Source organism: Mustela erminea, chromosome 3 (genome assembly GCF_009829155.1).
Source record: "Mustela erminea isolate mMusErm1 chromosome 3, mMusErm1.Pri, whole genome shotgun sequence".
Lineage (NCBI taxonomy): Eukaryota > Metazoa > Chordata > Mammalia > Carnivora > Mustelidae > Mustela > Mustela erminea.
In genome coordinates, this window is record NC_045616.1 from 10,994,742 (window position 1) to 11,066,830 (window position 72,089).

The following is a 72,089-nucleotide window of genomic DNA, read 5'->3' on the forward strand; positions in this document are numbered from 1 at the left end:
GGCGTCCCACATTTTTATTGTATATTAAGGCTCCAGAATATTTACATCCTGCATATCTGAACCTTCATATTATTTGAGTAAAGTTTCCCTATTTACCCATCAGCTAGACCATGGTAAACAGGATTAAATGTTTTACTATTCTATAGTAAACTTTATTCTATAAAGTTCTATTGAGAGTTTTATTTCTTTCACAAATAAATGAGATTGTGCAATACTTCTCTTTCTGTTTCTGGCTTATATTCATCCATGTTGTCACAGTGATGAAGTTTTTGTTTTGTTTTGTTTTGTTTTATCCAAGCTTAAATCATATTCCAGTGTATATAGATTTATGACTTTTGTGTCTATTCATCCACTGATGGATATTTAGGTTCTTCCCATGTCTTGGTTGTTGTGAATAAGGCCACAATATGCATGAGAGTGCAAATACTCCTTTGAAATAGTGATTTCATTTTCTTTGGATATATACACAGAAACAAGAGTGTTAGAACATAAGGTAGTTCTATTTTTAATTTTTTGAGAACATCCATACTGTTTCCTATAATGAGTGTGCCAATTTACATCCCTTCAACAATAGGAGAGACTTTAAAAGATCATGTAAATTTAAACATTTTAAATACTATAGTAATTAAACCTTTAGCATTTAGTAGAGAAGTAACAGATTAAAAATTTGACATATAGAATGATAGTTGGTTATAAGTCACGTCTCTCCAAATTTAAATTAAGTGGAATTTTTTCTACACATGTTACTGAATAATAATGATGTCGAATAGTGTTGGAAAACATAATTGTTGCTTCCTGTTGAAAGATTTAACTCATCTCTTAAGTTTGTCTTCGGAACTACGGAATTTGAAGAAATCTGAGAAAAATATAAAAAAAAAAAAGATATGAAAAGCATAAAAAAACACAAAAGTCCCACAGTGACCAAATACCTACCAAGGACATCATACATTGTGAGGAACACACAGACACATTTCACACAAAATGGTGAGTCAATAATACAACTATAAGTGAACATAAGCATTTTGTTCTTTCACTGCAATAAACTAATCAATGAAAAATTTCCTTATTTTTTTTCTACTCCAGTATTTTACAATATTTTTCAATCACTGTAATCACTGCCTTACACCAGGTCCTCAAGCTCTCTTTGCTGGAGTTATTTTTTTTTCAGAATCTATTTATTTATTTGACATACAGAGATCACAAGTAGGCAGAGAGGCAGGAAGAGAGAGAGGGGAAACAGGCTCCCTGCTGAGCAGAGAGCCCAATTCAGGGCTCAATCCCAGGACTCTGAGATCATGATCTGAACTGAAGGCAGAGGTTTTAACCCACTGAGCCACTCAGGAACCCCTACTGGAGCATTTTCTAAAAAGATTTTCCAACTGAATAAAAAATGACATTTGGACTCTTATATCATCAGCTAGAGTTCTTAATTGAAGAAATATATGAATTTAGCCCAATTTTAACTAATAATGTGTTGCTAAAAATGCTTTAAAAACTTATGGAATCTCCACATATGAGAGTGAATATTATATGAAATTCTACAACCATAAAAAATGTGCAAAAGCAGTCTGAAAATGAATCCTGTGAAGGTACCATCATTGCCCCTTCTGGGTTCAATTTACAGCCTCAGAGCCATGTGATGGACTCCCTGAAAAGCTCAAGAATTTATTTCTTTTAGATTCATTTTCATTTAGAGCTTGTGTACTTGCTCTTTTTTTTCCTCCCCTCCCAGTGGCCCATTCCCAAGATAAACCTGCAAATAAAGAATCTAAAGGAAAGTATAGATATATATTTTTGCCATAGCTATGTCAAGCCCTTAAGTGAACATTCAAGTTCTACCATAGATATTGAAATATTTGCTCTTGGGGCATCTGGGTGGCTCAGAAGATTGAAGCCTCTGCCTTTGGCTCAGGTCATGATCCCAGGGTCCTGAGATCGAGCCCCACATCAGGCTTTCTGCTCAGTGGGGAGCCTGTTTCCTGCTCTCTCTCTCTCTCTGCCTGCCTCTCTGCCTACTTGTGATCTCTCTGTGTCAAATAAATAAATAAAATCTTTTAAAAAAGAAATATTTGCTGTCAAAGGAATGTCAGAAGACAGTCCACAAAGAAAATAAAGATAAATGGGTTGCAGACTTTATGTTTAATTTGGAAGATGCTTTATCTACTCACAGGAGTCTTTATGTGTGAGATACAAGAATGTGGGATAAATTTGTTTTAGTTAGAATGTCTGGAAAAATAAACATGAGAAATGAAAAAAATACTGGAAAATATTTAATCTCTGTTCTCTGTTTAAATCAGGAAAAATGCCTATTACCCTTTATGGATAGACACAGTGAAAGTAAGTGGGGAGAGAGAGAGAGACAGAGAGAGAGGGAATGAGAAAACATTATCATAAAGTTTTAAAATCAGTGTACAAACACTGGTGCCTTTAGGGCCTGATTATATAATGTGGACAAGAGCTTTGTATAATGGCCAACTCTACAATCCAATAATAAATACAATGTGGTGACAGCAATGCACAAAAGTCATTCTTTTGTCTATCTTCTTTGTCTTTTAAAAGGCGTCTTTCAAATTTTCTGAAACAGTGGCTTCCTGGGGAGAATCCTAACTAGCCACTCTCACTTACCCTCACAAGTTATGGGAATCTTAAGATCATCATGTTAGCTGTAGTCTCCTAGCACAAGTCTCTGTTTCTCTCCAATCTCTAAATCCAGAATGGCTTGAAATTATTCTCGAGTTATCTAACTAAAATACATATCATTGATGTTAGTTTCCTTAGTATTATAAGCAATTATCTCCTTTAGCTGGTACAACCCTACATCTGCAGGGTCACACAGAACAACTACTACCTCACTTAATGTTATCTTCACATTAAAGTGAATGCAGTTTTCTAAAGAAGTTTAAACATTACAATTATTTTAAGTATACAGTTGCCTTTATCTTCAATTTATGAACAATTATTCTCACATAAATTATTTGATGGAATAATTCATAGTTTTTACTGTTCTCAAGTTTTAGATCTGGTCTCATTTACATAAGGAAAGTATATCCTTCCTCTTTGTTCTCACAAATTTCAGTATACCTATTAATAATGCAAGTCATTATGATATTGCTACCATAGTTTTTTGTGGTCACTCCATGGACAATTAATGCTTACATCCTTTTAAAAGGTCCACTTGCTTGTACCGTTTTAAAAATACTTTTGAAATATATCCATCTGTACCCCAATATTCATAGCAGCAATGGCCACGGTCACCAAACTGTGGAAAGAACAAAGATGCCCTTCAATGGATGAATGGATAAGGAAGATGTGGTCCATATACACTATGGAGTATAATGTCTCCATCAGAAAGGGTGAATACCCAACTTTTGTGTCAACACGGAGAGGACTGGAAGAGATGCTGAGTGAAATAAGTCAAGCAGAGAGAGTCAATTATCATATGTTTTCACTTATTTGTGGAGCATAAGAAATAACATGGAGGACATGAGGAGATGGAGAGGAGAAGGGAGTTGAGGGAAATTGGAGGGGGAGACAATCCATGAGAGACTATGGACTCTGAAAAACAACCTGAGGGTTTTGGGGCACCTGGGTGACTCAGTGGGATAGAGCCTCTGCCTTCAGCTCAGGTCATGGTAGCAGGGTCCTGGGATTGAACCCTGCATTGGGCTTTCTGCTCAGCAGGGAGCCTGCTTCCTCCTCTCTCTCTCTCTGCCTGCTTCTCTGCTTAATTGTGATCTATGTCTTTAGTAAATAAATAAAATCTTAAAACAAAACAAAACAAAACAAAAACCTGAGGGTTTTGAAGGGGTGGGAGGTGGGGGTGGGAAGTTGGGTGAGCCTACTGGTGGGTATTATGGAGGGCACATAGTGCATGAAGCACTGGCTGTGGTGCGTAAACAATGAATTCTGGTACACTGAAAAGAAATTTAAAAATAAATAAATTTAAAAAAAAGATATATGATATCCAAAAGCTTGATATATTATCATACATTAATAAAAGAAATGGCAAGAGCCCTTACTCTAAATGGATGCAGAAAAAGCATTTGGCAAAATACAGCATTCTTTCTTGATTAAAATCCTGCAGTGTAGTGATGGAAGGTATATGCCTCAATATCATAAAAGCCATCTATAAAAAACACACTGAATATAATTCTCAGTGGAGAAAAATTTTTCCCCTAAGGTCAGGAAAATAGCATGGATGTCCACTATCACCACTTCTGTTCAACATAGTACTAGAAGACGTGGCCTCAGCAATCAGACAAGAGACAAAAGAAATAAAAAGCATATGAATTAGCAAAGAAGAAGTCAAACTCTAACTCTTTGCAGATGATATCATACTACTATTGAAAAAGCCAAACAACTCTACCCCAAAACGTCTAGAACTCATAAATGAATTCAGTAAATTAGAAGGATATAAAATCAATGCCCAGAAATCTGATGCATTTCTATACACAAAAAATAAAGAAGAAACAGAAATTAAGGAGTTAACCCCATTTAAAATTGCACCCCAAACCATAAGACACATGGGGTGCCTGGGTGGCTCACTGGGTTAAATCCTCTGCCTTCAGCTCGGGTCATGATCTCAGAGTCCTGGGATTGAGCCCTGTGTCAGGGTCTCTGCTCAGCAGGGAGCCTGCTTCCTCCTCTCTCTCTGCCTGCCTCTCTGCCTACTTGTGATCCCTGTCTGTCAAATAAATAAATAAAATCTTAAATAAATAAATAAAGGTGTAACTAGATTTCAGTACATTTAAAAAAAAAATAGGAATGAATCTATCCAAACAGGTAAAGGATCTGTACCCAGAACACTATAGAATACTCAAGGAAGAAGTTGAGCCACAAACAAAAGAATGAAATGGAAAATTATTGCATGTTCACAGATTGGAAGAAAAAATATTTCTAAAATATCTATGCTACCTAGAAGAGTCAATACATTCAATGCAATCCCTATCAAAATACCATCAACTATTTTCAAAGAAATGGAACAAATAATCCTAGATTTTTTGTGAAACCAGAAAAGACCCTTAATAGAGGAATGTTGAAAAAGAAAACCAAAGCTGGTGGCATCACAGTTCTGGACTTCAAACTCTACTACAAAGCTGTAATCATCAAGACAGTATGGTACTGGTACAAAAACAGACACATAGATCAAAGAAAGAGAATAAAGAACACAGAAATGGTCCTCTATGGTCAACTAGTCTTTAACAAAGCAGGAAAGAATTACTGATGGAAAAAAAAAACAATCTTTTCAGGGTGTCTGGGTGGCTCAGTTGGCTAAACATCTGCCTTCAGCTTGGGTCATGATCCTGGGGTCCTGAGATCTAGTCCCACTTCAGGCTCCCTTCTCCTTCTCACTCTGCTGCTACCCCTGTTTGTTCATTCTCTCTCTCCCTGTGTCAAATAAATGAATAAAATTTAAAAAAGACAATCTCTTCAACAGATGGTGTTGGGAAAATTGGACAGCCACAAACAAAAGAATGAAATTGAATCATTTCCTTACATCATACACAAAAATAGACTCAAAATAGATGAAAATCTACTTTTTCTTTCTTTCTCCTAATGCCCTCCATGTTTTTCCTTATGCTCTACAATTAAGTGAAATCATATGATAATTGACTCTTATTGCTTGACTTATTTCACTCAACATAATCTCTTCCAGTCCATGTTGTTTGTATCCATGTTGATACAAAAGTCGGTATTCATCTTTCTGATGGAGGCATAGTATTCCATTGTATATATGGACCATATTTTCTTTATCAATTCATCTGGTGAAGGGCATTTTGGATGCCCTTGGATGGGGGGTTAGGTGAGCCTGGTGGTGGTTATTAAGGAAAGCACATATTGCATGGAGCACTGGGTGTGGTGTATAAACACTGAATCTTGGAACACTGAAAAAAATAAGATTAAATTAATTTAAAAATAGATAAAAATCCTAAATGTGAGACAGGAATCCATCAAAATTCTTGATAACACAGGTAGCAACCTCTTTGACCTGGGCCAAAGCAACTTCTTCCTAGACACATTTCTAAAATGAAGGGAAGCAAGGGCAAAAATGAATATTGGGAATTCAGCAGGATAAAAAGCTGTTGCACAGCAAAGGAAACAGTCAACAAAATCAAAAGAAAACTGACAGAATAGAAGAAGATATTTGTAAGTGACACATCAGATATAGAGCTAGTATCCAAAATCTATAAAGAATTTATCAAGCTAAACACTCAAAGAACAAATAATCCAATCAAGAAATGGGCAGAGGACATGAACAGACATTTCTGCAAAGAAGACATCCAAATGACCAACAGACACATGAAAAAATGATCAACATCACTTGGCATCAGATAAATACAAATGCAATCCACAGTGAGATACCACCTCATACCATCATAATGGCTAATATTAACAAGTCAGGAAAGAACAGATGTTGGCGAGGATACATAGAAAGGGGAACCCTCCTACACTATTGGTAGGAATGTATGCTGGTACAGCCACTATGGAAAACAGTATTAAGGTTTCTCAGAAAGTTGAAAATAGAGCTACCTTACAACCCAGCAATTGCACTACTGGGTATTTACCCCAAAGATATAGATGTAGTGATCCAAAGGGGTACCTACACTTCAATGTTTATAGCAGCAATGTCTAAAATAGTCAAACTATTGAAAGAGCCCAGATGTCCATCAACAAGTGAATGGACAGAGAAGATGTGGTGTATATATATATACAATGGAATATTATGTAACCATCAAAAACTATTTGTAATGACATGGATGGAGCTAGAGGGTATTATGCTAAGATAAATAACTCAATGAGAGGAAGACACTTATAATCTCACTGATATGTGGAAATTGGGAAACAAAGCAGAGGATTATAGGGGAAGAGAGAAAAAAATGAAATAAGATGAAACAAGAGAGGGAGACAAGCATAAGAGACCCAATCTCAGGAAACATTACGAGGGTTGCTGTAGTGGGGAGGGTTAGGGGGATGGGGTGGCTGGATGATGGACACTGGGGAGGGTATGTGCTCTGGTGAGCACTGTGCAATATGTAAGACTGATGAATCACAGACTATACCCCTAAGCAAATAATATATTATATGTTAGTAGTAAATAAGTAAGTAAGTAAGTAAGTAAATAAATAAATAAATAAATAAATAAATAAAATAAAATAAAATAAAATAAAATAAAAATAAAACCATTGCAGCTATCACACTGATTGGGTAATAGACATGACCATTACCTCAAAAGCTATTTTTGTGCTTTTATTCTGTCATCCCCAAGGAATCACTTTTTACAACTTATGACAGCATGGATTCATTTTGTTATTTATTCTGAGATTATGCTCCTGTGTCTGGCTTCTTTCCTTCACATTATTGCTGTTAAGTTTCTTCTAGCTTTTTGTGTCTTTGTACATCATTAATTTACATCACTATTAAACACTCCATTATGTAACTATCATCTGTTTACTCACCCAATTTTGTTAATGAGCATATGTGAATATTGTAGTGTTAATTACAAATGCCACTTCTGTCAATGTGTTTAAACATGTCTTCTGGAGACTATATGGAAGAATTTCAGTTGGAACCAATGCAGAAGTACAAGTTCGAGGTTAATACACAAGCTTGTGTTTATTTTCTCCAGTTTTATTGAGGAAAAATTGAAAAATAAATATGGTATATAAGATTTAAGACAAAATGATGATTTCATATATATTTGGGCCATTACCTATTAACATCAGTGCCTTAATCTTTTTCCTTCATATATTCAGAATTTCTTAAAGAATATTATTTTACATTCAAATCAGTAGCATGTTGAATCATGTCTTTGTATTCTTAGCCATTGATTTTACCCATAATTGTTAGAAAAAAGTAATTAAAATTTACCTACAAATATTGTGGATTTTGAGTGTGATTGCATACAATTTGGATAAAAAATATGTGGAAAAAGAAAATATTCTCTATGTTGACTAGTTATTTATTAATTAGCCATATCTCACCACATTTATGCTAATTGATAAAGGCTAGAAATACATCTATAACCTCTTAAGTTAATATGGAGAGATTTTCTTTTATAATTTTACACATATTTTCAAAATATTTTTATGAAAATATTTATCACCTTCATCTTGAATTTTGGGGACACAGAACGGGGATTCTTTGGTCAATTTATTCTTAGTATTATTATATTCATAATGAAGTGTAGATGACAGATAATGTCACATTAGTTTCAGGTACACAACTTAGTGATTTGACAAGTATATATATTATTTTATGCTTACTACAACTGTAGCTATTATCTGTCAACATACAATGTCATTACAATACCATTGACTCTGTTTCCTATGCTGTAGCTTTCATCAATATATTTTTACTATTATTATGTTGTTATGTTATATATATATATGTTACATACATATATATACATATATATGTGTGTTAAATAATATGTTGTGTTATGCTATGTTAGTCACCATACAGTACATCGTTAGTTTTTTTTAATTTATTTTTTACTTATTTTCAGCATATCAGTATTCATTATTTTTTCACCACACCCAGTGCTCCATGCAATCCGTGCCCTCTATAATACCCATCACCTGGTATCCCAGCATTCCACTCCCTGCCCCTTCAAAACCCTCAGATTGTTTTTCAGAGTCCATAGTCTCTCATGGTTCACCTCCCTTCCAATTTCCCCCAACTCCTTCTCCTCTCTAACTCCCCATGTCCTCCATGCTATTTGTTATGTTCCACAAATAAGTGAAGCCATATGATAATTGACTCTCTCTGCTTGACTTATTTCACTCAGCATAATGTCTTCCAGTCCCATCCATTTTGCTACAAAAGTTGGGTATTCATCCTTTCTGAAGGAGGCATAATACTCCATAGTGTATATGGAACAAATCTTCCTTATCCATTCATCCGTTGAAGGGCATCTTGGTTCTTTCCACAGTTTGGCGACCGTGGACAATTGCTACTATAAACATTGGGGTACAGATGGCCCTTCTTTTCACTCCATCTATATCTTTGGGGTAAATACCCAGGAGTGAAATGGCAGGGTAATAGGGAAGTTCTATTTTTAATTTCTTGAGGAATTGCCACACTATTCTCCAAAGAGGCTGCACCAACTTGCATTCCCACCAACAGTGAAAGAGGGTTCCCCTTTCTCCACATCCCCTCCAACACATGTTGTTCCCTGTCTTGTTAATTTTGGCCATTCTAACTGGTGTAAGGTGATATTTCAATGTGGTTTTATTTTAATCTCCCTGAGGACTAGTGATGATGAACATTTTTTCAAGTGTCTGATAGCCATTTGCATGTCTTCATTGGAGAAGTGTCTGTTCATATCTTCTGCTCATTTTTTGATATGATTGTCTGTTTTGTGACTGCTGAGTTTCAGTTCTTTATAGATCCTGGATATCAACTTTTTGTCTGTACTGTTTTTTGAAAATATCTTCTCCCATTTCGTGGGTTTCCTCTAGTTTTGTGGACTGTTTCCTTTGCTGTGCAGAAGCTTTTGATTTTCATGAAGTCCCAAAAGTTCATTTTCGCTTTTGTTTCCTTTGCCTTTGGAGACATATCTTGAAAGAAGTTGCTGTGGCTGATATCGAAGAGATTACTGCCTATGTTCTCTAGGATTCTGATAGATTCCTGTCTCACTTTGAGGACTTTTATCCATTTTGAGTTTATCTTTGTGTATGGTGTAACAGAATGGTCGAGTTTCATTCTTCTACATATAGCTGTCCAGTTTTCCTGGCACATTTAATGAAGAGACTGTCTTTTATCCACTGTGTATTTTTTACCGTTTTGTCGAGGATTACTTCCCCATAGAGTTGAGGGTCCATATCTGGGCTCTCTAGTCTGTTCCACTGGTCTATGTGTCTGTTTTTATGCCAGTGCCATGCAGTCTTCCTGATCACAGCTTTGTAGTAAAGCTTGAAATCAGGGAGCGTGATGCCCCCGATTTTATTTTTGTTTTTCAACATTTCCTTGCGATTCAGGGTCTCTTCAGATTCCATACAAATTTTCGGATTATTTGCTCCAGCTTTTTGAAATATACAGGTGGAATTTTGATTGGAATTGCATTAAAAGTATAGATTGCCCAGGCAGTATAGACATATTAACAATGTTTATTTTTCTGATCCAAGAGCATGGAATGATCTTCCATCTTTTGGGTCTTCCTCAATTACTTTCATGAGTGTTCTATAGTTCCTCGAATACATATCCTTTACCTCTTTGGTTAGGTTTATTCCCAGGTATTTTATGGTTCTTGGTGCTATAGTAAATGGAATAGATTCTCTAATTTCCCTTTCTGTATTTTCATTGTTAGTATATAAGAAAGCCACTGATTTCTGTACATTGACTTTGTGTCCTGCCACGTTGCTGAATTGTTGTATGAGCTCTAATAGTTTGGGAGTGGAGTCTTTTGGGTTTTCCATATAAAGTGTCATGTCATCTGTGAATAGAGAGAGTTTGACTTCTTCATTGCCAATTTGGATACCTTTTTTTTTTTTTTTAATTCATTTTTTATTTTTTATAAACATATATTTTTATCCCCAGGGGTACAGGTCTGTGAATCACCAGGTTTACATACTTCACAGCACTCACCAAAGCACATACTCTCCCCAATGTCCATAATCCCACCCCCTTCTCCCAAACCCCTTCCCCCCAGCAACCCTCAGTTTGTTTTGTGAGATTAAGAGTCACTTATGGTTTGTCTCCCTCCCAATCCCATCTTGTTTCATTGATTCTTCTCCTACCCACTTAAGCCCCCATGTTGCATCACCACTTCCTCATATCAGGGAGATCATATGATAGTTGTCTTTCTCTGCTTGACTTATTTCGCTAAGCATGATACGCTCTAGTTCCATCCATGTTGTCGCAAATGGCAAGATTTCATTTCTTTTGATGGCTGCATAGTATTCCATTGTGTATATATACTACATCTTCTTGATCCATTCATCTGTTGATGGACATCTAGGTTCTTTCCATAGTTTGGCTATTGTGGACATTGCTGCTATAAACATTCGGGTGCATGTGCCCCTTTGGATCACTACGTTTGTATCCTTAGGGTAAATACCCAATAGTGCCATTGCTGGGTCATAGGGCAGTTCTATTTTCAACATTTTGAGGAACCTCCATGCTGTTTTCCAGAGTGGCTGCACCAGCTTGCATTCCCACCAACAGTGTAGGAGGGTTTCCCTTTCTCCGTATCCTCGCCAGCATCTGTCATTTCCTGACTTGTTGATTTTAGCTATTCTGACTGGTGTGAGGTGATATCTCATTGTGGTTTTGATTTGTATTTCCCTGATGCCGAGTGATATGGAGCACTTTTTCATGTGTCTGTTGGCCATCTGGATGTCTTCTTTGCAGAAATGTCTGTTCATGTCCTCTGCCCATTTCTTGATTGGATTATTTGTTCTTTGGGTGTTGAGTTTGCTAAGTTCTTTATAGATTCTGGACACTAGTCCTTTATCTGATATGTCGTTTGCAAATATCTTCTCCCATTCTGTCAGTTGTCTTTTGATTTTGTTCACTGTTTCCTTTGCTGTGCAAAAGCTTTTGATCTTGATGAAATCCCAATAGTTCATTTTTGCCTTTGCTTCCCTTGCCTTTTGCTTTGTTCCTAGGAAGATGTTGCTGCGGCAGAGGTCCAAGAGGTTGCTGCCTGTGTTCTCCTCAAGGATTTTGATGGATTCCTTTCACACATTGAGGTCCTTCATCCATTTTGAGTCTATTTTTGTGTGTGGTGTAAGGAAATGGTCCAATTTCATTTTTCTGCATGTGGCTGTCCAATTTTCCCAGCACCATTTATAGAAGAGGCTGTCTTTTTTTTCCATTGGACATTCTTTCCTGCTTTGTCGAAGATTAGTTGACCATAGAGTTGAGGGTCTATTTCTGGGCTCTCTATTCTGTTCCATTGATCTATGTGTCTGTTTTTTGTGCCAGTACCATGCTGTCTTGATGATGACAGCTTTGTAATAGAGCTTGAAGTCCGGAATAGTGATGCCACCAACGTTGGCTTTCTTTTTCAATATCCCTTTGGCTATTCGAGGTCTTTTCTGGTTCCATATAAATTTTAGCATTATTTGTTCCATTTCTTTGAAAAAGATGGATGGTACTTTGATAGGAATTGAATTAAATGTGTAGATTGCTTTAGGTAGCATAGACATTTTCACAATATTTATTCTTCCAATCCAGGAGCATGGAACATTTTTCCATTTATTTGTGTTTTCCTCAATTTCTTTCATGAGTACTTTATAGTTTTCTGAGTATAGATTCTGTGTCTCTTTGGTTAGGTTTATTCCTAGGTATCTTATGGTTTTGGGTGCAATTGTAAATGGGATGGACTCCTTAATTTCTATTTCTTCTGTCTTGCTGTTGGTGTAGAGAAATGCAACTGATTTCAGTGCATTGATTTTATATCCTGACACTTTACTGAATTCCTGTATAAGTTCTAGCAGTTTTGGAGTGGAGTCTTTTGGGTTTTCCACATATAGTATCATATCATCTGCGAAGAGTGATAATTTGACTTCTTCTTTGCCGATTTGGATGCCTTTAATTTCCTTTTGTTGTCTGATTGCTGAGGCTAGGACCTCTAGTACTATGTTGAATAGCAGTGGTGATAATGGACATCCCTGCCGTGTTCCTGACCTTAGTGGAAAAGCTTTCAGTTTTTCTCCATTGAGAATGATATTTGCGGTGGGTTTTTCATAGTTGGCTTTGATGATATTGAGGTATGTGCCCTCTATCCCTACACTTTGAAGAGTTTTGATCAGGAAGGGATGCTGTACTTCGTCAAATGCTTTTTCAGCATCTATTGAGAGTATCATATGGTTCTTGTTCTTTCTTTTATTGATGTGTTGTATCACATTGACTGATTTGCGGATGTTGAACCAACCTTGCAGCCCTGGAATAAATCCCACTTGGTCATGGTGAATAATCTTTTTAATGTACTGTTGAATCCTATTGGCTAGTATTTTGTTGAGTATTTTTGCATCTGTGTTCATCAAGGATATCGGTCTATAGCTCTCTTTTTTGGTGGGATCCTTGTCTGGTTTTGGGATCAAGGTGATGCTGGCCTCATAAAATGAGTTTGGAAGTTTTCCTTCCATTTCTATTTTTTGGAACAGTTTCAGGAGAATAGGAATTAGTTCTTCTTTAAATGTTTGGTAGAATTCCCCCGGGAAGCCGTCTGGCCCTGGGCTTTTGTTTGTTTGGAGATTTTTAATGACTGTTTCAATCTCCTTACTGGTTATGGGTCTGTTCAGGCTTTCTATTTGGATACCTTTAATTTCTCTTTGTTGTCTGATTGCTGTTGCTAGGACTTCTAATACTATGTTGAACAAGAGTGGTGAGAGTGGGCATCCTTGTCGTGTTCCTGATCTCAACAGGAAGGCTGCAAGCTTTTTCCCATTGAGGATGATATTTGCTGTGGGTCTTTCATAGATAGATTTGATGAAGTTCAGGAATGTTCCCTCTATCCGTACACTTTGAAGTGTTTTAATCAGGAATAGATGCTGGATTTTGTCAAATTCTTTTCTGCATCAATTGAGAGGACCATGTGGTTCTTCTCTCTTCTCATATTAATTTGTTGTATCACATTGACTGATTTGCGAATGTTGAACCATCCTTGTAGCCAGGTATGAATCCCACCCTATCATGGTGGATAATCTTTTTAATGTGCTGTTGGATCCTGTTTGCTAGGATCTTGTTGAGAATCTTAGCATCCATATTCATCAGTGATATTGCTCTGAAATTCTCCTTTTTGGTAGGGTCTTTGCCTGGTTTGGGGATCAGGGAAATACTGGCTTCATAGAAAGAGTCTGGAAGTTTTCCTTCTGCTTCAGTCTTTTGAAACAGCTTCAGGAGAATAGGTTTTATTTCTTCTTTGAAAGTTTGGTAGAATTCCCCAGGGAATCCATCTGGCCCTGGGCTCTTGTTTTTTGGGAGGTTTTTGATCACTGCTTCAATCTCGTTACTAGATATCAGTCTATTCAGGTTTCAATTTCTTTCTGATTCAATTTTGGGAGTTTATAGTTTTCTAGGAATGCATCCAATTCATCTAGGTTGCTAAGCTTATTGGCATATAACTGTTGATAATAACTTCTGATGATTGTTTCTACTTCCTTGGTGTATGTGTGATCTCTCCCTTTTCTTTCATAATTTTATGAATTTGGATTTTCTCTCTTTTCTTTTGGATTAGTGTGGCCAATGCTTTATTGATCTTACTGATTATTTCAAAAAGCCAGCTTCTAGTTTCATTGATACATTCTACTGTAACTCTGGTTTCTACCTCATTGATCTCAGCTCTAATGTTGATGATACCCCTTCTTATGTGTGAAGTTGGTTTGATTTGTAATTGATTCTCCAGTTCTTTAGGGTGTAGAGACAGCTGGTGTGTTCTGGATTTTTTATTTTTTTGAGGGAGGATTGGATGGCTATGTATTACTCCCTTAGGACTGCTTTTGCTGTATCCCATAGGTTTTGGACCGAAGTGTCTTCATTCTCATTCGTTTCCATGAATTGTTTCAGTTCTTCTTTGATCTCCTGGTTGATCCAAGCGTTCTTAAGCAAGGTGGTCTTTAGCTTCCATGTGTTTGAGTTCCTTCTAAACTTTTACTTGTGATTGAGCTTCAATTTAAAGTTATTGTGATCTGAGAATATGCAGGGAATAATCTCCATCTTTTGCTATCGGTTGAGTCCTGATTTGTGACCCAGTATGTGGTCTATTCTTTAGAAGGTTCCATGTGCACTTGAGGAGAATGAGTATTCTGTTATTTTAGAGTGGAATGTTCTGTATATATCTATGAGGTCCATCTGGTCTACTGTGTCATTCAATGCTCTTGTTTATTTATTGATATTCTGCTTTGATGACTGTCTATTTCTGAGAGAGGAGTGTTAAGATCTCCTACTCTTAATGTATTCATATCAATATGATTTTTTATCTTGATTAACAGTTTTCTTACGTAATTGGCTGCTTCCATATCAGGGGCATAGATATTTACAATTGTTAGATCATCCTGGTGGATCGTCCCTTTAAGAATGATGTAGTGTCCTTCTGTATTTCTGACTACAGTCTTTACTTTAAAATCCAATTTGTCTGATATGAGAATAGCTACCCCAGCCTACTTTTGAGGCCCATTTGCGTGAAAGATGCTTCTCCATCCCTTCCCTTTCAGTCTGGGTGTATCTTTAGGTTCAAAATGGGTCGCTTTTAGACAACATATGATGGGTCCTATCATTTAATCCAATCTGCAACCCTGTGCCATTTTATGGGCGCATTTAGGCCATTCAATTGAGGGTGACTATTGATAGATATGTTTTTATTGACATCATGTTACCTTTGAAGTTTTTCTTCCTGTAGATTGTCTCTATATTTCTGTTCAATGCTATTCTTAGAATTTTTCCTCTTTTACAGAACACCCTTAATATTTCCTGCAGTGTTGGCTTGGTGGTTGCATAGTCTTTTAAGCCTTGCAGGTTTTGGAAACTCTTTATCTCTCCATCTATTTGAATGTCCATATTGCTGAATAAAGTATTCTTGGCTGCATATTCGTCTCATTTAATGCCCTGAATATATCTTGCCAGCCCTTTCTGGCTTGCCAGGTCTCTGTGGACAGGTCTGACTTCTGATGGGATTTCCTCTGTAAGTAAGGAGCCTCTTTGTCCTAGCAGCTTTGAAGAGATTATACCAACAATTATGATTCCTCAATTTGACTATCAGGTGCATTGGTGTTCTTGTGGAATATAATCTTGGGTAGAGACCGTTCAGCCTCTAGTACATGAACACTGGTTCCATTGGTGAGATTGGGAAAATTTTCATGAAGATCTTGTTCCACTATATCTTCTAGATTTCTTTCTTTCTCCTCCCCTTCAGGGATTCCAATTATTCTGACGTTGGAACATTTCATGGCATCATTTATTTCCCTGATTATGTTTTCGTTGTTTCTAAGCTGTTTGTTCCAGTCTTCCTCCTGATCCTTTCTCTCTATATGTTTGTCCTCCAGATCACTAATTCTATCTTCTGTCTCAGTTACCCTAGCTTTGAGAGAGTTTAGATTAGATTGGAACTCATTGAGAGCATTGTGAAGTTCATCCCTGGTAGCTTTCAGCTCAGCCCTAACATTGGGAACATCCTGTCTGGTCACTTTCAGTTCAACCCTGATCAATTCCTTTTGGTCACCCATGGCTTTCTCCAACCTAGCTATTGACTGGATAATTTTTAGCCTGAATTCTCCTTCCGACATATTGTCTATGTTGATAGCTGTTAGCTCTGTTGCAGAAGACCCATCCTCTGTATTTTTCTTCTCTTGGGCATTTCTCCTCTTAGTCATTTTGGTGAGAGATGACTGAACCAATGTACCTGGATGTGTCGACCATGGTGCAGTCAAGGTGCACCCTGGAATGCTCTGAGCAATCAGGATTCCCCACCCAAACAAGAGAAGAGAGAAAAGAAAAAGAATAAAAAGAGAGAGAGGACAGAATAAAACGGGAAGATAAAAGAGAAGGTTCAGCCCTAATGGGCCCAAAGGTAAGATTTATGAAGTAGACAAACAAAAACAGACAAACAAAAAGACTGATAAAAGTATATGATAAGAAAAAAAAATATATATATATGCAAAATAAGAACCTCATAAAAAATGACCCCAAGTATAAGATTTATATACTATCAGGACAAACACAAAAACACAGAAACAGTGGTGGAAGAAAAAGATGGGGGAGTGGTTATAAATTTTAAGTGTGGGCAAGGAAGTTTGTTTTGATTCTTCCTGGATGTATCTTGATATCTTTGTTAAATGACTCAATTTTCCTAAGATAATGGGGGATTAAAAATTGGTTTACCTATAGGGGTAGTATTGATTGGGGAAAGTGGATTACTTTGAAGTTTCACTCTATATAAATATTAGAAAATAAAGATAAAAAGGAGTAAATTAGACTAAACTAAACTAAAATTTAAAAAAAATTTAAAAATATAAATGCAAAAGAAAAACACAGGTGTATGTATCAAAAAGTTCAGGTTAGAAGGTTATTATGGAATTTGATTTAGTGGACATCTCACTGTGATGGTAAATAGGTTAAAAAATTATCTATATAAAAGAAAAAAAAATGAACCAGAATAGTGGGAATGAGTTAAAAATAAAAGTTGTCCTATCAAGTAGTGGTGGGTGTTCTCTTGTAGTCTTTTTTTTTTTTTTTCCTTTCTTGGTTGGATTTCTGGGGGAGGGGCCCGCCACATGGGTTTTCAGTCAATGATGTTCCCTGAGTTAAGTCCTCCCGCCCCCCTCAAGGGGGCGGGCTCTGAGGAAACTGGTATTTTTCAGGCTTTTTTCCTCTGGCGGTTTTTATGTTTTTTCACTTTTTTTTTTTCTCTCACCTTGAGCACTTTTAATTGTTTTTGTAGTTTTAGAGGAAAATAAACTGCACCCTGACCTCCCTCTCAGAGAGAAGCCTCATTGTGGCTGCAGAGCCCAAATTTGTTCCCCCTTGGGTGCTGGCAGAGCAGGTTCTGAGTCACGGTTCCTGGGGATGCAGGATCTTTTATTTGGACCCAATACCTTGCAGAGGAGGCTGTCTGGGCAGCTCTAGACCACCAGAGAAGTTCCAAGCAGCGATCGCACACTGAGATTTTCCCACTGGCCTGGGCTGGGATTGCCTGGTCTTTCTGGGTCTAAAAGTGCTTGGCTTGTGCGCACCTCTTTCAGGGTGTGGGTCACGCACGCGTTTCAGGCTCTGAGAATGGGGTGCAGGTCACACACCTCTTTCAAGGGAGAGTTTGGGGTGCGCATCTTAGGCTCTGAAACAATGGCGCAGGTCAAAGTGCTCCGGCGGGGCTTTTGTGTACCTCTTCAGGGGAGAATGAGGGGCGCGTGAATCTCAGGCTGCATAGCAGGGCTTGCGCCCTTCTGCTGTCTGGCGTGGCTTTCAGCCGCTCACAGGAGCCGGACCCAACGCATTCTCCGGCGCACTGGTGGCTTAGGGATCAAGACCTGGTTTTTCCGCCACACTCTCTCTGGCTCAGCGCCAGGGCAGGCTGTCCTGGGACCAGGGACTTAAGCCCCTGTCCCTAGCTGCCCCAATTCCCACAATTTCCCCCCGTGATCCTTTGCTCTTTTTGAGTGCTTTCAACCAGTCTCCAAGTTAATGCTGGTCCCCAGATGCAGGGCACTCTCACTCGTATTAGGGGTATTACTGTCCAACTGGTCGCCTCTGGTGGCTCCCTACCCCTTTTGTTTATCTTCCAATATCAGTCCGCTGATCCCATACTGCTTTACCTGCCCACTGGCATCTTCTGCCCCTGTCAGATCCAGATGTGTATAATTATGATCTCAGCCTGATTTCATGGGTAATTGGAGTTCTTTGGTAGGTAATCAGCTCACTTTAGTGTACAGGTTTAAAAGGCACCTCCTCGGGGCGCCTGGGTGGCTCAGTGGGTTAAGCCTCTGCCTTCAGCTCAGGTCATCATCCCAGGGTCCTGGGATCGAGCCCCGCATCAGGCTCTCTGCTTGGCGGGGAGCCTGCTTCCCTCTCTCTCTCTCTCTCTCTGCCTGCCTCTCCGCTTACTTGTGATCTCTCCCTGTCAAATAAATAAATAAAATCTTAAAAAAAAAAAAGGCACCTCCTCCTTCTTCCCCGCCATCTTGTCCCCCCTTCATCATTAGTTTTTGATGTATTGATTCATTCATGATGTAATGATTAATTATTTTCATGTAACACCCAAGTGCTCATTCCAACATGTTCCCTCCGTAATACCCATCACTGGGCTACCCCATCTTCAAACACCTCCCCCTCTAAAACATTCAAATCTTTTCCTGGAGTCCATAGTCTCTCATGATTTGTCTCCCCTCTTATTTTTTTCATAATTCAAAAACCAGTATCTATCACTCCTCTTTCCTTCTTTTTACCCACTGCACTCCCCTTCTTTCCAGCAATAACCAGGTTCTTCTTCTGTATTTGTGGGTATATTTCTGCTTTGTTTCTTTGTTTTGTTTTTAGATTCCAAATATAAGTGAGATTGTATGGTATTTTTCTTTTTCAGTCTGACATTTCACTTAGCACAATACCTTTCAACTCCATTAATATTGTCACAGATGGCAAAATGTCATCTACTTATGGCTAATTAACATTCCATTGTATCTCCGTACCATAAATTCTTTGTCCATTTATCTACTGGTGGGCACATAGGTTGCTTCAAATCTTGGTATTGGGTAATATAATTGGTAAATAATGTCACATTAAATATGGGTGTACATGTTTTTTAATTAGTGGTTTTATTTTCTTTTGGTATATACCTAGAGTGAAATTACTGAGTCTTATGGTATTTCTATTTTTAATTTTTTGAGGAACCTCCATATTTTCCATAGTAGCAATACCAACTTACCTAGTGAACAAAATTCCTATTTCCTTCAAGTCTCAACAACACTAATTAACTCTTTGTCATCTAGATGATTGTCATTCTAACATGTATATGGTGGTATCCCATTATGATTATGGTTTGTATATCATGAATAACTGATGTTGAGAATCTTTTCATGTGTCTGTTGGCTCTCTGTGGTCTCCTTTGTGGGTAAAACAAAAACACGGGATATTCAGAACCTCTGCTTAATTTTAAGTAGCTTTTTTGTATGTGTGTGTTCAGTTGTGTAACTTATTACATATTTATGCACTAAACTCTTATTAGTTATATTATTCAGAAATATCTTCTCTCATTATGTAAGTTCCCTTTAAGATTCATTGAAGAGTTCCTTTGATTTTCTCTTTTTTTTGAATAATAAATGTAATTTATTTATTTTTTTGGTATGTATGTATGTATGTATGTATTTATTTATTTATTATTAATTTATTTATTTTCAGAAAAACACTATTCATTATTTTTTCACCACACCCAGTGCTCCATGCAATCCGTGCCCTCTATAATACCCACCACCTGGTACCCCAACTCACACACCCCGCCACTTCAAACCCCTCAGATTGTTTTTCAGAGTCCATAGTCTCTTATGATTCACCTCCCCTTCCAATTTATCCAAACTCCCTTCTCCTCTCTTACACCCGTTGTCCTCCATGATATTTGTTATGCTCCACAAATAAGTGAAACCATATGATAATTGACTCTCTCTGCTTGACTGATTTCACTCAGCATAATCTTTTCCAGTCCTGTCCATGTTGCTACAAAAGTTGGGTATTCGTCCTTTCTGATGGAGGCATAATACTCCATAGTGTATATGGACAACATCTTCCTTATTCATTCGTCCGTTGAAGGGCATCTTGGTTCTTTCCACAGTTTGGTGACCGTGGCCATTGCTGCTATAAACATTGGGGTACAGATGGACCTTCTTTTCACTATATCTGTATCTTTGGAGTAAATACCCAGGAGAGCAATTGCAGGGTCATAGGGAAGTTCTATTTTTAATTTCTTTTTTTTTTTTAAAGATTTTATTTATTTATCAGAGAGAGAGGGGGAGAGAGCGAGCACAGGCAGAATGGCAGGCAGAGGCAGAGGGAGAAGCAGGCTCCCCGCTGAGCAAGGAGCCCGATGTGGGACTCGATCCCAGGACACTGGGATCATGACCTGAGCCGAAGGCAGCTGCTTAACCAACTGAGCCACCCAGGCGTCCCCTATTTTTAATTTCTTGAGGAATTGCCACACTGTTCTCCAAAGAGGCTGCACCAACTTGCATTCCCACCAACCGTGGAAGAGGATTCCCCTTTCTCCACATCCTCTCCAACACATGTTTTTTCCTGTTTTGTTAATTTTGGCCATTCTAACTGGTAAAAGGTGATATCTCAATGTGATTTTAATTTGAATCTCCCTTTGGGCTAGTGATGATGAACATTTTTTCATGTGTCTGATAGCCATTTATATGTCTTGATGGGAGAAGTGTCTGTTCATATCTTCTGACCATTTTTGGATATGTTTGCCTGTTTCGTGTGTGTTGAGTTTGAAGAGTTCATTATAGATCCCGGATATCAACCTTTTGTCTGTACTGTCATTTGTAAATATCTTCTCCCATTCCGTGGGTTGCCTCTTTTTTTTTTTTTTTTTTTTTTTTTTTTGAATGTTTCCTTTGCTGTGCAGAAGCTTTTCTTTTTTTGATGAATTCCCAAAAGTTCATTTTCGCTTTAGTTTCCTTTGCCTTTGGAGACATATCTTGAAAGAAATTACTGTCTATGTTCTCCTCTAGGAGTCTGATGGATTCCTGTCTCATGTTGAGGTCTTTTATCCATTTTGAGTTGATCTTTGTGTATGGTGTAAGAGAATGGCCGAGTTTCATTCTTCTACATATAGCTGCCCAGTTTTCCCAGCACCATTTATTGAAGAGACTGTCTTTTTTACACTGTATATTTTTTCCTGTTTTGTAGAAGATTAATTAACCATAGAGTTGAGGGTCTATATCTGTTCTCTCTACTCTATTCCACTGGTCTATGTGTCTGTTTGTATGCCAGTACCATGCTGTCTTGGTGATCACAGCTTTGTAATAAAGCTTGAATTCAGGTAACGTGATGCCCCCAGCTTTATTTTTGTTTTTCAACCTTTCCTTAGCTATTCGGGGTCTCCTCTGATTCCATACAAATTTTTGGATTATTTGCTCCAGCTTTTTGAAGAATACTGGTGGAATTTTGTTCGGAATGGCATTAAAAGTATAGATTGCTCTAGGCAGTATAGACATTTAACAATATTTATTCTTCCCGATCAAAGAGCATGGAATGGTCTTCCATCGTTCCTGGGTTTATTCCCAGGTATCTTATGGTTCTTGGTGCTATAGTAAATGGAATCGATTCTCTAATGTCCCTTTTTGTATTTTCATTGTTAGTATTTAAGAAAGCCACTGATTTCTGCACATTGATTTGTATCCTGCCACGTTGCTGAATTGCTGTATGAGTTCTAGTAGTTTGGGGGTGGAGTCTTTTGGGTTTTCCATATAAAGAATCATGTCATCTGGGAAGAGAGAAAATTTGACTTCTTCATTGCTAATTTGGATACCATTTATTTCTCTTTGTTGTCTGATTGCTGTTGCTAGGACATCTAATACTATGTTGAACAAGAGTGGTGAAAGTGGTCATCCTTGTCGTGTTACTGACCTAAACGGGAAGGCTGCAACCTTTTTCCCATTGAGGATGATATTTGCTGTGGGTCTTTCATAGATAGATTTGATGAGATTCAGGAATGTTCCCTCTATCCCTATACTTTGAAGTGTTTTAATCAGGAATAGATGCTGGATTTTGTCAAATGCTTTTTCTGCATTGATTGAGAGGACCATGTCGTTCTTCTCTCTTCTCATATTAATTTGTTGTATCACATTGATTGATTTGCGAATGTTGAACCATCCTTGTAGCCAGGTATGAATCCCACCTGATCATGGTGGATAATCTTTTTAATGTGCTGTTGGATCCTGTTTGCTAGGATCTTGTTGAGAATCTTAGCATCCATATTCATCAGTGATATTGCTCTGAAATTCTCCTTTTAAGTAGGGTCTTTGCCTGGTTTGGGGATCAGGGTAATGCTGGCTTCATAGAAAGAGTCTGGAAGTTTTCCTTCTGCTTCAATTTTTTGAAACAGCTTCAGGAGAATAGGTGTTATTTTTCTTTGAAAGTTTGGTAGAATTCTCCAGGTAATCCATCAGGTCCTGGACTCTTGTTTTTTGGGAGGTTTTTGATCACTGCTTCAATCTCATTATTAGATATCGGTCTGTTCAGGTTGTTGATTTCTTCCTGGTTCAATTTAGGTAGTTTATAGTTTTCCAGGAATGCATCCATTTCATCTAGGTTGCTAAGCTTATTCGCATATAACTGTCGATAATAACTTCTGATGATTGTTTCTACTTCCTTGGTGTTAGTTGTAATATCTCCCTTTTCATTCATAATTTTATGAATTTGGGCTTTCTCTCTTTTCTTTTGGATTAATGTGGCCAATGGTTTATCGATCTTATTGATTCTTTCAAAAAACCAGCTTCTAGTTTCATTGATACGTTCTACTGTATCTCTGGTTTCTACCTCATTGATCTCAGCTCTAATCTTTATGATATCCCTTCTTATGTGTGGAGTTGGTTTGATTTGTTTTTGATTCTCCAGTTCTTTAAGGTGTAGAAAGAGCTGCTGTATTGTGGATTTTTAAATATTTTTTGAGGGAGGCTTGGATGGCTGTGTATTTCCCCCTTAGGACCATCTTTGCTGTACCCCATAGGTTTTAGACCGAAGTGTCTTCATTCTCCTTGGTTTCCATGAATTGTTTCAGTTCTTTGATCTCCGGGTTCATCCAAGCATTCTTAAGCAAGGTGTTTGAGTTCCTTCCGAAATTTTCCTTTTGATTGAGCTCCAGTTTCAAAGCATTGTGATCTGAGAATATGCAGGGAATAATCTCCGTCTTTTGGTATCGGTTGAGTCCTGATTTGTACCCAGTATGTGGCCTATTCTGGAGAAGGTTCCATGTTTAGTTGCAAAGAATAAGTATTCTGTTGTTTTAGGGTGGAATATTCTGTATTTATCTTTGAGGTCCGTCTGGTCCAATGTGTCATTCAATGCTCTTGTTTCTTTATTGATTTTCTGCTTCGATGATCTGTCTATTTCTGAGAGAGGCGTGTTAAGATCTCCTACGATTAGTGTATTCATATCAATATGACTCTTTATCTTGATTAACAGTTTTCTTAAGTAATTGGCTGCCTCCATATTGGGAGTATAGATATTTACAATTGTTAGATCATCTTGGTGGATAGTCCCTTTAAGGATTATGTAGTGTCCTTCTGTATCTCTGACTACAGTCTTTAGTTTAAAATCTAATTTATCTGATATGAGAATCGTTACCCCAGCCTTCTTTTGAGGCCCATTGGCATGAAAGATGCTTCTCCATCCCTTCACTTTCAGTCTGCGTGTATATTTAGGTTCAAAATGGGTCTCCTGTAGACAACATATGGATGGGTCCTGTCATTTTATCCAATCTGCAACCCTGTGCTGTTTTATGTGTGCATTTACGCCATTCACATTGAGAGTAATTATTGATACGTTTTTATTGGCATCGAGTTACCTTTGAAGTTTTTCTTTCTGTAGACTGACTCCATATTTCTGTTCAATGCTATTCTTGGGATTTTTCCTCTTTTATAGAACCCCCCTTAATATTTCCTGCAGTGTCGGCTTGGTGGTTGCATAGTCTTTTAAGCCTTGCCGGTCTTGGAAACTCTTTATCTCTCCATCCATTTTGAATGTCAGTCTTGCTGGATAAAGTATTCTTGGCTGCATGATCTTCTCATTAAGTTCCCGGAATATATCTTGCCAGCCTTTTCTGGCTTGCCAGGTCTCTGTGGACAGGTCTGACATTATTCTGTAATTAAGGAGCCTCTTTGCCCTGGCAGCTTTCAAGTGATTATACCTACAAATGTATTTCATCAATTTGACTATCATGTGTCATGATGTGTTTTTTTATTTGGAATGTATAATCTTGGGTGGAGACCGTTCAGCCTCTAGTACATGAACGCTGGTTCCATTCACAAGATTGGGAAAATTTTCATGAAGGACTTGTTCCACTATATCTTCCAGACTTCTTTCTTTCTTCTCTTCTTCAGAGATTCCAATAATTCTGACGTTGGAATGCTCCATGGCATCATTTATTTCCCTGATTCTGTTTCGTGGTTTCTAAGCTGTTTGTTCCAGGCTTCCTCCTGATCCTTTCTCTCTATCTGTTTGTCTTCCAGATCACTAATTCTATCTTATGTCTCAGTTACCCTAGCTTTGAGAGAGTTTAGATTAGATTGGAACTCATTGAGAGCATTGTGAACCTCCTCCCTGGTAGCTTTAAGCTCTGCCCTAACATTGTGAATATCCTATCTGGTCACTTTCAGATCGGCCCTAATCAATTCTGCTTGATCATCCATGGCTTTCTCCAACCTAGCTATTGCCTGGATAATTGTTAGCCTGAATTCTCTTTCTGACATATTGTCTATGTAGATAGCCATTAGCTCTGTTGCAGAAGGTCCATCCTTTGTATTTTTCTTCTGTTGGACATTCCTCCTCCTAGTCATTTTGGTGGGAGATGACTGAACAGATGTAGCTGGATATATCAACTGTGGTGCAGTCAAGGTGCACCCCGGAACACTTCTGAGCAATCAGGATTCCCCACTCAAATAAGAGGAAAAAGAAAAGAAAAGAAAAAGAAAAAAAGAAAAGAAGAAAAGAGAGAGAGAGAGAGAGACAGGAAAGAAAGGGAAGATGAAAAAGAAGGATCAGCCCAGATGGGTCCCAAGGTAAGATTTATGAAGTAGAAAAACAAGAGATAAAAAGATTGCTACAAGTATATGACAAGAGATAAAAATATATATGCAAATAAAGGAAGAACCTCGTCAAAAAGAACCCCAAGTGTAAGATTTATATGCTATCAGGACAAACACAGAAACACAGAAACACTGGTGGAAGAAGAAGATGGGATAGTTCTTATAAATTCTCAGTGTGTGTGAGGAAGGTTGTTTTGATTCTTCCTGGATTTATCTTGATAACTTTGTTAAAGGACTCAACTTTCCTAAGATAAAGGGGATTAAAAATTGGTTTACCTATAGGGGTAGTATTGATTGGGGAAAGGGGATTACTTTGATGTTTAACTCTATATGAATATTAGAGGATAAAAATAAAAAGGAATAAACTAGACTAAACTAAACTAAAATTTTTAAAAAAGGAATTCAAAAAATAAAAATGCAAAAGAAAAACATAGGTGTATGTATCAAAAAGTTCAGGTTAGAAGGGTAATATGGAATTTGATGTACTGTACAGCTCGCTGTGATGGTAAATAGGTTAAAAAAATTACCTATGTGTAAAAAATAAAATAAAATAAAATAAATGAACCGGAATAGTGGGAACAAGTGAACAATACAAGTTTTCCTATGAAGTAGTGGTTGTTCTCTTGTAGTCCTTTTTTTTTTTTCTTTCTTGGTTTGTTTTCTGGGGGAGGAAACTTCCTCGTGAGTTGTCAGTCAATGATGTTTCCTGAGTTAAGTCCTCCCGCACCCCTCAAGGGGGTGGGCTCTGGGGAAACTGGTTTTATTCAGGCTTTTGTTCTCTGGTGGTTTTTATGTTTGTTCACTTTTATTTCCTCTCACCTTGACCACCTTTGATGGTTTTTGTAGTTTTAGAGGAAAAAAAGCCGCACCCTGATCTCAGTAGTCAGTAGTTTGGGCTGTGTACATTCCCTCAACCACCTCTCACCAGAATAAGTAGGAGGAGGAAACTTCAACACAGGAAAAATACAGCAACTCTAATCTCTCCACAAAACTAATGGATACAGATATAAGCAAGATGTCAGAAATAGATTTCAGAGTAACAGTTATGAAGACAGAAGCTAGGTTGGAGAAAATCATTAATGGCAACATATATTCTCTAAGGGCAGAAGTGAGAACTGATCTGGCAGAACTTAAAAATGCTATCAATGAGATCCAATCTAATGTATATACTCTAATAGCTAGAGTGAATGAGGTAGAAGAATGAATTAGTGATCTAGAAGACAAACTGATAGAAAACAAAGGTCAGAAGGAGGCCTGGAACAAATAGGTTAGAATCTATGAAAACAGAATTACTGGGATTCCTGAGGGGGTGGAGAGAGATAGGACTAGAAGTTATATTTGAGAAAATCCTAACTGAGAACACCCATAATCTGAGAAATAAAACAAGTATTTGTGACCTAGTGGCAAAAATAATACCCCTCAAGATCAAGGAGAGCAGACCAACCTTCAGGTATGTAAGAGTGAACGCGAATCTTAAAATTGAGGGAGAACATCTTAAGGATAGCTAGCGGTAAGAGATACCTTACATACAGAAGGAGGAACAACAGCATAACTTCAGACCTGTCCACAGAAACCTGGGAAACCCAAGAAAGCCTGGTAAGGTATATTCAAGGTACTAAATAAGAAGAGTATGCAGCCAAGAATACTTTATCTGGCCAATCTGTAATTTAGAATGGATGGAGAGATAAAGAGCTTCCAGACAAAGAAGAACTGAAAGTATATGTGACCACTAAGCTGGCCCTGCAAGTAATATTAAAAGGGGTTTTATAAAAGAAGAACGATCCCAAGAATGATATAGAACAGAAATATACAGAGATAATCTATAGAAACAAGGTCCTCATAGGCAACATGAGGACAATAAAATCAGATCTTTCAATAAACACTCTCAATGTGAATGGCTCCCATAAATGTTACAGGGTTGCATATTTGATAAAAATACAGAACATATATTTTGGGGGTAAATACTCTGTAGTAAAATTACAGGGTCATAGGGTAGCTCTATTTTTTTAATTCAATTTTTATTAAGTTTTTGATTAATTTCCTTCTGCGTGGCAGGCTGAATCTTGGGGTGTGGTTCAGGGGTCCCCAATCTGGAGAACCATATGCACCCCAATATTCATAGCAGCAATGCACACATTAGCCAAACTGTAAAAAGAGCTAAGATGCCCTTCAACAGATTAATGGATAAAAATGATGTAGTTCATACATACAATGGAATATTATTCAGCCACCAGAAAGGATCAAACCCAACTTTGGCATCAACATGGATGGGACTGGATATTATGTTGAGTGAAATAAGTCAAGCAGAAAAAGTCAATTATATGGTTTAACTTACTTGTGGAACATAAGGAATAACATGGAGGACCTTAGGGGAAAAAAGGAAAACATGGAGGGGGAAATTGGAGGAGGAGATGAACCATGAAAGACTGTGGACTCCAAGAATCAAACTGACGGTTTTGGAGGGGAAGAGGATGAGGGGATACATTGGTCTGGTAATGGATAATAAGGAGGACATGTCTTGCATGGAACACTGGGTGTTATACGAAACAATAAGTCTTGTATTACTATATGAAAAACTAATGACATACTCTATAGTGACTAACATAACATAATAAAAATAATGATAAAAACAATACTTTAAAAATAAACTAAATAATGTAGTAAGAAATGTAGCTGGACTCTATAACATACTTAAAGTGTATATCCAACAAGAAAATTTAATAATTGTAAATACCTATGCCCCCAATAGGTGAGGTGCCAATTACATAAACCAATGAATAAGGAGAATAAATAAACATATTAAAAATAATACAGTAGTGATAGGAGAACTTAACACTCCACACACAACAATGGACATATATAAGCAGAAGAACAAAAAAGAAACAGGAGCTTTGAAAGACACACTGGAACATTTCATGGTGTCATTTATTTCCCTAATTCTGTTTTCATGGCTTCTAAACTGTTTGTTCCAGACCTCCTTCTGATTTCTTCTCTCTATCAGTTTGTCCTCTAGATCACTAATTCTATATTCTGCCTCAGTTGCCCTAGCTTTTAGAGAATTTAGACTAGATTGGAATTCATTGATAGAATTTTTAACTTCTTCCCTGGTGGCTTTCACATCTGCTCTAATTGATCCCATGTTGTCATTAACGTTTTCTCCAACCTAGCCATGGAATGGGAGAAGATATTCACAAAAGACAGTACAGAAAAAGGGCTGACATCCAAGATCTATAAAGAACTCCTCAAACTCAACACACACAAAACAGATAATCATGTCCAAAAATGGGCAGAAGACATGGACAGACACTTCTCCAAAGAAGACATACAAATGACTAACAGACACATGAAAAAATGTTCATCATCACTAGCCATTAGGACATTAAAATCAAAACCACATTGAGATACCACCTCACACCAGTTAGAATGTCTAAAATTAATAGGACAGGAAACAACATGTATTGGAGAGGATGTGGACAAAGGGGAACCATCTTACACTGTTGATAGGAATGCAAGTTGGTGCAGCCCCTTTGGAAAACAGTATGGAGATTTTGTAAGAAATTAAAATTTGTACTTCCCTATGATCTTGCAATTGCACTATTGGGTATTAATTCCAAAGATACAGATGTAGTAAAAAGAAGGACCAAATGTACCCCAATGTTCATAGCAGCAATGGCCACAGTCACCAAACTGTGCAAAGAAACAAGATGCCCTTCAGTGGATGAATGGACAATATATATGGATGAATGGATGAATGGTCCATATATATGTTGGAGTATTGTGCCTCCATCAGAAAGGATGAATACCCAACTTTTGTATCAACATGGATGGGACTGGAAGAGATTATGCTGAGTGAAATAAGTCAAGCAGAGAGAGTCAATTATCATATGGTTTTGTTTATTTGTGAAGCATAAGGAACAACACGGAGGACATGGGGAAAAGGAGAGGAGAAGTGATTTGGAGGAAATTGGAGGGAGAGTTGAAACATGAAAGATATGGACTCTGAGAAACAAACTGAGGGTTTTAGAAGGGAGGGGTGTGGGAGATTTGGTAAGCCTGGTGGTGGGTATAATGGAGAGCATGTATTGCATGGACCACTGGGTATGGCGCATAAACATTGAATTCTGGAACACTGAAAAGACATTTAAAAATATATTTTTTAAAAAGGACACATTGGACCTGATGGACTTCATACATATGTATACACTGAACATTCCATTCTAAAACAACAGGATACACATTCTTCTCCAGTGTGCCTGGGACTTTCTCCAGAATAGACCACATACTGGGTCACAAATGTGGTCTCAACTGATACCAAAAGATTGAGATCATTCCCTGCATATTTTTGGACCACAATGCATTGAAACTAGAACTCAACTACAGGAAGGATTTTGGAAGGAGATCAGTCTTGGAAGTTAAAGACCACCCTATTAAAGAATGATTAGGTAGACCAGTAAATTAAAGAGGAACTTAAGCAATTATTGGAAACTAATGAGAATGAAAACACAGTGGAATAACCTATGGGATACTGCAAAGGTGGTCCTAATGGGAAAATACATAGTTATTCAACCCTATCTCAAAAAATTAGAAAAGTCTTATATGAACAAGCTAACTCTACACCTAAAGGACCTGGGCAAAGAAATTAAAATAAGGCCTAAAACAAGAAGGAGAAGAGAAAAAAACAGAGCAGATGACAATGAATTAGAATCCAGAAAATGAGTAAAACAGACCAATGAAACTAGAAGCTAGTTCTTTGAAAGAATTAGTGAGATTGATAAATCACTGGCCAGATTTATTTAAAATAAAAGAGAAAAGACCCAAATTAATAAAGCATGAATGAAAGGGGAATGATCAGACTAATACCAAGGAAAGAGAAATAATTATTAGAAGTTAATATCAGCAACAATATGCCAACAAATTAAGCAACCTAGAAGAAGTTATGTCTTCCTTGAAACTTCTACACTACCAAGACTGAAACAGGAAGAACAGACGATCTGAACAGATCAATAACCACCAAAGAAATTGAAGAATTAATCAAAAGCATCCCAATAACCAAAGTCCAGGACCAGATGGCTTCCCAGAGGAATTCCACCAATTATTTGAAGAAATACCTAATCTACTAAAGGTATTCAAAGGAAGGAAGGAAGGAAGGAAGGAAGGAAGGAAGGAAGGAAGGAAGGAAAGAAGGAAGGGTGAAAGAAAGAAATTGAAGGAAAAATTCCAAACTCATTCTGTGAGGTCAAGATCATCCTGATCCCAACACCAGAGAAAGACTTCACCAAAAAAGGAGAATTACAGAACAAGATCCCTGATGAATAGGGATGCCAAAATACTCACTGAGATCCTAGTCAATAGGATACAACAGTACATTAAAAAGATTATTCACCAAGACAAGGTGGGTTTATTATTTAAGATGCAAATGTGGTTCAACATTTGAAATTTAATTAATGTGATAGAGCACATTAACAAAAGTAAAGACAAGAACTGTATGATTCTCTCAATTGATGCAGAAAAAGCATTGACAAAATACAGCATCTTTTACTGATTAAAACTCTTCAGAATGTAGGGATGCAGGGAATATTCCTCAATACCATAAAAATCACCTATGAAAAATGCACAGCAAATATAATTCTCAATGAGGAAAAGCTAAGAGCTTTCCTCTTCAGGTCAGGAACACGACAGGGTTGCCCACTCTAACCACTATTGTTTACCATTGTGCTAAAAGCCCTAGCCCCAGAAATCAGAAAACAAAAAGAAATAAGAGGCATGCAGATTGTGAAAGCAGAATTCAAACTCTCTTTCTTTGCAGATGACATGATACTTTATGTGGATAACCCAATGACTCCATTCCCCAATTACTAGAACTCATACAGCAATTCAGCTTCATGATAGGATAGAAAATCAGTTGCATTTGTATACACTAACAATGTCATGGAAGAAAGAGGGATTCAGGAATTGGTTCCATTCAAAATAGCTCCAAAAACCATAAGATACCTAGGAGAAAACCTAACCACAGACATAAATAACTGATGCTCCAGAAAGTACAGAACTCATATGAAAGAAATGGAAGAAGACACAAAGACAGGAAAAAAGTATTCCAGACTCATGGATTGGAAGAATAAACACTGTTAAAATGTCTATGATGTCCAGAGCAATCTACAATGAAATCCCTCTCAAAAAGAAGGGAAGACCTGGGGGCATCACAATGCCTGACTTTAAGCTCTATTACAAAGCTGTGATCAACAAAACAGCATGGTATTGGCACAGAAACAGAAAAATTCACCAGTGGAATCGAAAAGAGAGTCCAGAAATGGACCCCCATCTCTATGGTGAAATAATCTTCGACTAAGCAGGGGAGAACATCCCATGGACAAAAGACAATCTCTTAAGTAAGTGATGTTAGGGAAATTGGACAACCACATGCAGAAGAATGAAGATGGACCATTCTCTTACAACATACACAAAGACCACATGCAGAAGAATGAAGATGGACCATTCTCTTACAACATACACAAAGACAAACTCAAAATGTATGAAAGAACTAAATGGGAGACAGGAATCCATCAAAATCCTAGAGTAGAACATAAGCAGTAACCTCTTCAGCATAGGCCACAGCGCCTTCTTTCTAGACAGGTCCCTAAAGGCAAGGGAAACAAAAGCAAAAATAAACTTTCAGGATGTCATCAAAATATAAAGCTTTTGCACAAAAAAAGGAGACATCAACAAAACTAAGAGGCAGTCCACGGAATGGGAGAAGATATTTTCAAATGACATTACAGATAAAGGACTGGTATTCAAGATCTGTAAGGAACATCTCCAACTCAACACACTAAAAAACCAAATAATCAAGTCAAGAAATGGGCAGAAGATGTGAACAGACACTCCTCCAAAGAAGACATACAAATGGCTGACAAAAACATGAAATAATGTTCAACATCACTAGCTGTCAGGGAAATTCAAATCAAAACACATTGAGATGGGCGCCTGGGTGGCTCAGTGGGTTAAGCCGCTGCCTTCGGCTCAGGTCATGATCTCAGGGTCCTGGGATCAAGTCCCGCATCTGGCTCTCTGCTCAGCAGGGAGCCTGCTTCCCCCTCTCTCTCTCTGCCTGCCTCTCCGACTACTTGTGATTTCTCTCTGTCAAATAAATAAATAAAATCTTAAAAAAAAAAAACACATTGAGATACCACCTTACACCAGTTAGAATGTCAAAAATTAACAAGGTGGGAAACAACAGGTGCTGGTGAGGGTGCAAACAAAGGGGAACCCTCTTAAACTCTTGGTGGGGATGCAAGCTGGCACAGCCACTCTGGAAAACAGTGTGCAAGTTACCCCAAGACATTAAAAGTAGAGCTGCCATATGACCCAGTAATTGCACTCCTAAGCGTTACCCCAAAGATGCAGGTGTAGTGAAAAGAAAGGGCGCATGCCCCCTAGTTGAACCCCAATGTTCATAGCAGCAATGTCCACAATAGCCAAACTGTGGAAGGAGCCAAAATGCCCTTCAACAGATGAATGGATGAAGAAGATGTGGTACACACATACAATGAAATAATACTCAGCCACCAGAAAGAATGAATACACACCATTCACATCAACATGGATGGAACTGGAGGGGATTATGCTAAGTGAAATAAGTCAAGCAGAGAAAAACAATTATCATATGGTTTCACTCATACGTGGAACATAAGGAACAGCAGGGAAGATCAAAAGGGAAGGAAAGGGAAGGTGAATGGAAAGATATAAGAGCAGTTACAAGAACAGTCCAAACAGGAGAGGTGGTTTTTGTTTTTTGTTTTTTTTTTGTTGTTGTTTTTAATATCCCAGAACCTACCTGAGGGTTACAGAAGGGAGGGGGATAGAGTGTGCATTAACCGGGTGATGAGTATTAGGGAGTGCAAGTGTGGTGATGAGCACTGCTTGTCATATGCAAATAATAAATGGTTGATCACTACATCCAAAACTTATTATGTAACATGCTGGCTAATTTAACATGATAAATAAAAAAATACATAAATATCAAAAAGTAAAAAATAAATAACCAAAAGAAAAGAAAAGAAATGAAAAGCTGTAGTCTTTATCACACACAGGGTTTGATTAATACTGATTTTCTTCTTCTAGTTATTGTTACATCATTAGAAGGAGCTTAAAACAAAGAAGGGTTTGGGACAAGCAACACTGGTCCTCATTTCTATCTATATTTCTACCTATATATGTATATTTAATGTATCATAAGCAAATACAAACTTTTAAGTGGGATTCACCTAGGTACTAGGATTCTAAGTGTGTATTATTTCTACTCTTATCTGTACATTTCAAATATTCCAAGTTATATTTATCATTATTTCATTCATAAAGCATTCTGAATTTGACACATACACTTGTTTTACTGATAAGATTGAGAAGATGCTATAAACTTGGGGATAATTATCTAATTAGATCTTTAGTGTTCTTAAAGACTATCCAGATGAAATCCCACTTCTGAGACAGAAATTAGTCCACTATTATTTCATGGATATGAATTTTGATATGAAGTATATTCTCAGCATATTTCTATGAAGCACATTTATAAAAAAAATTTCCTTATGTTGTTAGGAAGCACATTTTTATGCTATTTTCTTTATCCATATACCAGATTCATTATAATGAATAATATAATAATTATATTTTGAACGAGAAATTTGGGCTTTTATTTAGTACTGTGAATCAATATAATTTTCATCTGTGAAGTTAAATGAACCCATTTAGGCTTCATGTTTTTATATTAAAACAGCAGGGCACAATGCTATAGTCTTAAAAGCTTATCATGTAATTATATCAAGCAGAAGCTGGTTACCATTAATTGGTTTGCTGTACAACTTAGAGAGAGGACACTTTGTTACTATGAGACTTATTCCCTGGAAGTGTTACCATGGCAACCACACAACTTTGTCTGATTAATTTGCTAATAAAGGGTTCCTACAGATTCCAGAGAATTATCAATTCCCCTACTAAATCAAAGATCATATGAAGTACAGTTTCTAAGGGGGAAATATAAAGTTTTAACTCTTGCTAATTAGGAGGTTATTTAACAAGGCTCTGTGGATGCTCCGATTAGCCAAACTCATTAAAAGTTTTTCACCTCAATCCCAGAGGCTTATTTTAATTAGCTCCTGAAAACCACTCTTTCAATTAGGGCCTTTCTCTTCCATGCTTAGAGCACATAAGTGCCTATGAGTAATGCCTTGTTGTTTTTGTTAGTGAGCATCCCCACCCCGCTAATGTTAAGAAGAAAAAAGAAATGTCAAAAATTCTTATAATTTATCCAGATTTCCAGGAAGTTGGAAATGCTCTTAAACTTCAGTTTATCAGTTTCATTAAAGATATATCAAGTAGCAGAATACTCCACAACCTCTCTAAAAACAATTTATTTTTATTTTTTGAAGATTTTATTTATTTGTCTGAGAGAGAGATTACAAGTAGGCAGAGAGGCAGGCAAAGTGGGAGGGGAAAACAGGCTCCCTGCTGAGCAGAGAGCCCAATGCAGAACTTGATCCCAGGACCCTGAGACCATGACCTGAGCTGAAGGGAGAGGCTTAAAATACTGAGCCACCCAGGCATCCCCCTAAAGACGTTTTAAAATGTATCTAAATAAAATTATGCATATGTAATAGATTATATCATAAGTCCAACAAACCCAGTAGTGATTTGGAGGGCTACTGTGGAAATCTCCAAAATATAGAAGGTTGGAGAAATGTTATTAGTATGCTTTGCTTATTAACAATTTAATATGTGAACATTTAAAGAAATGAAACAGGAATCTCTCAGACAATATTACTGAATCACTTAATTCAGTTGCACTCTATTGAAGGGAAAGGGAAGGAAAGGAAAGGAAAGGAAAGGAAAGGAAAGGAAAGGAAAGGAAAGGAAAGGAAAAGAAAGAAAGAAAGAAAGAAAGAAAGAAAGAAAGAAAGAAAGAAAGAAAGAAAGAAAGAAAGAAAGAAAATGATTATCAAACCATTTGCCTTCTGAGATCCTTTTTTATCTCTTAGGTGCTGTACTATATTACTAATATATTCACTTCCAATGATAGGCATCAAAGTGTTGAAGAGTGTTTAAATCATGAAATGGGGATCCACGGACTTCCCTCTTTATTTCTTCATAGCTACTCACATCTATGACTTCTCTGGTAGGGATACACACCATGCTCAATGCTAGGCAAAAAAAAAAAAAAAAGACCCTTTGTAACTACTATGATTTGGGGGTTTATTTTTCTTTCCCAATTAGTTGGTTAAAGAGCTAAACCTGACTGTGTAGTTGTTTTAATCACCCTGAGTTTCATCTATTTCCCTTCACCTAAATTCACAGGCAAACTTGAAATTTTATAGATTCCCCTCTGAAAGTGAAAAAAACCATGACCCTAAGAGGGCACCCAGACATTAAAAGGAAGTAAAGGCTTCCCATAAAGACTAAAATTATTATTTTTTTTATTTTTTTAAACTTGGATATGAAACATTAGTTGAGTCATTAAATAAATTTATCATGTCACACCTGTATTTTACACTCATGGTTACAAAATATGAGGGAACATCTATGCAAAAATACCTGTGTAATCTTGTTTTAGGATGTGAAGCAAAATGAAATGTATTTTTCCTGTAGCAATGCATTAATCATAAATATCTTGTTACCCCATGTATTCTCAAGCAAGACAGTTCCTGAAAGAAAATATCCTGACTTATCTCCTGCACTGACAATTCTTATTATTTGGAAACATAATCTAAAATGGGGCAGATGATATTGAAAGAACACATCTAAAGATATATCTTTTACATTCTTGGCCCAACTTATTTCTTTAAGTGACTCAATCTACTGCTCTTCCTTTTCATTAAAATGGAAAGTCACAGGAGAACTGAGTTCTAAGCTATCTTCAAGACCAGTATTTCCCTGTTGTTGTTTTTGTTTGGTTTTGTTTTGGGTTTTTTTTTTTTTTTGGTAGTTCTTATAAATGCTTGTCCATTTACATGTAGGGTTATAAATAACTATACTTTAGGGTCCGTGTAGGGAACATCAGAGGAGAATTGACAACATCTCACTCACTTTGTTTTGCTTTTGCATAACACCCTCTGTGTGATTAACATGACTATCGAGTAATGTGAAGAAAGGTTGTCTTTTGAGACTGGGGTTATTATGAACAGTGATCCCAAGAAAAGCACCATATATTTTCTATGTAATCGATGCATATGAGATCATTGGTTATAAATGTCAAGTTATTAGCTCAGATTATTCATTAATTTAACTTTATTATGTTGTTTTTTCTAAAACAAAGTTGTATGAATTTAGACATCTTCCATCCATTATGAAACTTTGTTTATTCACAGATAACTAATAGTATTGTGAGATTTTTAAATGTTTTTTTTTGTTTGTTTACATTTGGTTTTGTTTTGTGGTATCTCATTGTGACCTCAGTATTTATTTCTCTGATTTCGGGTTGAAAAGCTTCTCAGTTCTTTATCTGATTTTAATGTCCTACCTGAGAATGTTTCTTAAACGTTTTTTGCTTTTATTCTATAGATTGTTTTTACTTTATTGATTTGTCAAAGTTACGTATGTATTTGGGTGAATAAATTTTCAAGCAAGTTCAACCCAGTATTGCCTCACCACATACTTGGACTGTACTCTTGTTGTTACCTTCCTCAAGATTTCTTCTTTATACAAAATTCATTAATATCATAGAACAAGCTTGGTGCCTGTGCATATGCAAAACTGAAATATGGACTCAAGCGATGACATTCTAAAGGTAACTCCTCTTTTATTCTTTCCAGAAAGATTCTTCCATATGAACTTTCTATGGATTTGGAGAAAGTGTCCTATGAAATCTAATCATTAATGACATCTGGTGGTAGCTGCCTGGGAATGTACATCCTTACTGGTCCTCCTTTCATTCCTGCCTCATTCCTCTTCTCCTTTTGTTATTGAGTCCTAGCATCGTGTTTCTAAGGAAATAGTAGGATTCAAGGCTTCTTCTCAGGCTTTGCTTTGTGGGGATTCTGGGACAAGGGAATTTTTAGAGTTGCCCAAAATGAAGACTCTTGAGTTGGGACAAAGACATTATTGTTGGCGACGAGTTGGGTGCAGACATCCATGGTATGAAAATAATTACCTTGTAACTAAACTAGATGAAACATAGCTGAAATATCAGAATTTTGGATAAGTAGTAATTTTTGCACATGAATGATATGGGGCAACAAAAATTATAAGAATTTTGTAGTAATGGGGGCGCCTGGGTGGCTCAGTGGGTTAAGCCGCTGCCTTCGGCTCGGGTCATGATCTCAGGGCCCTGGGATAGAGTCCCACATCGGGCTCTCTGTTCAGCGGGGAGCCTGCTTCCTCCTCTCTCTCTCTGCCTGCCTCTCTGTCTACTTGAGATCTCTCTCTGTCAAATAAATAAATAAAATCTTAAAAAAAAAAGAATTTTGTAGTAATGTAGCTCTTTCTCAAAATGATTGAATATTCAAAAGAGAAAATGTGAAGTTCAAAGCATCCAACTGCCAGTCTAAGGCATTCTTTAAAAGGCAGAGTGTGACTCTGTCAGTTGTGGAGAGATCCTCATTGTCAAGCAAAAGGGAAAATATGACAAGAATCAAGTGCAAGATTTAATTATAAGGATGAAGAACTTCATTGGGTGCTAGATTTACATTTTCACTGGTCTTCTCTGTCAAAATCACAATCCTGGTAGAAAATAAGACCTGTGTCCCATATCAGTACCACTGAAGGAGACAATCCTGAAAACCATTTTAAAAAGTGTTTTTTGTTTTGTTTTGTTTTTGTTTGTTTTTAAGGTCCAAAACATCAGGGGCGTCCTGCCACCTTTGGCAAATAAAAAAGATTTATTTTGCTTGGAGGCTTATCTAATGCCTAACCTGAAACAGGTGATTCAAACACTGAAAACTTTTTCTGAAGATCTCTCTCTGTTATTCCTTATAGGTCTAGATTGGCAGGTAGGATCAGAATACAATACTTGCTTTAAGGATAGGTATCTAGATCTGGATAGACTATAATATTCAAAACCTGTGTGCCACATATAAAATTGTTTCTTGAATGTGTTGGCCTCAGAGGAAACATATCACATGTCTGTTTAGGGGACAGTTATTTATGATAGAAGCTCTCATTTTGACTCAGCACATAAAGTTTTGGTGTGAACCTGAAAAGCAATGGAAGCTTGGAGACAACTGTGGCTAGTGTAAATATCAGAGATGCCAGAACTGCTGTAGGAGTCCATTAAGAAATGCTCAGAAGTCTCAGGTTGTTGGAAACATTAAATCAGGTAAGTGATGTGCTGCCTAAGTACCAACAGTTGATAGTGCATCCTAGGAGAGTCCAGAGGTCCCCTTCGTCACTATGCCCTTAAGGGAGTTTCTAGTGAGAAGATTATCTATCTTTGAAAAATTTGTTGTAGCTGTTTTCTGCAGGCAGTTTTAATAGTGGGAGTGGCTGCTATGGTGCCTCTAGGAATTATGGTATTCTAGGATGCCAGAGTGTTTGGCAACAGGAATGTAGTTATGATTAGCATAAAAAAGATTAAGGACTGAATGATAACTGGGAAATCCAGCTACAAGAAATTGTAGTGAAAAAAATATATATAGGTCACAGTATTCATAAGAGCAAGATAGATGGACAACCAAGGGTGTACTTGGCAAGAATACCAAATAAGCAATTGAAAAAAATAAACAAGGAAACAAACATATATCTGACCCATGGAAAGGTAACATCAGCCCCAAAAATGAAAATTATAGTCCCTTGCTGACTATTTCTTTATTGTTTTTCTTTCAAATTTTTATTTAAATTGGTTCAGGAGTAGAATTCAGTGATTCATCATTTACATATAAAACCCAGTTATCATCATATAAGTGCCTTCCTAAATACTCATCACCCATTCAGCCCATGCTCCACTCATCACCCCTCAATCCTCAGTTTGTTCTCTATAGTTAAGAGTCTCTCATACTTTTCTTCCCTCTTTTTTTTTCTCCCTTCCTCTATGTGTATGTTTTTTTTTCTTAAATTGCATATATGAGTTAAATTATCTGGTACATATCTTTATCTGACTTGCATATTTTGATTAGCATAATACACTCTAGTCCCATCAATGTAAGTGCAAATGGCAAGATTTCATTATTTTTAATGACTGATAAATATTCCATTGTCTTTTTATACTTCTTTTTTTTCTGTTTGTTTATAGAGATACTTTATCTTGTCAATAAATTACTAATATTTTTCTTCACATAAGCCCTGCAGTTTTCCAGTTAGATTTATTTTTAAGTAATTTTATTTTTGTAACTAATATAAATAGAGATATGTTTAGTCCCATTTCTTTTTTTTTATGTTCAGTTAGCCATATAGTGTATCATAAGGTTTTGTTGTTGTGTTCAATGATTCCTTAATTGCTTATAACACCCAGTGCTCATTACAATGTGTGCCCTACTTAATACACATCCCATGGTTATCTCCATCTCTCCACCTCTTCCCTTCTATACCCTCAGTTTGTTTCTCAGTGTCCCAAATCTCTCATGATTCCTCCCCCACTGATTTCTTCCCATTCAGTTTTCCCTCCCTTCCCCTGTGGTCCTCCACTCTATCCCTTATGTTCCACGTATGAGTGAAACCATATGATAATTATCTTCCCTGCCTCACTTATCTTATTTAGCATAATTCCCTCCAGTTCCATCCATGTTGAAGCAAATGGTGGGTATTCATTCTTTCTGATGGCTGAGTAACATCCCCTTGTATGTGTGTACCACATCTTTATCCATTCATTTGTTGAAGGGCATCTTGCCTCCTTCAACAGTTTGGCTATTGTTGACATTGCTTCTATGAACATTGGGGGGCGTGTGTCCCTTATTTTCACCACATTTGCTCCTTTAGGGTAATACCTAGTAGTGATATTGCTGAGTTGTATGATACATCTATATTTAACGTCTTGAGGAACCTCCATACTGTTTTTCAAAGTGACTGTATCAACTTGCATTCCCACCAAGAGTGTAAGAGAGCTCCCCCCCCCTTTTTTTTTTTGCATCCTCACCAACATTTGTTTTTTCCTGTCTTGATAATTTTTGTCATTCTAACTGATGTAAAGTTATATCACATTGTGGTTTTGATTTGTATTTCTCTGAGGGCTAGTGATGTTGAACATTTTTTCATGTGTTTGTTGGCCATTTGGATGTCTCCTTTGGAGGAGTGACCGTTCATGTCCTCTGCCCATTTCTTGACTGGATTATTTGTTTTTTGGGTGTTGAGTTTGAGAAGTTATTTATGGGGAGATGAACCATGAGAGACGGTGGACTCTGAGAAACAAACTGAGGATTTTGGAGGGTAGAGGGATGAGGGGCTGGGTGAGTCTGGTGGTGGATATTATGGAAGGCACATATTGCATGGAGTACTGGATGTGATGCATAAACAATGAATTCTGGAACACTGAAAAGATATTAAAAGAATTAAAAATAGAACTACCCTAGAGTACACCAAAAAAAAAAAAAAATTTTGGGTTATGGACATTGGGGAGGGTATGTGATATGGTGAGTGTTGTGAAGTGTGTAAGCCTAAAAATTCACAGAGCTGTACCCCTCGAGCAAATAATACATTATGTGTTAATAAAAATAATTAATAAAAAAGAAGTTATTTATAGACCTTGGATATCAGCCATGTATCTTAAATAATATTTGCAATTATCTTCTCCCACTCTGTGGATTGCCTCTTAGTTTTGTTGACTATTTCCATTACTGTGCAAAAGATTTTATCTTAATGAACTTCCAAAAGTTCATTTTTCCTTTTGTCTCCCTTGCCTTTGGAGATATTTCTTGAATAAAGTTGCTATGGCCAAAGTGAAAGTGATAACTGCCTATGTTCTCCTCTAGGATTTGCATGGATTCCTGTGTCCCATTGAGGTACTTCATCCATTTTGAGTTTATCTTTGTGTATGGTGTAAGAAATGGTTCAGTTTCATTCTTCTGTATGTGGTTGTCCAATATTCCCAGCAGCCTTTATTGAAGGCTGCTTTTTTCCCATTGGATATTCTTTCCTGCTTTGTTGACGATTAGTAGAGCATAGAGTTGGGGCTTCATTTCAGGGATCTCTGTTCTGTAACACTGATCTATGTGTCTGTTTTTGTGCCATGCCATGCTGTCTTGATGATAACAACTTTGTAATATAGTCAGGCATTTTGATGTTCTCAGTGATGGTTTTCTTTTTAAAGATTTCCCTGAAATTTAGGTTCTTTTCTGGTTCCAAACAAATTTAAGGATTGTTTGTTCCACTTTCTCTAAAAATGCCAATGGCATTTTGATAGTGATTACATTACAAGTGTAAATTGCTCTGGGATGCATAGACATTTTAACAGTGTTTATTCTTCTAATTCATGGGTATGGAATATTTTTCAATATCTTTGTGTCTTCCTCAGTTTCTTTCATAAGTGTTTGTAGTTTCAAGAGTATAGATCTTTTACCTCTTTGATTAGGTTATTCCTAGGTATCTTATGATTTTAGGAGCTATTGTAAATGGAATAGATTCCTTAATTCCACTTTCTTTAGTTACATTGTTAGTATATAGAAATGCAACTTGTTTGTCTTGATTTGTATCCTGCAATGTTGCTGGATTGCTGTATGAGTTTCAAAAATTTGGGGGTGGATTTTTTTGGTTTTCCACATAAAATATCATGTCATCTGCAAAGAGAGAGAGAATTTGACTTCTTTGACAATTTGAGTGCTTTTTATTTCTTTTTATTGTCTGATTGCTGAGGCCAGAACTTTTAGTATTATGTTGAACAATAATGGTGAGAGTGGGCATCCTTGTTGTGTTCCTGACCTTAAGGAAATGATCTCAGTTTTTCCCCATTGAGAATGATATTTTCTGTGAACTTTTCATAGACAGTTATTATGATACTGAGTTTTGTTGCCTCTATTCCTGTATTTGTAAGAGTTTTAATCAAGAAAGAATGCTATATTTTGTCAAATGCTTTTTGTGCAACAATTGAGAGGAACATATCTCTCCATTATTTTCTTGTATTAATGTGATCTATCATGTTGATTGATTCGCAAATGTTGAATCACACTTGTATCCCAGGAATAAACTACAACTGGTGATGGTAAATAATCCTTTTAAGGTACTCTTAGATCCTATTGGCTAGGATATTGTTGAGTATTTCAGCATCCAAATGATAAGGCATATTGGTCTGTAATTCTCCTTTCTGATATGATGTTTCTCTAGTGTTGGGATCAGGGTGATTCTGGCCTCTTAGAATGACTTTGGAAGTTTCCCTTCTATTTGTATGTTTTTGGAGCAGCTTCAGTAGAATTGATATGATTTTTACTTAAGCGTTTGTTAGAATTCCCCTGGGAAGCTATCTGGTTCTGGACTCTTGTTTATTGGGAGATTTTTGATTACTGCTTCAATTTCCTTGCTGGTGTTTGTTCTGTTATGATTGTCTCTTTCTTCTTGTTTCAGTGATGTTAGTTTATAAGTTGCCAGGAAGGCATCAATTTCTTCCAGATTGCCTAATTTGTTGGCATATAGTTGCTGATAATAATTTCTAATAATTGTTTCTATTTCCTTGGTGTTAGTTGTGATCTCTTCTTCATTCATGATTTTATTAATTTGGATTCTTTCTCTTTTCTTTTGGATAAATCTGTCCAAAGGTTTATTGATCTTATTAAATCTTTCAAAGAACATCTTCTAGTTTTGTTGGTGTGTTCTACTGTTTTTCTGGTTTCTGTTTCATTTATTTCTGCTATAATCTTTTTTTTTTTTCTCTTCTTCTGCTTGGTGTAGGTTTTATTTGCTGTTCTTTCTCAAGCCCCTTTAGGTGTAAGGTTAGCTTGTGCATTTGGAATTTTTCTAATTTTTTTTTTTTTTTGAGAAAGGCTTGGATGGCTATGTATTCCCCTTTAGGACCACCTTTGTAGTCTACTGTAGGTTTTGGACTGATGTTTTCTTTCTCATTAGTTTCCATGAATTGTTCAGGTTATTTAATTTTGTGGTTGACGAAATCATTCTTTAATATCAAAATGTATGAATTCCTTCCAAATTTCTTCTTGTGGTTGAGTTCCAGTTTCACAGCATTATGTTTTGAAAAAATGCAGGGGATAATCTCAGTCTTTTGGTATCAGTTGAGTCCTGATTTGTGACCCAGTATGTGGTCTATTCTGGAGAATGTTCTGTGTGCACTTGAGAAGAATGTTCATTCTGTTGCTTTAAGATGGAATGTCCTATATATTGTTGAAGTCCCTCTGGTCCAATGTGTCCTTCAAAGCTCTTGTTTCTTTGTTGATCTTCTGCTTAGATGATCTCTCCATTGTTGAGTGAACTGTTTAGTTCTTCTACTATTAATGTATTTTTTACTCTCCATATGCTTCTTTATTTTGTTTATTAATTGGTTTATATAATTGGCTTCTCCTATGTTGGGGACCAACAATTGTAATAGATATTTACAATTGTTAGCTCCTCTTGTCCAATAGACCCTTTAAGTATAATGTGCCTCTACATCTCTTACTACAGTCTTTGGTTTAAAATCTAATTTGGCTGATCTGAGAATTGTTACCCCAGCTTTCTTTTGAGGACCCATGGCATATTACATGGTTCTTCATCCCCTTACCTTCAATCTGGAGGTGTCTTTAGGTTCAAAATTAGTCTCTTGTAGACAAAGTATGGATGGATCCTGTCTTTTTTTTTTATCCAATCTGAAACCCTACATCTCTTGATGGGAGTATTCAGCTGGCTCACATTAACAGTTACAATTGAAAGATAAATTTAGTGCCATCCTATTTCCTTTAATGTCCCTCTTTCTGTAGGTTTTCTGTTTCTTTCTGGTCTGTGTAACTCTTGGGGTTTCTCTTCATTTACAGAATTCCCTTTAATATTTCTTGCATGGCTGCTCTGTTGGTCACATATTCTTTCAGTTTCTGCCTGCTCTTAAACTCTTTATCTCTATATCCATTCTGGATGACTATCTTGATAGGTAAAGTATTCCTGGCTGCATGTTCTTTTAATTTAGTAACCTGAATATGTCTTGCCAGCCCTTTCTGGCCTGGTTTCTCTGGATAAGTCTTATGTTATTCTAATGTTCCTCCCTCTGTACATGAGAAATCTCTTCCCCCTGTCTGCTCTAAGGATAACTTCTTTAGCTCTTAGATTTGCAAGCTTCAATATTTCATATCTGTTTGTGAATCTATTTTAATTAATTTTAGGAGGAGTTCTCTCTGCTTTTTGGACTCGAGTGTTTCTTTCCTTTCCCTGATTAGGGAAGTCCTCAGCTATGACTTGCTCATATATACCTTCTATTCTCCTCTCTTTTTCTCCACCCCCTTGGGGATCCCAATAATTCTGTCACTGGAGTGTTTCATGGTGTCCTTGACCTCTCTAAGTTTAATCTCAAGTGTCACTAATTGCCTATCCCTATAATCTTCAGTTTTCTTCCTTTCTCAGTTATCTTTGAGATCACAAACTCATTCCTCTGCCTCATTTAATCTTGCTATTAGAGTATCCACCTTAGACTGCATGTCCCTGGTAGCATTTTTAAGTTCAGCCTGATTAGATTTCTTCTCTGCCCTTAGAGATTCAATATTGTGACTAATGCTTTTTTCAAGCCCAGCTATTAACACACGATTGCTATCCTGAAGTCTGTCTCTGACATCTTACTTATATCCATATTTAATATTTCTGTGGCAGAAGACATTGTCTCTGGTTCTTGTCCTTGTTGGGAGTTTCTCCTTCTAGTCATTCTGTTGACAGATGATTGAACGAATAGATGAAGTCCAATATAACCAAACTGACCCAAGAAAGATGCACCCTAGCAAAATTCAGAGTGGTCAGACACCACAAAAAAAAAAAAAAAAAAAAGCGAAAATGAAACACAAGTAAAATTTAAAAATTGAAATAAAATTAAAAATATGCAAATATATCCGTGTGTGTGTGTGTGTGTGTGTGTGTGTGTGTGTGTAATAAAAAGATAAAGACAGAGGAGGGAAAGAGGGGCTGTAATCACTCAGTGTGGACAAAACAGGATGTTTCAGTTGTTCCTGGGTGTGTCTTGATCTGTGTGTTAAAGAAAACTATGTCTTAAAATTACTGGAAAGTAAAATTTGTTTATATAAAAAGGTAAAACTGAGCAGAGTAGAAAATGGACTAAAATAAAGTATGTATCTATAAAAAATATAGGCGTGTAAAAATGCAAGTTAAAAAAAGCCTATGAAAAATGAGTTGGTATAACAGAAATCTGGTTGAAATGAGGAGAACATATAAGGAAGTATACAGCAGGATAAAATGACATGAGAAAAGAAAAAAAAGAAAGAAAAGGAAAGGAAAATTATATCTGAAAAGTAAACAAGTAGTGAGGTCAAAGCTGGAGGTCAATGCACAATTTTCCCCTTGTGTTGGCATTTTACAGTCTTATAGGATGCAAAGGATTTTCATCCATCTGATTTTTCACCCTGCCTTCTGGGAAAGGTCCTGCCACTCTATTTCTCAGGTAACTCTGTCTGTGTGGGTTTGCCATACCCTGTCTGGGGGATGGGTTCAGCAGAAACCAGATTTGTAGATGTACTTTGTACCCTAGGGCCTTTCTGTACCTCTTTAGGGGATCAGAGAAAAAATGGCCATAGCCAAACCTCTAGCCCAGAGCAAAAAATTCACATCTTCCTCTTTAATAAACTCGTCAGGACAGTTTCCTCTTCTGCTAGGACCACTGAAAACTGCAGCTTCCAGCAGTGCACACATAAAGCTACTCTCAGAGTTGTTTTCAGGGGTCTGGGAAGATCTTTGCCCTTTCTGCTTTTAAAAATGGGAGCAATGCAAGTTGGTGCAGCCACTTTGGAAAACAGTGTGGAGATTCCTTAAGAAATTACAAATAGAGTTACACCATGACTCTGAAACTGCACTACTGGGTATTTACCACATAGATACAGACATAGTGAAAAGAAGAGTCATATGTACCCTAACATTCATAGCAGCAATGACTACAATTGCCAAATTGTGGAAAGATCCAAAATGCCCTTCAATGGGCAAAGGGATAAAAAAGACATGGTCTATATATACAAATGAATTTTATTCTTCCATCAGAAATGATGAATATCCAACTTTGTATCAACATGGGTGGGACAGGAGGAGATTATGCTGAGTGAAATAATTCAAGCAGAGAGAGTCGATTATCATATGCTTTCACTTACTTGTGAAGCATAAGGATTAAATGGAGGGCATTAGGAGAAAGAAATGAAAAGTGAATTAGTGGAAATCAGAGGGAGAGATGAACCTTGATAAACTGTGGACTCTGAGAAACAAACTGAGGGTTTTGGAGGGTAGGGTGGTAGGGGGTTAGGTGAGCATGGTGGTAGATATTGAGGGCACATATTGCATGGAGCACTGGGTGTGGTGCAAAAACAATGAATCTTGGAATTCTGAAAAAATATAGAGAGAGAGAAAACAACAACAACAAAACAAAAACTGGGAGCAGCTGTGGGCTCACCCGCACATCCGAGGCTCCAGAATTAGGTCAACTTCTGCCCTAAAACTCCTTCCTGCCTGGTCTTCTCTTAGAATTTTTGCCCTATCCAAAGAGCTGTTTTTTCACGTTGTTCAAGGAAAGAGCAGATATTGACCTGCCCAATTCTCAGTTTCGCAATCTTAGGTTGTGAGTTTCTTCTTGTTCTCCCTGACCACAACCTGCTTCCTGGTTGCAGTGCTAAGGGTTTCCACCAGTTAAGGAATCTCCTTCTTCTCTGCGGTCCCCTGTATCCTGAGATCAAAATGTCCTACCTAGAATTCTGCACATTTTTTCAAAGCCCCCCATCAGGAAGGGGTATCTCTTACTAGAGCAGGTTTCCAAGGACTCTGGTTTTGCCCTCCAGTGTTCTGTCACTTTCCAGATACCTGATTATGGTGTTTACTCCCCCTTCAGTTTATCTTCTTATATCTCCCTGTAGATTCATGACTCCAGCTTTCCTATCTTCCTGAATGCTTCTGCTCTTTTGTTTGTAGTGATCAAGATATATATTCTTACATCTCAGGTTGATTTTGTGGGAGTTCAAAATGGTTTGATAGATATTCAGCTAAATTCAGGGGACCAGTTTAAATGGAACTCTGTTGGAGGCAACTGTATGGTTGGAGTCGAGGATCAAACCAGGCCCTGTCTTGTGTCTCCTTCAAAGTCCGGACACCTTAACAAGGTTAAGGACGGGAAAGTTGAATAACACTGAGAAAAGGGTCTGTGCTATGTGTCCTGTGCTTGTCTACTTGACTTCCCACACACTCCCCTACAGAAGGGAACAATGTGATCAGGGTCATGAATTCTTAGTTGGTCCTTGTTGTTCTGTACCTCCAATAACCCACTCCCTGGTTGATTGTCTTGCTAATGGCTTTAATCAAAACTACCTGGTCTCACGAGGTTTGCTTTTAGTTAATGTAAACTTTTTATAGAAACTTGTGGTCATCTGACTAGGTACTGATGTATTACTCCTTCTATTGTGGCCTGCCTTATAAATGCTTGTAAGATGTATAGTAAAATTGGCACTGTTGGACATCATCTTCAGTGTCCCTCCTGCCCCCATATCTTTGTCTCTTAATTTCTTTTCACCATCCTCTTAGCCCTCACGTTTTCCTGGTCGATTTGTCGTGCTAGCCATGACAAGTGGCGCCCAAACAGGGACCGTGAGAATTTTCAAGTGAGCACGCGGGTACAGGTAAGTTTACAAGATTCTATAAGAGGAGCCCTGGCCAGCGGGCAATGGCAGGAGTAAAATAATATGGGGCAGTGTCATCCTGTGCAACAGGAGGAACTTTTTGTTATGGCATTGCAGGCCCTCTTAGAGCATAAGGGGTCTAGGCATTCAAAGGTTTTACAACAATTTTTTGTGTGGTGTTTGACCTTTGTCCTTGGTTCCATAAAGGAGGAACTGTAAACTTACAAATCTGGCAGAAAGTAGGGCAAGAGATTAAAAATCAGTTGAAAATTAGGGGAACATGTGCTTGCCCTGTAGGAACTATGAAAGTTTGGGAAGATATTCCAGAGGCTTTAGATCCACAATATTCTATAGATTTAACCTCTATAGCTTCTAATGATTCTCTTTTTGTAATTTAAAATTACATAAATAAGCCTTCTTTTAGTATACCCAGGTTGCTGGGCCATCCCTAGCAAAGGGGACTCTGACTTTATTTCTCTTTGTTTCTCCTAATAGATGTGGGGTCTTCTCCTTTACTCATTTCTGGTGTAAATGGCTATAACCAGAGCCAAATGGGGTTAAACAACAGGACCCATCCATATGTTGTCTACAAGAGACCCATTTTGAACCTAAAGATACACCCAGACTGAAAGTGAAGGGATGGAAAAGCATCTTTCATGCTAATAGGTCTCCAAAGAAGGCCAGAGTAATGATTCTCATATCAGACAAATTAGATTTCAACCTAAAGACTGTAGTAAGAGATACAGAAGGACACTACATCATTCTTAAAGGGACTAACCACCAAGATGATCTAACAATTGTAAATATCTATTCCCCCAATATGGGAGCAGTCAATTACATAAGAAAACTGTTCATCAAGATAAAGAGTCATATTGATATGAATACATTAATAGTAGGAGATCTTAACATGCCTCTCTCAGAAATAGACAGATCATCGAAGCAGAAAATCAATAAAGAAACAAGAGCATTGAATGACACTTTGGAACAGATGGCCCACATAGATATATACAGATCATTCCACCCTAGAGCAAAAGAATACTCAATCATCTAAAGTGCACATGGAACCTTCTCCAGAAAAGACGGCATACTAAGTCACAAATCAGGACTCAACCAATACCAAAAGACGGAGATTATTCCCTGCACATTCTTAGAACACAATGCTTTGAAACTGGAGCTCAATCCCAAGGAAAAGTACGGAAGGAAATCAAACACCTGGAAGCTGAAGACCACCTTGCTTAAGAATGCTTGGATCAACCAGGAGATCAAAGAAGAAATGAAACAATTCATGGAAACCAATGAGAATGAAGACACTTTTGTCCAAAACCTATGGGATACAGCAAAGGTGGTCCTAAGGGGGAAATACATAGCCGTCCAAGTCTCCCTCAAAATAACTGAAAAATCCAGAACATACCAGGTGTCTCTACACCTTATAGAACTGGAGAATGAACAACAAATCAAGACAACTCCACACATAAGAAGGGAAATAATCAAGATTAGAGCTGAGATCAATGAGGTAGAAGCAAGAGATACAGTAGAATGTATCAATGAAATTAGAAGACATTTTTTTGAAAGAATCAATAAGATTGATAAACTACTGGCACACTAATCCAAAAGAAAAGAGGGAAAGCCTAAATTAGTATAATTATGAATGAAAATGGGAGAGATCACAACGAACACCAAGGAAGTAGAAACAATCATCAGAAGTTACTATCAACAGTTATATGCCAATAAGCTTAGCAACCTAGACGAAATGGATGCATTCCTGGAAAACCATAAACTCCCAAAATTGACCAGGAAGAAATCAACAAACTGCATAGACCGATATCTAGTAACGAGATTGAAACCAGTGATCAAAAACCTCAAAAAAAACCAAGAGCCCACGACCTGATGGATTCCCTGGGGAATTCTACCAAACTTTCAAAGAAGAAATAACACCTATTCTCCTGAAGCTGTTTCAAAAAAATGAAGCAGAAGGAAAACTTCCAGACTCTTTCTATGAAGCCAGCATTACCCTGATCCCCAAACCAGGCAAAGACCCTACCAAAAAGGAGAATTTCAGACCAATATCACAGATTATTATGGATGCTAAGATTCTCAACAAAATCCTAGCAAAAAGGATCCAACAGCACATAAGAACGACCATGACCAGGTGGGATTAATCCCTGCATTACAAGGATGGCTTGACATTCACAAAAAAATCAATGTGATAGAACAAATTAGTAAGAAAAGAGAAAAGAACCACATGGTCCTCTCAATTGATGCAAAAACAGCACTTGACAAAATCCAGCATCCGTTTCTGAGTAAAACACTTCAAAGTGTAGGGATAGAAGGAACATTCCTGAACTTCATCAAATCTATCTATGAAAGACCCACAACAAATATCATCTGCAATGGGAAAAAGCTCACAGCTTTCCCATTGAGATAAGGAACATGACAGGAATGCCCACTCTCACCACTCTTGTTCAACATAGTATTAGAAGTCCTAGCAACAGCAATCAGAAAACAAAAGGAAATAAAAGGTATCCAAATTGGAAATGAAGAAGTTAAACTCTCTCTCTCTTCGCAGATGACATGATTCTTTATATGGAAAATCCAAAGACTCCAACCCCAAACTAACAGAACTCATACAGCAATTCATTAACGTGGAAGGATACACATTCAATGTACAGAAATCAGGGGCTTTCTTATACACTAACTATGAAAATAGATAAAGGGAAATTAGAGAATCGATTCTATTTACTATAGCACCAAGAACCATATGATAGCTGGGAATTAACCTAACCAAAAAGGTAAAGGATCTGTACTCGAGGAACAACAGAACACTCGTGAAAGAAATAGAAGAAGACACAAAAAGATGGAAGACCATTCCATGCTCTTGGATCAGAAGAATAAACATTGTTAAAATGTCTGTACTGCCTAGAGTATTCTATACTTTTAATGCCATACCAAACAAAATCCCACCAGTATTTTTCAAAGAACTGGAGCAAACAATACAAAAATTTGTATGGAATCAGCCCCCGAATAGCTAAGGAAATGTTGAATAACAAAAATAAAACTGGGGGCATCATGTTACCTGATTTCAAGCTTTACTACAAAGCTGTGAAAACCAAGACAGCATAGTACTGGCATAAAAACAGACACATAGACCAGTGGAACAGAGTTAAGAGCCCAGATATGGACCCTCAACTCTATGGTCAAATAATCTTCGACAAAACAGGAAAAAAATATAAAGTGGAAAAAAGACAGTCTCTTCAATAAGTGGTGCTGAGAAAACTGGGCAGCTCTGTGTAGAAGAATAAACCTCAACCATTCTTTTACACCGTACACGAAGATGAACTCAAAATGGAGAAAAGACATCAATGTGAGACAGGAATCCATCAGAATCCTAGAGGAGAACATAGGCAGTAACTTCTTCGATATCAGCCACTGCAACTTCTTTCATGATACGTCTCCCTAGGCAAAGGAAACAAAAACCAAGATGAAATTCTGGGACTTCATCAAGATCAAAAGCTTCTGCTCAGTAAAGGAAATAGTCAACAAAACAAAGAGGCAACTCACGGAATGGGAGAAGGTATTTGCAAATGACAGTGCAGACAAAAGGTTGATATCCAGGATCTATCAAGAACTCCTCAAACTCAACACACACAAAACAGACAATCATATAAAAAATGGGCAGAAGATATCAACAGGCACTTCTCCAATGAAGACATACAAAAGGTTATCAGACACAGGAAAAAATTCTTCATCATCACTAGTCCTCAGGGAGATTCAAATTAAAACCACATTGAGATACCACCTTACACCAGTTAGAATGGCCAAAATTAGCAAGACAGGAAACAACGTGTGTTGGAGAGAATGTGAAGAAAGGGGAACCTTCTTAAACTGTTGGTGGGAATGCAAGTTGGTGCAGCCATTTTGGAAAACAGTGTGGATATTCCTCAAGAAATTAAAAATAGAGCTTCCCTATGACCCTGCCATTACACTCCTGGGTATTTACCCCAAAGATACAGATGTAGTGAAAAGAAGGGCCATCTGAACCTCAATGTTTATAGCAGCAATGGCCATGGTTGACAAACTGTGGAAAGAACCAAGATGCCCTTAAACGGATGGATGGATAAGGAAGATGTGATCCATATACACTATGGAATATTATGCCTCCATCAGAAAGGATGAATACCCAACTTTTGTAGCAACATGGACGGGACTGGAAGAGATTATGCTGAGTGAAATAAGCCAAGCAGAGAGAGTCAATTATCATATGGTTTCACTTATTTGTGGAGCATAACAAATAGCATGGAGGACAAGGGGAGATGGAGAGGAGAGGGAGTTGAGGGAAATCGGAAGGGGAGGTGAACCATGAGAGACTATAGACTCTGAAAAACAATCTGAGGGTTTTGAAGCGGCGGAGTTGGGAAGTTGGGTGAACCAGGTGGTGGGTATTAGAGAGGGCACAGATTGCATGGAGCAGTGGGTGTGGTGCAAAAACAATGAATACTGTTATGCTGAAAAGAAATAAAACATTAAAAAAAAAGAATGGCCAAAATTAGCAAGACAGGAAACAACATGTGTTGGAGAGGATGTGAAGAAAGGGGAATCCTCTCACACCGTTGGTGGGAATCCAAGTTGATTCAGCCACTTTGGAGAACAGTGTAGAGATTCCTCAAGAAATTAAAAATAGAGCTTCCCTATGATCCTGCCATTGCAATCTGGGTATTTACCCCAAAGATACAGATGTAGAGAAAAGAAGGGCCATTGGAGGGCGCCTGGGTGGCTCAGTTGGTTAAAGCCTCTGCCTTCAGCTCAGGTCATGATCCCAGGGTCATTGTATCTAGCCCTGCATCGGGCTCTGTGCTCAGCGGAGAGCCTGCTTCCTCGTCTCTCCCTGCCTGCCTCTCTACTGACTTGTGTTTTCTGTCTTTCAAAAAAATAAATAAAATCTTTAAAAAAAAAAAAAAGGGGCCGTCTGTACCCAATGTTTATAGCAGCAATGGCCACAGTCGCCAAACTGTGGAAAGAACCAAGATGCCCTTCAATGGACGAATGGGTAAGGTAGATGTGGTCCATATACACTATGGAGTATTATGCCTCCATCAGAAAGGACGAATACCCAACTTTTGTAGCAACATGGACAGGACTGTAAAAGAGATTATGCTGAGTGAAATAAGTCAAGCAGAGAGAGTCAATTATCATATGGTTTTACCTATTTTTGGAGCATAACAAATAGCATGGAGGACAAGGGGAGTTAGAGAGGAGAAGGGAGTTGAGGGAAATGGGAAGGGGAGGTGACTCCATTAGAGACTATGGACTCTGAAAATCAATCTGAGGGTTTTGAAGGAATGGGAGTGGGAGGCTGGGTGAACTGGTGGTGGGTATAAAGGAGGGCACAGATTGCATGGAGCACTGCTGTAGTGCAAAAACAATGAAAACTTTTATGCTGAAAAGAAATATAAAAATAGGGGAGGGGACAAGAGGGCGGGAAAGTAGGACGAGGTGCCTTTACAACCTGTACCCCAAAGTGAGCTGATTACCTACCAAAAACTCCGATCACCCATGATATCAGCCTGAGATCAGAATTATACACGTCTGGATCTCTACAGGGGCAGAAGATGCCAGTGGGCAGGTAAAGAGGAGTGGGAACAGCGGACTGATATCAGAAGATAAACAAAAGAGGGAGGGAGCCACCAGAGGCGACCAGCTGGAAAGTAATACTCCAATATGAGCGAGTATGCCCTGCGTCTGGGGACCAGCATTAACTTGGAGACTGGTTGAAAGCACACCAAAAGACCAAAGGATCACAGCGGGGAAATTGTGGGAATCCGGGAGGCTAGGGACAAGGGCTTAAGTCCCGGGTCCCAGGACAGCCTTCCCTGGCGCTGAGCGAGAGAGAGTGCGGTGGAGAAACCAGCTCTTGGTCCCGAAGCCACCAGCACGTCCTAGAACAAGTGGGGCATGTTTCCTGTGAGGGTATAGGAGCCAAGGCAAGTGGCAGAACAGCTGACCCTGCTATAAAGCCTGAGATACTCCCCTGAGAGAGGTACAAAGGCCCAGCCAGTACCCTTTGATATGCGCCATTGTTTCAGAGCCTAAGATGCCTGCACCAAACTCACCCCCCAGAGAGGTGCGCAAAGGCCAAGCCTGGTGCTTTCAGACCTGCACCCCGTTCTCAGAGCCTGAGACCTGCGTGCGACCCACAGTCTCCCCTGAAATTGGTGCGTGCAAGCCGGGTCCTCTTAGACCCAGAAAGACCAGGCACTCCCAGCCCAGGCCAGCGGCAAAATCTCAGTGTGCGATTGCTGCTTGGAAACTCTCTGGCGATCTGGAGCTCCCAGACAGCCACCACTGCCTTGGCTTTGGGTACAAGCAAAAGATCCTGCATCCCCAGGGACCGCGTCTTGGAACCTGCTCTGCCAGCAGCCAAGGGGGAACTTATTTAGGCTCTGCAGCCAGACTGAGGCTTCTCTCTGAGAGGGAGATCAGGGTATGGTTTGTTTTCCTCTAAAACTACAAAAACCATCAAAAGCTATCAAAGTGAGAGAAAAAAAAAGTGAACAAACATAAAAATCGCCAGAGAACAAAAGCCTGAAAAAAGAAAAAAAGTTTTTTCAGAGCCCACCCGCTTGAGAGGGGCGGGAGGACTTAACTCAGGGAACATCACTGACTGAAAACCCACGTGGCAGGCCCCTCCCCCAGAAAACAAACCAGGAAAAAAAAAAAGAGAGAGAAAAAAAAAGGACTACAAGAGAACAACCAATACTTCATAGGAAAACTTTTATTTTTCATTCATTCCCACTACTGGTATATATATAGATATATAGATCTATATCTATATCTATATCTATATCTATATCTATATCTATATCTATATCTAAAAATATTATATATAGATATAGATATATCTGTATCTATATATAATATTTATAACCAATTTACAATCACAGCAAGCTGTCCAGTACATTAAATTCCATAATAACATTCTAATATAAACTTTTTGATATGTAAACCTATGTTTTTCTTTTGCATTTCTGTTTTTTGAATTCCTTTTTTTTAATTTTAGTTTAGTTTAGTCTAGTTTATTCCTTTTTATTTTTATCTTCTAATATTCATATAGAGTTATACTTCAAAGTAATCCCCTTTCCCCAATCAATACTACCCCTAGAGGTAAATCAATTTTTAATCCCCGTTTATCTTAGGAAAGTTGAGTCCTTTAACAAAGATATCAAAATACATCCAGGAAGAATCAAAACAATCTTCCTCGCACACACTGATAATTTATAACCACACTCCAATCATTTTCTTCCACCAGTGTTTCTGTGTTTTTGAGATTTTCCTTTCCCCAATCTTACACTTGGAGTTCTTTTTGACAAGGTTCTTCCTTTATTTGCATATATATATATATATATTTTTTTTTTTTTCCTCTTGTCATATACTTTTATAAGTCTTTTTGATTGTCTGTTTCTGTTTGTCTACTTCATAAATCTTACCTTGGGGCCCATTTGGGCTGAACCTTCTCTTTCATCTTCCCTTTCTTTCCTTTCTCTCTACCTAACTCTTTTTTTTCCTTTTTCTTTTACTTTTCTTTGGCTCTTGTTTGGGTGGGAAATCCTGATTGCTCAGAAGTGTCTCAGGGTGCACCTTGTCGGCACCACGGTTGATACATCCAGCCACATCTGTTCAGTCATCTCCCACCAAAATGACTAGGAGCAGGAATGCCCAACAGGAAAAAAAAATACAGAGGATGGACCTTCTGCAACAGAGCTAATGGATAGACAATACGTCAGAAAAAGAATTCAGGCTAATTTTATCCAGGCAATAGCTAGGTTGGAGAAAGCCACGGATGAACAAACAGAATTAATTAGGGCCGAGCTGAAAGCGATGAGAGATGATGTTCACAATGCTAGGGCTGAGCTGAAATTTACCAGGGAGGAGGTTCACAATGCTCTCAATGAGTTCCAGTCTAATCTAAATTCACTCAAAGCTAGGGTAACTGAGACAGAAGATAGAATTAGTGATCTGGAGGACAAACAGATAGAGAGAAAGGATCAGGAGGAAGCCTGTAACAAACAGCTTAGAAGCCACAAAAACAGAATCAGGGAAATAAATGATGCCATGAAATGTTCCAATGTCAGAATGATTGGAATCCCTGAAAAGGAGGAGAAAGAAAGAAGTTTAGAAGATATAGTGGAGCAAGTCCTTCATGAAAATTTTCCCAATCTTGCAAATGGAACCAGTGTCGATGTACTAGAGGCTGAACCGTCTCCACCCAAGATTATAAATTCTAAATAAACATCAGGAAACCTGTTGGTCAAATTGAGGAATTATGATTGTAGGTATAATCTCTTGAAAGCCACTAGGACAAACAGGCTCCTTTCTTACAGAGGAAAGCCCACCAGAATAAAGTCAGACCTGTCCACAGAGACCGGGCAAGCTAGAAGAGGCTGGCAAGATATATTCAGGGCACTAAATGAGAAGAACATGTAGCCAAGAATACTTTATCCAGAAAGATGGACATTCAAATGGATAGAGAGATAAAGTGTTTCCAAGACCGGCAAGGCATAAAAGACTATGCAACCACCAAGACGACACTGCAGAAAATATTAAGGGGAGTTCTATAAAAGAGGAAAAACCTAAGAATAGCATTGACAGAAATATAGAGACAATCTACAGAAAGAAAGACTTGAAGGGTAACATGATGTCAATAAAAACGTAACTATCAATAGTCACTCTAAATGTAAATGGCCTAAATGCGCCCATAAAATGGCACAGGGTTGCAGATTGGATAAAACGACAGGACCCATCCATATGTTGTCTACAAGAGACCCATTTTGAACCTAAAGATACACCCAGACTGAAAGTGAAGGGATGGAGAAGAATTTATCATGCCAGTGGGCCTCAAAAGAAGGCTGGGGTAGCAATTCTCATATCAGATAAATTAGATTTTAAACTAAAGACTGTAGTCAGAGATACAGAAGGACACTACACCATTCTTTTTTTTAAGATTTTATTTATTTAACAGAGACAGATCACAAGTAGTCAGAGAGGCAGAGAGAGAGGAGGAAGCAGGCTCCCTGCTGAGCAAAGAGCCCGATGCGGGGCTTGATCCCAGGACCCTGGGATCATGACCTGAGCTGAAGGCAGAGGCTTTAACCCACTGAGCCACCCAGGTGCCCCAACACTACACCATTCTTTTTTTTTTTTTTTTTAAATTTTATTTATTTATTTGACAGAGAGAGATCACAAGTAGGCAGAGAGGCAGGCAGAGAGAGGAGGAAGCAGGCGCCCTGCTGAGCAGAGAGCCCGATGCGGGACTCGATCCCAGGACCCTGAGATCATGACCTGAGCCGAAGGCAGCGGCTTAACCCACTGAGCCACCCAGGCGCCCACACTACACCATTCTTAAAGGGACTATCCACCAAGATGATCCAGCAATTGTCACTATCTATGCCCATCAAGATAAAGAGTCATTTTGATATGAATACACTAATCGTAGGAGATCTTAACACCCCTCTCTCAGAAATAGACAGATCATCAAAGCAGAAATTCAATAAAGAAACAAGAGCATTGAATGACACATTGGAACAGATGGACCTCATAGATATATAAAGAAGATTCCACCCTAAAAAAACAGAATACTCATTCTTCTCAAGTGCACACGGAACATTCTCAAGAATGACCACATACTGGTTCACAAATCAGGACTCAACTGATACCAAAATACTGAGATTATTCCCTGCGTATTCTCAGATCACAATCCTTTGAAACTGGAGGTCAATCACAAGGGAAAGTTCAGAAGGACCTCAAAAAGATGGAAGCTAAAGGACACCTTGATTAAAAATGCTTGGATCAACCAGGAGATCAAAAAATAACTGAAACAATTCATGGAAACCAATGAGAATAAAGACACTTCAGTCCAAAAACGATGGGATACAGCAAAGGTGGTCCTAAAGGGGAAATACATAGCCATCCAAGCCTCTCTCAAAGAAACTGAAAAATCCAGGATACAATAGGCATATCTACACCTTAAAGAACTGGAGAATAAACAACATATCAAACCAAGTCCACACATAAGAGGGGAAATCATCAAGATTAGAGCTGAGATCAATTAGGATAGAAGCAAGAGATACAGTAGAATGTATCAATGAAACTAAAAGTTGGTTTATTGAAAGAATCAATAAGATCGATAAACCATTGGCCACACTAATCCAAAAGAAAAGAGAGAAAGCTCAAATTCATAAAATTATGAATGAAAAGGGAGAGATCACAATGAACACCAAGGAAGTAGAAACAATCATCAGAAGTTATTATCAACAGTTATATGCTCATAAATTAAGCAACCTAAATGAAATGGATGCATTCCTGGAAAACTATAAACTCTCACAATTGAACCAGGAAGAAATCGACAAACTGAATAGACCGATATCTAGTAACAAGATTGAAGCAGTGATCAAAAACTTCAAAAAAAAAAAAAAAAAAAAAAAGAGCCCACGACCTGACGGATTCCCTGGGGAATTCTACCAAACTTTCAAAAAAAAAAAAAAATAACAATTATACTCCTGAAGCTGTTTCAAAAAAATTGAAGCAGAAGGAAAACTTCCAGAATCTTTCTATGAAGCCAGCATTACCCTGATCCCCAAACCAGGCAAAGACCCTACCAAAAAGGAGAATTTCAGACCAATAGCACTGATGAATATGGATGCTAAGATTCTCAACAAGATCCTAGCAAACAGGACCCAAGAGCACATTAAAAAGATTATCCACCATGACGAGGTGGGATTCATCCCTGGGCTACAAGGATGGTTCAACATTTGCAAATCAATCAATGTGATAGAACAAATTAATATGAGAAGAGAGAAGCACCACATGGTCCTCTCAATTGAAGCAGAAAAAGCATTTGACAAAACCCAGCATCTGTTCCTGATAAAAATGCTTCCATGTATAGGGATAGAGGGAACATTCCTGAACTTCATCAAATCTATCTATGAAAGACCCACAGCAAATATCATCCTCAATGGAAAAAAGCTTGCAGCCTTCCCATTGAGATCAGGAACAAGGCGAGGATGCCCACTTTCACCACTCTTGTTCAACATAGTATTAGAAGTCCTAGCAACAGCAATCAGACAACAAGAGAAATAAAAGGTATCCAAATTGGCAGTGAAGAAGTCAAACTCTCTCTCTTCTCAGATGACATGATTTTTTATATGAACAACGCAAAAGACTCCACCCCCAAACTCCTTGAACTCATATAGCAATTCAGCATCGTGGCAGGATACAAAGTCAATGTACAGAAATCAGTGGCTTTCTTATACACTAACAATGAAAATACAGAAAGGGAAATTAGCGAATCAATTCCATTTACTATAGCACCAAGAACCATGATATACCTGGGAATAAACCTAACCAAAGAGGTAAAGGATCTGTACTTGAGGATCTACAGAACACTCATGAAGGAAATTGAAGAAGACACAAAAAGGTCGACGACCATGCGTGCTCTTGGATCAGAAAAATAAACATTGTTAAAATGTCTATACTGCCTAGAGCAATCTATACTTTTAATGCCATTCCGATCAAAATTCCACCGGTATTCTTCAAAGAGCTGGAGCAAGTAATCCAAAAATTTGTATAGAACCAGAAGAGACCCGGATACATTAAGCAAATGTTGAAAAACAAAAATAAAACTGGGGGCATCATGTTACCTGATTCCAAGGTTTATTACAAAGCTGTGATCACCAAGACAGCATGGTACTGGCATAAAAACAGACACATAGACCAGTGGAACAGAGTAGGGAGCCCAGATATGGACCCTCAACTCTATGGTCAATTAATCTTCGACAAAACAGGAAAAAATATACAGTGGAAAAAAGACAGTCTCTTCAATAAATGGTGCTGGGAAAACTGGGCAGCTATATGTAGAAGAATGAAACTCCACCATTCTCTTACACCATACACAAAGATAAACTCAAAATGGAGAAACGACCTCATCGTGTGACAGGAATCCATCAGAATCCTAGAGGAGTACATAGGCAGTACCCTCTTTGATATCAGCCACAGCAACTGTTTTCAAGATATGTCTCCCTAGTCAAAGGAAACAAAAGCAAAGATGAACTTTTGGGACTTCATCAAAATCAAAAGCCTCTGCATAGCAAAGGAAACAGTCAAAAAAACAAAGAGGCAACCCACGGAATGGGAGAAGATATTTGCAAAAAACAGTACAGACAAAAGGTTGATATCCAGGATCTATAATGAACTCCTCAAACTCAACACACACAAAACAGACAATCATATAAAAATGAGTAGAAGATATGAATAGACACTTCTCCAATGAAGACATACAAATGGCTATCAGACACATGAAAAAATGTTCCTCGTCACTGGCCATCAGGGAGATTCAAATTAAACCACATTGAGATACCACCTTACTCCAGTTAGAATGGCCAAAATTAGAAAGACAGAAAACAACATTTGTTGGAGAGGACGTGGAGAAAGGGGAACCCTCTTCCACTGTTGGTGGGAATGCAAGTTGGTGCAGCCACTTTGGAGAACAGTGTGGAGATTCCTCAAGAAATTATAAATAGAGCTTCCCTATGGCCCTGCCATTGCACTCCTGGGTATTTACCCCAAAGATACAGATGGAGTGAAAAGAAGGGCCATGTGTACCCCAATGTTTATAGCAGCAATGGCCACAGTTGCCAAACTGTGGAAAGAACCAAGATGCCCTTCAACAGATGAATGCATAAGGAAGATGTGGTCCGTATACACTATGGAGTATTATGCCTCCTTCAGAAAGGATGAATACCCAACTTTTGTAGCAAAATGGATGGGACTGGAAGACATTATGCTGAGTGAAATAAGTCAAGCAGAGAGAGCCAGTTAACATATGGTTACACCTTTTTTGGAGTGTAACAAATAGTATGGTGGACATGGGGAGTTAGATAGGAGAAGGGAGTTGGGGGAAATTGGAAGTGGAGGTGAATTATGAGAGACTATGGACTCTGAAAAACAATCTGAGGGGTTTGAAGTGGCGGGGGGGTTGGAGTTTGGGGTACCAGGTGGTGGGTATTGGAGAGGGCATGGATGGCATGGAGCACTGGGTATTGTGAAAAAATAATGAATACTGTTATGCTGAAAATAAATTAATTAATTTAAAAAAAGGAAATATAAAAATAAAAATAATAAATACTTAAATAAATAAAGATTAAATAATTCAGTAACTCTTTAAGACATAACCAACGTTCTCACATCACTGACAGGAAGAATTACTGTAACTACCCTGTTATGCTCTTTACCATTAGGAGTCTGAAAGTTATGTGGGTGTGTGTGGTGGACAGAATCCTAAACATTCTCCATGATATATTTCTCCTGACATTGCTCCCATGATTAGGTTATTCTATAAAGAGAGAGTGAAGTAAGTGTACCAATGTAATTAAGATCCAAAACAAATGACTTCAAGTTATCTAAGTTGAATTATGTTGAGTTGGCTTATGTTAAACAGTTGGTAGACCTTTAAAAGAGGACTTAGGCTTTTCCTTAGGTGACACACTCTCCTGGACTCTCCTGCTGGCCTTGAAGAAGTAATGTAATGAGATTTTCAGGTACAAAGAAAGGAATTATTTCAAAAGCCATATGAGCGTGAAAGATGACTCTGAGTCTTAGATGTAACTGCAGCCTCAGCCAACACCTGAATTGCCACCTTATGATATCTTAAGCAGAATACCCAGGTTAGTCATACCAGAATTCCTACATTGTATCCTGGGACTTAGTAAACATTTGTTATTTAGAGCTGCTGAGTTTGTGTTCACTTGTATGAAGAAGGAAAAATCATTCAGTTTCATTTCATTCAGTTTCAAAACAATAGATTAAAAATATATATATATGTTATATTGGTCACCATACAGTTCATCATTAGTTTTTCATGTAGTGTTCCATGATTCATTGTTTGCATATAACACCCAGTGCTCCATGCAATCCATGCCCTTCTTAATACCCAGTACCAGGCTTACCCATCCCCCTACCTCCTTCCCTTCTAAAACCTTCCATTAATTTCCTGGAGTCCATAGTCTCTCATAGTTTCTCTCCCACTCCTATTTCTACTGCTTTCATTTTTCCCTTCTCCTAATGTCCTCCATGCTATTACAAATAAGGGAAACCTTTGATAATTGATTCTCTTTGATTTATTTCACTTAGGATAATCTCCTCCAGTCCCACCCAAGCTGATGCAAAAGTGGGTATTCATCCTTTCTAATGGCTTAGTAATATTCCTTTTTGTATATGGACCACATCTTCCTTATCCATTCTTCTGTTGAAGGGCATCTTGACTCTTTCCACATTTTGGCTATTGTGGGACATTATTGCTATGAACATTGGGGTACATATGGCGCTTCTTTTCACTACATCTGTACATTTGAGGTAAATACCCAGTAGTGCAATTGTGGGGTAATAGGGTAGCTTTATTTTTAATTTTTTTGAGGAACTTCCACACTGCTAGAGTTTTAAGAAAATAGTTAAAATTCAAATAGTGGCTGTTCCTCATAAAACAAAAGAATCCCCCAAACTGTACTACATTTCATATAAATATCATTACAAATCTATCTGTAGTGATGTTGGAAATGATATGTGATTTGTAAAAAATATCCAGACTTCAAAAAATCTAAACTTTTCTATTTATAAAATTGATCACTTTTCAATATAATCATAGTACACAATCCCTATAATGTCCATTGCAAGATAGACTCAATATTCCTAATCATCAATTTGATGTCACTTTTCTCTCTCTAGGTAAAATATATTAATTTTTATAATAATCTCATAAATCTATAAATTTGGATATAATTAAGTTAGTTTTTCACTTAAAAAATGATCTATCCAAGGCACAATATTGGACACTGGAGAATGTTTTAATTGGCCAAATGTAAAACTACTATATAATAATAAAAAAAAAGTTTATCAGTGCTCTCTTTTACCATAGTATTATGCAGTATTATGTTGGGCAAATATCTCTCTGTTATTAACCAATATTGCATAAGACAGACTATACATTGTGCATCTTATCTTACAGCAAATATTTACTTATAGTCATACTTCAAAGTTTACCTAACAAAAGAAATATAATATTTGAACAAAAAATAGAGTTTTCCACTTTTTAAATATTGTGTATTTTTCTTTCAAATTATTGATACAAAGATAAGTAAATATTTGGTGCTGAATTGTACCAGTTGAATACATAAGTTTCAGTATAAAGCAAAGAAGAAGAAAAAAGTTAATTAGGTAAATTGTTCTCAAGACTTGTTCTTCCTCAACACCTTCATGAATGCCCTGGCCACTTTCTTGTAGGGGCTGTAGATGAGGGGATTCAGCATAGGAATAGGGATGATATAGAGGCTTACACCATCTTGTTCTGATGGGGGAATGATCAGAAACAAGCCACATGTATATAAATATGGGTGCTCCATCGTACATTCCTACCACCGTAAGGAGGAGGAAGAGGTGGCAAAAACTTTTTGGCAAACCTCTCCAGACCCCGTGTGAATTGTAGCCACAATAACATGAACACAGAAAACAATTGGTTACTGCTTCAGGAAAAAGAATTATAATTACACAGCAAATTAACATTAACCTTTCTTTTTTTTTTTATTTAAGAGAATTCATTGTTTTTGAACCACACCCAGTGCTCTATGCAATTCGTGCCCTCTCCAATTCCACCAACTGGTCCCCCCAAACTCCCACCACCCGCCCCTTCAAAACACTTAGATTGCTTTTCGGAGTCCAGAGTCTCTATTGGTTCACCTCCTCTTCCAATTTCCCTCAACTCCCTTCTATTCTCCATCTCCCCTTGTCCTCTGTGCTATTTGTTATGCTCCACAAATAAGTGAAACCATATGATAATTGCCTCTCTATGGTTGGATTATTTCACTCAGTATAATCTCTTCCAGTCCCATCCATGTTGCTACAAAAGTTGGGTATTCATCTGAAGGAGGCATGATACTCCATAGTGTATACGGACCACTTCTTCCTTATGCATTCATCTGTTGAAGGGCATCTTGGTTCTTTCCACAGTTTGGCAACTGTGGCCATTGCTGCTATAAACATTGGGGTACACATGGCCCTTCTTTTCACTCCATCTGTATCTTTGGGGTAAATACCCAGGAGTGCAATGGCAGGGCCATAGGGAAGCTCTATTTATAATTTCTTGAGGAATCTCCACACTGTTCTCCAAAGTGGCTGCACCAACTTGCATTCCCACCAACAGTGGAAGAGGGTTCCCCTTTCTCCACGTCCTCTCCAACAAATGTTGTTTTCTGTCTTTCTAATTTTGGCCATTCTAACTGGAGTAAGGTGGTATCTCAATGTGGTTTAATTTGAATCTCCCTGATGGCCAGTGACGAGGAACATTTTTTCATGTGTCTGATAGCCATTTGTATGTCTTCATTGGAGAAGTGTCTATTCATATCTTCTACTCATTTTTATATGATTGTCTGTTTTGTGTGTGTTGAGTTTGAGGAGTTCATTATAGATCCTGGATATCAACCTTTTGTCTGTACTGTTTTTTGCAAATATCTTCTCCCATTCCGTGGGTTGCCTCTTTGTTTTTTTGACTGTTTCCTTTGCTATGCAGAGGCTTTTGATTTTGATGAAGTCCCAAAAGTTCATCTTTGCTTTTGTTTCCTTTGACTAGGGAGACATATCTTGAAAACAGTTGCTGTGGCTGATATCAAAGAGGGTACTGCCTATGTACTCCTCTAGGATTCTGATGGATTCCTGTCACACGATGAGGTCGTTTCTCCATTTTGAGTTTATCTTTGTGTATGGTGTAAGAGAATGGTGGAGTTTCATTCTTCTACATATAGCTGCCCAGTTTTCCCAGCACCATTTATTGAAGAGACTGTCTTTTTTCCACTGTATATTTTTTCCTGTTTTGTCGAAGATTAATTGACCATAGAGTTGAGGGTCCATATCTGGGCTCCCTACTCTGTTCCACTGGTCTATGTGTCTGTTTTTATGCCAGTACCATGCTGTCTTGGTGATCACAGCTTTGTAATAAACCTTGGAATCAGGTAACATGATGCCCCCAGTTTTATTTTTGTTTTTCAACATTTGCTTAATGTATCCGGGTCTCTTCTGGTTCCATACAAATTTTTGGATTACTTGCTCCAGCTCTTTGAAGAATACCGGTGGAATTTTGATCGGAATGGCATTAAAAGTATAGATTGCTCTAGGCAGTATAGACATTTTAACAATGTTTATTTTTCTGATCCAAGAGCACGCATGGTCGTCGACCTTTTTGTGTCTTCTTCAATTTCCTTCATGAGTGTTCTGTAGATCCTCAAGTACAGATCCTTTACCTCTTTGGTTAGGTTTATTCCCAGGTATATCATGGTTCTTGGTGCTATAGTAAATGGAATTGATTCGCTAATTTCCCTTTCTGTATTTTCATTGTTAGTGTATAAGAAAGCCACTGATTTCTGTACATTGACTTTGTATCCTGCCACGATGCTGAATTGCTATATGAGTTCAAGGAGTTTGGGGGTGGAGTCTTTGCGTTGTTCATATAAAAAATCATGTCATCTGAGAAGAGAGAGAGTTTGACTTCTTCACTGCCAATTTGGATACCTTTTATTTCTCTTGTTGTCTGATTGCTGTTGCTAGGACTTCTAATACTATGTTGAACAAGAGTGGTGAAAGTGGGCATCCTCGCCTTGTTCCTGATCTCAATGGGAAGGCTGCAAGCTTTTTTCCATTGAGGATGATATTTGCTGTGGGTCTTTCATAGATAGATTTGATGAAGTTCAGGAATGTTCCCTCTATCCCTATACATGGAAGCATTTTTATCAGGAACAGATGCTGGGTTTTGTCAAATGCTTTTTCTGCTTCAATTGAGAGGACCATGTGGTGGTTCTCTCTTCTCATATTAATTTGTTCTATCACATTGATTGATTTGCAAATGTTGAACCATCCTTGTAGCCCAGGGATGAATCCCACCTCGTCATGGTGGATAATCTTTTTAATGTGCTCTTGGGTCCTGTTTGCTAGGATCTTGTTGAGAATCTTAGCATCCATATTCATCAGTGCTATTGGTCTGAAATTCTCCTTTTTGGTAGGGTCTTTGCCTGGTTTGGGGATCAGGGTAATGCTGGCTTCATAGAAAGATTCTGGAAGTTTTCCTTCTGCTTCAATTTTTTGAAACAGCTTCAGGAGAATAGGAGTTATTTCTTCTTTGAAAGTTTGGTAGAATTCCCCAGGGAATCTGTCAGGTCCTGGGCTCTTGTTTTTTGGGAGGTTTTTGATCACTGCTTCAATCTCGTTACTTGATATTGGTCCATTCATGTTGTTAATATCTACTTCCTTGGTGTTAGTTGTGATCTCTCCCTTTGCATTCATAATTTTATGAATTTGGGCATTCTCTCCTTTCTTTTGGGTTAGTGTGGCCAATGGTTTTTTGATCTTATTGATTCTTTCAAAAAAACAGCTTCTAGTTTCATTGATATATTCTACTGTATCTCTGGTTTCTACCTCATTGATCTCAGCTCTAATCTTGATGATTTCCCTTCTTATGTGTGGAGTTGGTTTTATTTGTTGTTCATTCTCCAGTTCCTTAAGGTGTAGAGACAGCTGCTGTGTTCTGGACTTTTAAATTTTTTTGAGGGAGGCTTGAATGGCTATGTATTTCCCCATTAGGACCACCTTTGCTGTATCCCATAGGTTTTGGACTGAAGTGTCTTCATTCTCATTGGTTTCCATGAATTGTTTCAGTTCTTCTTTGATCTCCTGGTTGATCCAAGCATTCTTAAGCAAGGTGGTCTTCAACTTCCAGGTGTTTGATTTCCTTTTGTACTTTTCCTTGTGATTGAGCTCCAGTTTCAAAGCATTGTGATCTTTGAATGTGCAGGGGATCATCTCAGTCTTTTGGTATTGGTTGAGTCCTGATTGTGACGCAGTATGTGGTCCATTGTGAGAAGGTTCCATGTGCACTGGGATGAATTTGTATTCTGTTGTTTTAGGGTGCAATGTTCTGTATATATCTATGTTGGCCATCTGGTCCAATGTGCCATTCAATGCTCATTTTTCTTTATTGATTTTCTGTTTCAATGATCTGTCTATTTCTGAGAGAGGCGTGTTAAGTTCTCCTACGATCAGTGTATTCATATCAATATGACTCTTTATCTTGATGAAGATTTTTCTTAAGTAATTGACTGCTCCCATATTGGGGGCATGGTTAGTCTTTTTAAGAATGATGTAGTGTCCTTCTGTTTCTCGTACTAGAGTCTTTAGCTTAAAATCTAATTTGTCTGATATGAGATCATTACCCTGGCCTTCTTTGGAAGCCGATTGGCATGAAAGATGCTTCTCCATCCCTTCACTTTCAGTCTGGGTGTATCTTTAGGTTCAAAATCGGTCTCTTCTAGACAACATAGGGATGGGTCCTGTCGTTTTATCCAATCTGCAACCCCGTTTAATTTTATTGGCGCATTTAGGCCATTCACATTGAGAGTGATTATTGATGGATACACTTTTATTGACATCATTTTACCTTTGAAGTCTTTCTTTCTGTAGATTGTCTCTATATTTCTGTTCAGTGCTATTCTTAGGATTTTACTCTTTCATAGAACCCCCCTTAATATTTCCTGCATTGTCAGCTTGGTGGTTGCATAGTCTTTTAAGCCTTGCCTGTCTTGGAAACTCTTTATCTCTCCATCCATTTTGAATGTCAGTATTGCTGGATAAAATATTATTGGCTGCTTGTTCTTCTCATTTAGTGCCCTGACTATATCTTGCTAGCTCCTTCAGCCTGCCAGGTCTCTGTGGACAGGTCTGAAGTTATCCTGATGGGTTTTTTCTGCATTAGGGGACCTCTTTGTCCTAGTGGCTTTCAAGAGATTATACCTACAAATATGATTCTTCAATTTGACTATCAGGTGCCTTGATTTTTTTTGGAATCTATAATCTTAGGTGGATACCATTCGGCCTCTAGTACATGGATGGTGATTCCATTCATGAGATTGGGAAAATTTTCATGGACAACTTGTTCCACTATATATTCTAGACTTCTTTCTTCCTCCCCTCCTTCAGGGATTCCAATAATTCTGATACCGGAACATTTCATGACATCATTTATTTCCCTGATTCTGTTTTCATTGTTTCTATGCTGTTTGTTCCAGGCTTCCTCCTGACCCTTTCTCTCTATTTGTTTGTCCTCCAGATCACTAATTCTATCTTCTGTATCAGTTACCCTAGCTTCGAGAGAATTTAGATTAGATTGGAACTCATTGAGAGCATTGTGAACCTCATCCCTGGTAGCTTTCAGTTCTTCCCTAACATTGTAAGCATCATCTCTGGTCACTTTCTCTTTGGGCCTAATCAATTGTGTTTGGTCACCCATGGCTTTCTCCAACCTAGCTATTGCCTGGATAATTGTTAGCCTGAATTCTTTTTCCGACATATTATCTATGTTGTTAGCCGTTAGCTCTGTTGCAGAAGGCCCTTCCTCTGTATTTTTCTTCTTTTGAGTATTCCTCCTCCTAGTGATTTTGGTGAGAGATGGCTGAACGGATGTAGCTGGATGTATCGACCGTGGTGCAGTCAAGGTGCACCCTGGAATGTTTCTGAGCAATCAGGATTCCCCACCTGCCCACTGGCATCTTCTGCTCCTGTAGAGATCCAGACGTGTATAATTCTGATCTCAGGCTGATTTTGTGGGTGATCAGAGTTCTTTGGAAGGTAATCAGCTCACTTTAGGGTACAGGTTGAAAAGGCGCCTCCTCCTACTTCCCCGCCATCTTGTCTCCCCCCAACATTAACCTTTCAAGTAGCAATGTATTAGTGCATGAGAGAGCGAGAGGGACAGAGACATCATAGAAAAAGTGGGGAATTTCTCGGGCACCACAATATGTGAAGAACAGTGCAACTGTATTAACATTTATACCATCAAGAAAGCCAACAATCAACGAAGAAACAACCAAAACGCAACACATTTTCTGGTTCATGAGCACTGAATATCATAGTTGGTTACAAATAGCAACATAATGGTCATAGGCCATTGCAGCCAACAGGAAACTTTCTTCTCCAAGCAGGGACTCATAGAAGAATATCTGGGCTCCACAACCTGCCAGAGAGATAGACTTCCTGTCAGAAAAGCAATTGAAAGCTGTCTTGGGTAGAGTGGTGCAGATGAGCATGAGGTCCATGTGGAACATTTGGTTGGGGACCAGGTAGTTGAGGAGAAACATGAAAGTGTTTCCAATGTTAAGATAATCAAGACTAGAGAGAAGAGAAAGATGTGGGTAGGGCTGTTACTGAAGATTTCTTAGCAGGATGAAGTCTGAGTTGAAAGTCTTATTCTCCCATTCCATGAAAAATATATTCACTCTAGAGAATATAACATGTGAAGTGGTCAAGACTGTGTTATGGAAATATCAAGGACTTCTAGCTTAAATCACCACACCTACATTTCTACATATGGAAAAAGTATTTCTCTAAGCATATATTGTTTTTAATTTATAAACTAGGAATATTAAAGTTTATTGTTAACTTAATGTGATTAAAAAATAATAAATGTAGGTAACACATATAATAAGTTTCATTATTAGAACATAAGAGGTTTCCCAAGATGCATATAATCTAATTTTAGGAACTACTCAACTCAGCTCAACTGGACTCAACTGTGTAATGTGGATTATCACTTCAGAAATATACTAAGTCACAAGAAGGCTCATAAATTGCTCAGAAGTCAATGAGATTTTTTCACTGAACTTAGCACATCACCCTCAGATACTAATATAAATTTTGTCTACGGAAGTGTAGAAGGCATCATGTACTAGTGGAAATGATATGGGATTACTCAAACACCAAGTAAACAGAAGACATTGAGAAATTATCTCTTAGAAGTACTTTATGTAATATTTATTGATAGTAAGGGTATGTTGTAGTAGAAGTAGTACTTCACCAGTATGCCCATCCCTTATCCCATCTCTTAAAATCTGATGTACCCATGATATATTACAGTGTGGGTCATTTTGCAGGAAAAGTAGCCTAGGGGTAATAGAGAAAAAGTATAGTTCAAAAGGCTCAGACAGTATTTTTCTGTGTAATCTTAGATGATTAATTACTCCAAGCCTTATTTTTCACTCTGTAAATTTTAGTATTTGTGAATATTGACATTGCAGGGTGCTATTAAGCAAACCAGCTCACATTTATAATGTAAAAATGTAACTTTGAATATAGTTTGTGACATATGTTTAAAATAAATAATATTGAAGAAAAGAGAGACAAATCCTACTTTATCTTTAGACTATTTATTTGTATAAAATTAATGTTTCTCATTTCCTTAGTAAGAGTCTTGCAAGGCATTTTTTTACCTACACAAAAGCTTATTTTTTTTCTTTTCTTTTTTTATTGTATTATGTAAGTCACCATACCATACATCATTAGTTTTTGATGTAGTGTTCCATTGTTTTTTCTACTTTCAAAATTATTTTTTTTAATTTCTCTTGTTGTTCTCTTTAATGACCAAGGCACTCGCTTCCTTTCTTTCTATTTGTATGGGCCTTCCCACCTCTGGAGTCATTTAGAGAAGTGTGCTTGATGTTTTAGTTTGAGACTTTGGAAAATAAAAAATTTCTATGTGGTTCTGCCAGATTTACTAAAAATGTACATTTTATTTGACAAAAACTGTAATTTAAAGCATTATTTTACTATCCATTGTTTTACCTGTCTTGTAATTTTTTAACTCTAAATAGAAATTTAATAACTTAGGTTTATTAGGTTATTAGGTTATTAGGGTGTGATTTAGGACTTAAAGGTTTAATGGTCTAGATCATAGGAATAGAGAGAAGTGAAAGGATCAGTTACATGTTCTGTACTAATATCCAGCAAACACATTTATGTTAGCTTAATGTCACTAAAAGAGCCCTTTTATTTTTTTTATTTTTATTTTAAAAAATTAAAGATTTTATTTATTGGACAGTATTGCTGGATAAAGTATTCTTGGCTGCATGTTCTTCTCATTTAGTGCACTGGATATATCTTGCCAGCCTCTTCTGGCTTGCCAGGTCTCTGTGGACAGGTCTGACGTTATTCTGATGGGCTTCCCTCTGTAAGAAAGGAGCCTCTTTGCCCTGGTGGCTTTCAAGAGATTATACCTACAATTATAATTCCTCAATTTGATTATCAGGTGTCGTGATGTTTTTTTGGAATGTATTATCTTGGGTGGAGACCGTTCAGCCTCTAGTACATGAACGCTGGTTCCATTCGCGAGATTGGGAAAATTTTCATGAAGGACTTGTTCCACTATATCTTCTAGACTTCTTTCTTTCTCCTCCTCTTCAGGGATTCCAATCATTCTGACGTTGGAACGCTTCATGGCATCATTTATTTCCCTGATTCTGTTTCCGTGGCTTCTAAGCTGTTTGTTCCAGGCTTCCTCCTGATCCTTTCTCTCTGTTTGTCTTCCAGATCACTAATTCTATCTTCTGTCTCAGTTACCCTAGCTTTTAGAGAGTTTAGATTAGATGGGAACTCATTGACAACATTGTGAACCTCCTCCCTGGTAGCTTTAAGCTCTGCCCTAACATTGTGAACATCCTGTCTGGTCGCTTTCAGTTCGGCCCTAATCAATTCTGTTTGGTCATCCATGGCTTTCTCCAGCCTAGCTATTGCCTGGATAATTGTTAGCCTGAATTCTCTTTCTGACATATTGTCTATGTTGATAGCCATTAACTCTGTTGCAGAAGGTCCATCCTCTGTATTTTTCTTCTGTTGGGCATTCCTCCTCCTAGTCATTTTGGTAGGAGATGACTGAACAGATGTAGCTGGGTGTATCAACTGTGGTGCAGTCAAAGTGCACCCTGGAACACTTCTGAGCAATCAGGATTCCCCACCCAAACGAGAGAAAAAAGAAAAGAAAAAGAAAAAAAAAAGAGAAGAAGAAAGAAAAAGAGAGAGAGAGAGAGAGAGACAGGAAAGAAAGGGAAGATAAAAAAGAAGCTTCAGCCCAGATGGGCCCCAAGGTAAGATTTATGAAGTAGGCAAACAAAAAGAGATAAAAAGGCTGATACAAGTATATGACAAGAGAAAAAAAAAAAAAAAAAAAATATATATATATATATATATATATATATATATATATATATATATATGCAAATAAAGAAAGAACCTCGTCAAAAACAACCAC